This window comes from Dermochelys coriacea, chromosome 6 (genome assembly GCF_009764565.3).
Source record: "Dermochelys coriacea isolate rDerCor1 chromosome 6, rDerCor1.pri.v4, whole genome shotgun sequence".
Taxonomy (NCBI): domain Eukaryota; kingdom Metazoa; phylum Chordata; order Testudines; family Dermochelyidae; genus Dermochelys; species Dermochelys coriacea.
Window position 1 is genome coordinate 37,925,001 of NC_050073.1, and position 50,996 is coordinate 37,975,996.

A 50,996-nucleotide genomic window follows, 5' to 3' on the forward strand; every position below is an offset into this window, starting at 1 on the left:
GGCAGCATAATGTGTGGATGGGATTTTCAAAGGAGTCCAAAGGAACTATATGGCAGTCAGGTGCTTACATTCCTTGGGCTCCTTTGCAAATCCCAGCTTAGGTACCAAACTCAGTCTCTTACTTCCCCTCACCTCTCTGAGTGAGGTCACAGGAGCTGAGGACTGCAGTATGCATCTCCTCTAGCCAGAGGGAAGATTGTTATCATGCAGTATCTTTATGGGAGGGTTGGGATAAAGGGGAAAGAAATGTAGATGTCCTACCACCTAATAAAAAAAAAAAAAGGCATCTCTTTGTCTCTTATTTAAGTCCACTATCAGAAGGACCTTTGCTATGTTGGATTAGATGCTGCAGAATGTTTATGGATAAATACAAGGTAAAAGGTGATGAGCAGGACAGGGAACTTGATCCTGTATTGAGCGTACAGCTGTGTGATCAACAAGTCACTCTTCCTTTGTGCCTCAAGTGAGGCCTTAGAAGGACACAGGTAACAAAAGGTATGACTATACTGCAATTAAAAACCTGTGGCTGGCCTGTGCCAGCTGACTGAGGCTTGCAGGGCTTGGTCGAAGGGGCTATTTAATTGTGGTACAGATGTTTGGGCTTGGCTAGAGCCCAGGTTCTAGGACCCTATGAGGTGGGAGGGTCCTATAGCATAGGCTCCAGCCTAAGCCTGAACATCTACACCACAATTAAACAGCCTCTTAACCTGAGACAACTGGCATGGGCCCGCCACAGGTTTTTAATTGCAGTGTAGACATACCCGAAAGTCCTGACTTTAATGATGAGGTTTATACAAAAGCTCACGTCTCTTGACACTCCCATTCTTCACCCCACCCATTTTATCCTGAATACTTGTGAGTAAGGTAGCGGGCACCCAGGGGCTTCAGACTTACTATTCATAGTCTATGCATAGAGTTTACTTGCATGCATCTGTAGGGAGGCTCCACTTAAGTTTGCACACCCTGCTGTGGACTGCACAAGGACTTGCAGAATCAAGGCCTGTGTCTATGAACTAGCACTGGGTATACAAGTTTTGGGAAAATCTTTAGGTACCTCAAAGATGTACCCACCAGTGGGCAATTGGCTCTTGCCTTTTTAGCAGCACAACACATTTTTTCTAACAATCCCATTGATGCCCTCTCCAAAAGTGGTATTTCCAGAAGGGATGGTGCTGTGTTGAGTATTCTGTTTGCAGAGGCAAAACAAAAGCAAATACAGTACAATACTGTGTTAAATGTAAACTACTAAAAAATAAAGGGAAAGTTTAAAAAAAAGATTTGACAGGGTAAGGAAACTTTCTGTGCTTGTGTCATTTAAATTAAGATAGTTAAAAGCAGCATTTTTCTTCTGCATAGTAAAGTTTCAAAGCTGTATTACGTCAGTGTTCTCTCAAAAGTTTACAACTGAACAACCACAACGTTTTGTTCAGAGTTCTGAACAACTTCCATTCCCAAGGTGTTTTGAACCTCAATTACAAATGTATTAAAAGGTAGTTACTAGTGATGGAAAGACCCCTACAGGTTGAGAGGTTCCATTTGGATAAGCACTCAAGTTTTCGCTACCAAAGTAGCAGGTCTCCAGTAGCCAGCTAAGCTTGACTAGAAATGTCATTGGACTCATGTTTTTTTCCTGCTTGTAGTGGTGTGGGACTGAGCTGATAAGCTACTATGTTCTTACTGAGGGGTGGCAAGCTATGGTAAGGAGGCAGCAGGGCCCAGTCACCTTTCTCTGTGTCCATGCCTGTCAAGTTGCTGATCTGAGACAAATGGAGTCCCAGCTGCAGTCTCTATCCCAGCCCAGTCTGGTAGTACCCCTATTAGTCCCATGTCAAATTAATATTTTATATTGATGAATACTCAGATATACTGTAGTTGGATGAATATTCAAAAACAGAACAGCAGTATTATCTAAAATGGTTAAACTAATGGAAGCCAAGTTATGAAAGAAAATGTCCTATAAGGCTGAAAACTAGAATGTCCAGTCTCAGGGCATGTGTACAGTTACCGTGGATCAACGCTGCAGCGATCAATCCACTGGGGGGGGGTCAATTTAGCGGGTTTAGTGAAGACCTGCTAAATCGACTGCAAATTGCTTTCCTCTCGACTCCAGTACTCCACCGGCATGAGAAGCATAAGTAGATCTACAGGAGAGTTTCTCCAGTTGGCCTAGCATGGTGTAGACACCGCAATAAGTCGACCTAAGCTATGTCGACTCCAGCTACATTATTCATGTAGCTGGAGTTGCGTAACTTAGGTCGATTTAACCATGTAGTGTAGACCTACCCTCAGTCTATTTTGAATTAAAATGAAAATATCATGGGGACTGATAAGAGAGTCTTAACCACAGTGTGGTTGGGTTACTGGGTGTCACTTTGATATTAGTGTTTTGTCCTTTGCTGCAAGGTGAGATGCAAAGGTTTCCCAGCTGCTCTGTAAAACCCAGGTATGAAATTCAGTGTATGCTTTCTACCTAAAAGGAAAGTTACTTATTAAAATGATTTTTTAATCCTAAGGTTATGGCTACTCTACTGTCAGTGCACTTCATGTTCTTATCCCAATGTCTGAAGACCTTCAAGTATAACTGGCACAGATACTCATAAGATCAAGGTCAAACTGCTTGAACAATAAATGAAGAAGAGGGAAACATTTCACCCACATATGTAGACTCACAGATGGATAATCTTTGTGGTTTATCTCTATGTCTGGCTATCTGAAGGACACAATTAATAACAGCACAAAGATTTTTTTTTTTTTAAACTGCTGTAGTGAAAAAGGGCACTCAGGTGTTTTGCAAATAAGAACTGAATAAAAACTGAGCAAGCATCTCAGGAACAAACCCTCTTTCTATTACTGGGTCAAATCCAACAGGCTTGGGAGGCACAACTTGGCCCTTGATATTTACTTATTCTTTATTTAGGCAAAGCATTAATTGATATTAATGGAAGTTTAGTCTGAGAAAAGACTAACAACTGAATAAGGACACAGGATTTAGGCCATTACTAAGAGTGCAATATATAAATGTTACCTCATAGTAAAAATGATTCACTGTAATGTAGTGCTTGCTACCTAATGCATTGTATCAGCTAGTCATTTGTTATCATCTTAAAAATTTAGCAAGGCTTTATCATTTAGGCCTGATTCTGGAGCCAATATCTGCACAAATGATAACGTCCCTTAGCGTCAACAGGAATTCCATAGGCAGAACATCTTCCCAACCAGGCCCCAGGGTCCATTACATTTTCATTGAAGCAATTCAATAAAAGACAACAGCAAACATCAATCATATGACAGGTCACTTACAGATACTATGAGGAACAGAGTGCAGGAATACAGGAGAAAGAAAAGCAAACGGGCCAAAAAAAAGGAAATAAAAAAAACCATAAGAGTCTTCAACAAGGTTCGTGTATGTCAGTCTGGCTAACCAAGAGTTGGTCAAATTATTCATTGCAATTATATTTGTTAAATTAACCTCCTTCATTCACAGACTTTTCCCCCTTCCCAATTATTCAAGGACCAGTTTATGTGAACTAATTTTAGCCTACAGGGTGTTCACAAACTGACTGTTCATTTTAGTTCTTCACTAGACATGGTTTGTGACTGGTTACCTAAGTTACATGGTATTACTGCTTCCTGATTAAATGAGTCAAACTTTCGAAACAGGAGAATAATGATTGGTGACTAGTGAATAGCAAGGATTTGTGCACAGATACTTCTGTTCACCAGTGAAGAGGAGTGTTCATACTACCACCAGCTCTTCATGGGACCAATAAACAGTTTATGTGGAGAGTATATATACAGTCAATATTCATGGAGACTGTGCAGCATCCAGCACAATGGGGCATTGAATAGTGTACAAAAAGCACAGAAGAAGAGACAATCCCTACCTGATGTGTAAAAAAAATCAACCTACCCAGTTACTGTCTGGTGGCTGCATTCATACTAGGTGAATAACCCCTGCCTTAGTCAAGATACTGATCACAAATGGAGGGGGGACTTCACTAAATGTGAATCCTGCACAATACCATACCTGAGATTCAACTTGGGAACCTCCAGATTGCAGCAAATCTACCAAGAAAGCTAAAAGGGAACTTCTCTCTAGCTGACTCACTGTGAGCTCAGTAAAGCCTGGGTTGTCTTTGCTGGAAGTTGCTCTTGATGAGGAATGCAAGATATTCAAAGTGACTCATTCAGCTTGAGTGACAACCTCCATGCTACATAAGCACATGCAAACCTATGGAAGATGATTGCACAGATCTTCTGCAGTCTTGTTGAGGCAGAAGACTAACATTTTTTGCTGTTTTGGACCTTAACCGATATTACAGGAGGGCAGACAGCAGATAATTTCAGTATTTGAGCAATATAATTCATTAGAACTTTTAATGTTACAAGCTGTGTACTAGTTACTTGCTTCTCCAAAATATGTTTGTCAAACTTAGTGAAGTTGGACACAAAAGGTGACAAGTTGCAAAGTCCTTCTGCAGGACTTGCCTTTAAAATGATATTTTTATGAGGGATTCTTACATGCAATCCTTCCTAGAGGGACTCTACTCAGTTAAAGTCAATGGGTCATTGACTTTGATAAGAGCAACATTACACCAACACTGAAAGCTTTTGCAAATCCTTTTGTTCTACTAGTAACATGTCTCCAAACTTTTATCCCATTTACTGACAGTGTTGAGTCTCACCAGTGCTTCATGGTGAGACTTCAATCTATTGAGAAGTGTTGTATCTAGTTACCATAATAGCCAGAGCTGGGCAAGTACTTCAAAAAGACTTGCTCAAATAATTAATTGAAGTCATTTTGGACCTCATAACTCATTGGTGTTCATGCTTGTAAGTAGTGCAGCCTCACCTCATTGGCACCCCCTCATCTCTAGTTGAAGCATTACATGGGATCCTTGTCTCTAGCACCCACTACCGTGCTCTCCCTCAGCCCTACAATAGCCTTTCCCAACCTTCATCTTCTCCTGACTCTTCTTCTGGGTGTTCTGTGGCTTAGCCCTCCAGCCAAGTCACATGAAAGCCTAAACTCCTTTTAGGGTAATACAAATGAGTCCACATAAAAATCCAAACAAATCTTCAAAATAATACCCCTTTTACACCTCTCACATACTGTAATTCCCTTGTTAGGCCTACCTCAGAGCTTTGCCAGCAGGGGATGACACAGCTCCTGTAGAGTTCTCTCTCCATTGTTTCCTGTCTGTTGAACCCAACCCTAGGGCTTCTTCCCAGCTGAACTCCTCCAGTCTACTTATAAGGCCTAGGTCCACTGCCCTAGTCCAGGAGGCAATTAATTAATTATCACCCATGTGCAGAGCATAATTAATTAGGATTCTTATTCTTGCCTTGCTGGTGATGTGGATTCAGCCCCATCACAGTACCCCATTGAAGTTTACTACCTGCGGACAGCTGAGTGACAGATTAGTGGCAAGGATATTAATGTAACAGCCAGTTTTAAACCAACTGGACATTATGTGAAAAGCAAATTTTGAATATTCAAACTGAGTGTCCAACAGACCAAACTGCAAAGTCTCTATCCTTTGACGTCTGGATGACTTTCTGGAAGATATGATTTAGTCAATGCAAGCTATTGGGCTCAATGCAGTGCTGACTCGGTGAAATTCTATGGCCTGTGATATATATAAGGTCAGACTAAGTGATATAATGCGTACTTCTGGTCTTAAAATCTATGGAAAATAAAAGTTATAGCATGTTACCTGCAGTATGTGTCCAATCAAAACAAGCCAACAGAAGTGGAACTCTGAAGATCCACCACTGGTAATGACTTGCTGGTGAACAATGTACAGAAGAAATAGTAGACAAAGAAATGTTTGGGGGGTGTAGAGGACCAGCTCAAGGCCTATGCACCATTTAGGTTCCATCTAAGACTATGATACAATACTCGGTGAAGTCAATGGAAAGCCTTCAACGGGGTAGTGCACAAGCCTTGCGCTGGCCCTCTGCATAGCTGAGACTTTAGTCCTAGATGAACATGCTTATGAACTCATAAGCTGCTCACGGGAAAGTAACAAATGGAAAAAGATGGTAAATTCAACAAATAAATTATTTATTATGCTTCATTTCCACAGCTCTAGTACTGACAAACATAAGCATTGTTGTGTGGCACTGTGTAAATCTCTAGCCTTTTAAAAGCTCGTTTTACAAGTAGCTGTCCCAAAATGTCCTGTGAGAGAGTCTGTTGGATCTCAGAACTTAAGAGGAATGTGTTGGGACAGTGGTGCCTGAAAGGTGCCTGAAAGGATGTGGAAATTCAGTAGGAGTACTCTATTCCCTCAGTCTTTACTAAACCCAGGTATAGGGAAGTGCAGATCAGATGTAAAGTGAAGTTGTGACAGCTTGCAGTTATTAACAGTCATGGCTTTTTCTGTCAGAGTTGATGTTATGCTGTTATGTCAGAGTTCATGTATGATGTTAACCCTAGTGTTGTTTCACCTCAGTAACCTTCATTTTCTGAGTTAAACTTTAAACTTCAAGACTTTCATTATAATCCTGATTTTAGAGTAGCAGCCGTGTTAGTCTGTATTCGCAAAAAGAAAAGGAGTACCGGTGGCACCTTAGAGACTAACAAATTTATTAGAGCATAAGCTTTCGTGAGCTACAGCTCACTTCATCGGATGCATTTGGTGGAAAAAACAGAGGAGAGATTTATATACACACACACAGAGAACATGAAACAATGGGTTCATGTTCTCTGTGTGTGTGTATATAAATCTCTCCTCTGTTTTTTCCACCAAATGCATCCGATGAAGTGAGCTGTAGCTCACGAAAGCTTATGCTCTAATAAATTTGTTAGTCTCTAAGGTGCCACCGGTACTCCTTTTCTTTTTGCGAATCCTGATTTTGAGTCTCTGGCCCATTTAATCAAAATTACATAATGTACCACTGCCCTCTATTGGACAAAATGTATCTGTGTTTTTACAATAGATTATGGGATCCCATCTGGCCCAATACTGAGCTGATGTAAACACAGTTTAGATCTTACTAACTAGATATTGCAACGTAAATTATGAGCTCAAGAAAAAAAAATAATGATTTGAAGAATACTATGTTGGAGTGTAAATTTTTCAATAAGACTTTTACAAAAGAATAAAATGATGCAAGTGCAACAAAATCCTTTTTAATATTCCAAGAGTCATAAACAGGCACAGATAGAATTTACAGAAGCACTTTTGAAGGCACATTTATTCTCTCTCTCTATCTCACTGCAGATAAAGACCATATCCTGTAATACTTATTCAATTAAAATTCCCTTGCCTGACTAAGGAGTGGTGGTTTGGGGCCAAATATGAGTAATAACTTTGATTCTGATCTCACTCACACCAATGCAAATCAGAAGTAGCTCTACTGCCATCAATGGAGTTATTCTAGTATAAGACTGGTCTAAGCGAAAAGAGAATCAGGTTCAATATACATATTATTGTTCTGTCTCTTATAACTTCAGTAGAGCAATAAAGACCTCCAAAATGACATCTCACAAACAAAATTGTCATGAGAACTATTTTTTTCAGTAAAAAAGTCTTGAAATTAAATAAGTTAAATACTATTGATAAGAGAGATTTCCCTATTAATAATCTCCCCTAGATAATTATATGCATAATAACCTTAAGCATTAATATCCATTTGTACATACAATGGACTAAACATTTTCTCTACTAGTTTGATGACTATACCATATAGAATCAATACTAAACTAATATTATCACTGCAAAAAAGACAATTGTTGAATATAAAACTGTTGTAAAGATCTAAAAATCTATCATCACATCAATTGTGTGGAATTGTATGAAAGAATAAGGGATCTTGCCAACCTAGGCCTTGATCCTCCCAAGACATATATATGTGAATAACTATACACACGGTGTCTAAAGTTAAGCAGTGTGTCTTTGCAGGATTGGGGCCTAGGTAAGAAAGATCCCTCATTCTTGTGTAGAATTCCACAATGAAGGGGAAATATAATGACTCTGAAAAGATTTGAGGTAAAATTTTTAAAAGCAACTAAGTGACTGAGCACCTGAAGTCCCATTTTCAAAAATGACTTAGAAGCCTAATTCCCATTGACTTTCACTTTTTAGAATGGTATGTAGGCTCCTAAATCACTAAGGGTACGTCTATACTGCAGTTAAACACCTGTGGCTGACCCAAAGACAGCTGATGCGGGTTTGCAGGGCTCAGGCTATGGGGCAATTTAATTGCGGTGTAGACATTTGGGCTTGGGTTGGAGACCATGTTCTAGGACCCTCCCACCTTGCATGGTCTCAGAGACTGGGCTCCCAGCAGTTTTACAGCCCTGCAGCCTGAGCCCAAGTCAGCTGATCAGGGCCAGCCGCGGGTGTTTAATTGCTACGTGGACCTACCCTAAGACCTACCTGCAAATATTACTCTTGGGCTTTGTTTATAGATCCTTATAATGAGCAAGCTATTAATATCTTTACATGTACATGATGCTTTACAAAACACATTACAAATGAAGGTCCCAGCCCAGAGAGGCGTATAGTCTAATTTAGATAATTAAGATATGCAGGATAAGAGTGAAAAAATAGGTGTGCAGACATTGTTGAGAAGGTGATCAATGATGGAAGGCTTTTAAAAATAAATGTGTTCTAAGGGGGAATGGAATGAGGGGATAAAAGCTGCTTGGTGGGAAGCTGTGTGAAGCAAAAGGGATGGCATGGAATAAGATGCGAAGCTGAGAGCAGCAGGAGACAAATGGAGCCATGAGGGGAGACAGAATGGAGGCATGTAGAGAATTGAAGGGAGTGTTGGATGAGATAAGGGCAGAAATGTCAGAAGGGCGACGAAATTGATCACAAAGAAACTGACCTTGATTTGTAATGTGAGAGGAAGCCACGGAGGACAAATATAAGATGTAGCTCTCTATTTTATATATTGCTAATATACTTGTTTTAAACTTGGCTGTATGTAAATTTCTTTGTTTGCTGTCCCTCCCTCTTTGTACCATTTTAATAAAATACATTTACATACTTAAAACAGAAAACCAAAACTAAACTAACATCTCCAGTTCTCATTATTCTTTGCTTTCGTTTTGGTTGAAGGAGCAGTAGCTTGGTCCTAAGCCTCTCACAGTGCAGTCAGTGTTGTCAATATTACATGACTCACAATGGCAGTCTGTAGCCACTGGGTATGAATAAAATGATTCAGCATGATCAGCACAACCAGGGATCTTCACTGTTTCATAAACAAGCTCCTTGAAAGTACAGGTTTGTTGAACTGATGATGCCGGTGGGTACTTATACACTGGATCCTGAAAATAACAGGAAGGAAGGAAATATTTGATTTGAAATTAGTTTGAGACCTGTGATTTTTCTCAGAGTTTGTAAAAACTAGAATCTGCATGTAGGATCTGACCCAAAGCCCAGTGAACTCAGTGGAAAGAATCCCACTGACTTGTTAGGCTTAAAATTACAACCAAGTCTTCCAGTTTTCTTCTTTCAAAGACCCGATGTAGTAAATACATGCAACTATGGTGTAACTATAAATGATTATTGTTTTTAGAACTCAAAGTACCTTTTAGCACAGACGTCTATTTGGTAATGATTGGATACATAAACTCCAGTGCAACCACCAGATTATATCCTTTTCCAACCCTGTATTAAACAGAAATTGGCACAAGGCAGAGCACAAGACTGGAGTCAAAATATGGCCAACTTCTGAGCTGTACAAACTTTGTGATTATGTCCCATCTCTGTAATGGATCAAATTGGGACACCAAATGTGAGCATCTTCAAAACTGAGGGGAACATCCATCTGGAGCTAAACTTTAAGGCTTGGAGCCATCTTTAGTATCTATGTTTTTCCATATTTCTGGTTCATGATAATTCAAAACTTATGCTTGTTACACTGAATAACACAAGAAAGATTTGTTAGCATCTTTACTGTGAGAAAATAAATACATAGTTTATAATAAATCATTTATGCTAATTCTTGACTCAAAATACTTGTCAAACTCTATACTGGATTGTCTTTCAGAATTGACTAAGGTTTATATTTTTGAATTTGTATTGTGTTACCAAATGCGGTAAACTCTCAGTTGCTCTCAGGTTTAATCACTAAGGCCAAATTCTGATGTCAATGACACAGAAGCAATTCCCAGTGACGTTGATGGGAGCTATGCCAGAATAACTGGGAGCAGAATTTGCCTCCACATATCAGCTTGCTTCTGAAAGGCTCTTTAATACCCAATCCTGCACAATGCTGAGCACTCTGGGCTGCTGAGTGCCCTGATGTCATTGGGAGTTAGGAGCACTTAGTATTGCGAAGGAGCACTCAGCAACTTGTGACAGTAGGCCCTGAATATGCATGTCATAGAGCAAAGTCTTTTTAAAATTAAGGGAACTATATAAACCACCATTCCATGAGATGCACAGTGTTTATGTATGCAGAGAAGGAAGGACAGTTGATAAGTGGCTTTCAAACCAAATTAATTAAAGGCTGATTTTCTTTTTTTACACAATCCAAAGTTAGGAAACCTGTGTATGCAGTTGAATAAATGCTGAATTTAAGGAGACCAAGCACGTTTTCACCTGTCTCTCTGTACTTCAAGACAGCTGTGGTATTCACAGCTCCACTTCATAACACACATTGATTATTTAAGGCTGTTTCACATTTAACTGGACCCTACCTGAGTCTTCTCATTACAGACTGTAAGACTGGCTTGTTTATATTCATTTTCGGGGAGTATTTAATTCCTATCCATTATTTTGACAACTTAGATTCTCACCCTTGTGAAGCAGTATCCAGAGCACCAAGTGGCATTCACATTAATGCAGAACTTGCACTCCTCCTTCTCCACTGCTATGGTGATATTGGACAGCTCACAGATATTACCACAAATTGCTTTCCAGCAAAGTAACAGCAAGTAACAATTAATTGTCTTCATCCTGTAGTATAATGCAAACAGTTCAGACATACTGGAAGACCATGTAGAGTTATTTGAAACATAAGATTTCTGTGGAAAAAGACAAAACCTATATTGATTGTCCTATTGCTAATGCAATACAAATGCTAATACAAGAACAATTTTTCTGCAACATTAAGGAACATTAAAAACATAGGTTTCAGAGTAGCAGCCATGTTAGTCTGTATTCGCAAAAAGAAAAGGAGTACTTGTGGCACCTTAGAGACTAACAAATTTATTTGAGCATAAGCTTTCGTGAGCTACAGCTCACTTCATCGAATGCATTCAGTGGAGTGAGCTGTAGCTCACAAAAGCTTATGCTCAAATAAATTTGTTAGTCTCTAAAGTACCACAAGTACTCCTTTTCTTATTAAAAACATACAGCACATTCAGCAAAATACAGTTGTAGGATTATTGTTAAGGGAGACTGGTTTTGTTAAATGATTAGAACTATATATCCAGTAATTTTTGAGAGAAAATGATTACAGCACACCAAGACATTTTCTATGAATAAATCCTATCTTAATTCTTGTTACAAAGAATCCTGATAACATTCCTCTTCTGAAAAAAACTAGTGTAAATACATTAGAACTAAGGAATAATAAGCAATTAAACATACATTTGCAATTTCAAAAACACCACAAATCCAACCAACAAACCTTAATTCAAGAACTGATGAAAATTCACATGTATTCTACTTGTTTTGCGGGTAATAGCTGTAGAGAGAGCAAAGCCCCAAGCTTACCTTTTATACTAAATCATGTGTAACTTACACCTTGAAGATTTGCAGGGTATTAATATAGTTTGGTGCGTGGTGAAAGAGGATTAATTGTTAGCCAGACAGTGAGATCAAATATTGTTTTTTTAAAAGCAATTCTCTAAATTCAGCAGATGATGAGGCATGTTATTGTCACAGAAATAATACGTTAAAAAGTTGTACCAGCTTTTATCCATTAGCATGTATTGTAATTATTATTTAAACGGTGGCATCATTTGGAGCCGATGGAATAGCAGATATATTTTCTGTCAATAACTATTTGAATTAAAAACAAAGGGTGAGGTGTTCACACCTTTTTTGTGATGTGTTAATGGAAACATTAAATTATTTGTTGTGAATTATAAACTCCAACATTCAGTAGGTTTTTCTGGTGTGAGATAAAAGCATAAAGATGGGATTTAGAAAAGAGAAGTCAAGTGTACCATTATAGTGCTAATCCCCATTCCTCTCCAAATCATCCATTGTGCTGCCAGAGGACCCATTCCTCCATATGTTTTACTCCCATGTAGGAGAGTGGAAACCTTGTAAATTTAAACTTGTGGCATTTCCTTGGAATTCTTCTGCTGGTTTTTGAGTGGTTCCACCATTAAAGTCATGGGTCTGTGAGAGACATAAGAGGCTTCCATGTGGAGGCCTCTGCTCTTACTCAAGTGTTCTTCTTTCTTGCAGCCCCAGAAGAACAAAACTCCTACAGCAGCTGTGCTACTTCACTGGTAGGTGCCGTTTCACTGACCATCTGCTACCTCTGAAGATGGGCTTCTGCACCATGGAGGGGGAAGCTAGGTAAATCATTGCACACTCTCTCCAGTAAGGTGCATTAGTTTCCACTATGGGCTTTTAACAGGGGGATCTAGCAGTGTCCAGCTGTATTCTCAGCTGTAGGGGCAGTAGCTTGCAGAGCACCATTGTTAGGCTTTTGCAGGATTGGAAGAGCAGTGGGGCACGTAGAAGAGGCTGCACTCTCCTATTTGTACCTTTTCTGCTGTGATCAGCAGATGAGAGATCCCCTCTGCTGTAGAATGGCAGGGAGCATTTTGCCTACGGTGTGTTGCCAAAGCAATAGAGATGTAGTCAGAATAATAAATTCTATTTTAACTTTCTGGACACATTAAAAACAACCAACCAACCAACTCATAGCAGTAAATTGGCTTATGCCCCTGAAACGGCTACTAGGTTAAGAGTTAAAATAATAATAACAATCCACATCAAAAATTGTCCAACTAGCAAGCTACTCCCTGTGAAGATAGGGAAAGTAGAATGGATTTGAACACCACTGCCCCTGCCGCTTGGAATGCTTGGTCTGCTCAAGTGTTAACAGGTTTCTGTTAGTGGAGCTGCTTTTTTAGCTCTCTTTGGCAGAAATACTATTCTGAGAGGGGCTGAACAGGTTAGCTGAACTTCAGGTACCTCCAACCAAAAGATGTAAAGAGGAATGTGTGGATTCCTACATTCAAAATGAGTACACTGTCAGCTAGGGCATCTTTAGTATAGGTATCCCCTCACTACTTAAAGTTGAGCCTGAATTTCAAAGAGGCCTCATCCTGGCATCTATTTGTCCCCCTTCATGTGCACTATTTTGATGAATATTTTTCACACTAGCACTTATGTATGCAGGTGATGGCATGTCTATTAGAGTTGGCTGGATGGCATCAATTCTGTTTCATGACAACTTTCAAGGTTTCAAAATTTGTTTTTTTCTGCATTGGAATGAAAACAATTTTTTAAAAAGGTTTTGCTAAACAGAATTTTGTCAAAATGTCATTTTCAGTGCAAAAAAGTCAGGTTTTCAATTCATCTCTCTCTCTCTCTCTGGTGTCTCTGGACTTCAGAAACCTTCCCATCGAAACTGATGCTTTTGATATGGCTTTGGCAAAACAGCATATCATTCTGTCCCGCTCTAATGTCTATGCATCAAACCCATTCATATTAAAAGTAGCTCCAGCCAATAGCTACAATGTGTGGAGGTGGTCAATAACTTCAGGATGCATCTATGTGTTCTCCCTAGCAATTAGGTTTACTCTCTGTGGCTTTGGAACCATGAGGTATATGAGGGATCTGTGGGCTAGCATCTTTGGTAGCTAATGTCCACAGAGCCTTATATAATATGGCTTGTTGATTTTGGGGGGGCAAAAAATTTCCGGTGGCTAAAAGCCAACCTCTGATATTACAAAAGTAAGTTTTGCACTTGTAAATGGTTGGGCACATAACACCCTCATATAGCTAGACATAGAGCTAAGTGAGCTAAAGGTCCTTCCCCAGGGACTGTGCCTTTCCACGGAGGGAAGGCATGCATGCCTCAATAGCTCTGAGAACTATGCTGGCAAGAGCATAACTCCTGGAAGGGTCACCTATGCCAGGTAGGTTAAAGGGTATGAGCCAGACTAAAAGTAGTCCACTATCCCTCCTCATAGGGGGTTGGGAGTAGGCCAATGACCTGCTCCTGTAAAAAATAGTCATTAAGGAAACCAACACTTCTCTCAGTTAGGCAAACTCGATTCAACTCAACCCAATTCTTATCGACCTAGAAGACAGATGATGATGCAGTGTCCAAACCTGCAAGGAAGCTACTCTGCTGATGAATTTTCTCTCTCCTAAATACATAACTAAAATTGGTACATGGAATGTGAGAACAGTATGAGAGCTTAGTAAAATGGTCCAAGCAACAAAAGAAATGGACAGATATAAATTAGATATATGAGGCCTAAGTGAAATGAGATGGGTAAAACAGGACAAATCACTTTGTCAGCTGGACACATTCTACTAAATCCTGGGTTACCACAACATACACAGAGATGGCATGGGTCTGATATATCAAGGAGGGCAGCCAAAAGCCTGATAGAATGGGCATCAAATTCAGAAAGGATAACAGTATAACTTACATCAAAGTTCCAGAAAGTGTCCATTATTCAATGGTATGCTTCAAAAAATCACGCTAGCCAAGAGGAAAAAAGAATGTTTATTAGCAGCTACAGAATATAACAAAAAATGTCCTGAAAAGAGATGTCCTCCTAGTAAATGGAAACATGAATGCTAAAGGAGGGAGCAACCAACACTGGCAGGGAAGTAATTATGGGTGAAATGACCGAAAATGGTGTAATGTTTGCCGATTTTTGTGGATTGAATGACTTGGTCCCTGGAGGAACTATCTTCCTTCACCATACTATTCATGAGATAACTTGGAGGTCAACAGATCATAGAACAGGGAACGAAACTTATCACATTACAATTTGGTGCAAATAGAGAAGAACTATAGAAGATATACACAGCAGGAACAGAGCAGATGTTGGACAGACCATGCACTAGTAGTAGCTAAATTGAGAATAAAAATAAGAACAAAGAAGAGATTGGAACAGCAGAGATGCCCATGTTATAACATCACCAAGCTAAAACAGTATGTGAAATTAAACTGAAACTAAATCACATAATAAGAAGAACACAGATACAGCAACTCTAGGAGGAATATGCTGTAAAGAACAAAAAGGCCCAAAAGAGTCCTAGAACAGACAAATGAAACTTTGTAGACAACATAGCAACAGATGCACAGATGCTGCAGCACAAAATTATGTGAAGACCCTGTACAATGCGATGACAGCTGTTAGGAAGAAAAACAGATGCAAAGAGATCAGTTTAAGATAACAAGGGCAACTTGACAACGAAAATGTCAGCACAATTAAATGCATGGAGGAAGTACTTTAATCAGCTATTGAATCATGAGCAGTGGCCAATCCCCCAGATATATAGGATGGAGAAGATCCATCTGATGTTGAAATAGGATCTGTCATGAGAGTAGAAGTAGAGAGGGCAATCAATTGGTTAAAAAGTGGAACGTCACCAAGTCCAGATAACATTCCAAGGGAGGGTTTTAAGGCAGACTTGAAGCACACAGTAGACATTTTGATAGGCCTCTTACAAAAGATATGGGAAGAAGAAAAGATACCAAATGAGTAGAAAAAGGATCATATTATGAAGCTGCCAAAGAAAGGGAACCAAAGTCACTGTGAAAACTTGAAGGAATTTAATTGCTAGACAGAATAAAGAAAGCAGTATATTCAAGGTTATGGCGAGAACAGGCAGGATTCAGGCAGGAGAAATCAAATAGTAACCCAATGTATCATCATAGAAGTGTCGATCAAATGGCAGTTATGACTGTTATAGATTTCCAAAAAGCTTTTGGTAGAGTGGATAGACCAGTTTTATGGAAGTTGCTACACTATGGAATCCCTCAGAAATTTGTGAACATAATTCAGAGCTTCTATGAAAATACGACATGCCAAGTAACACATAACAGCAAACTGACTAAGCCATTTGAGGTTACTGCGGGCATCAGACAAGAATTTCTTATGTCACCCCAATCTTTTTACTGGTAGTAGATTGGGTAATGAGAGATCACAGAACCACCCAGGGATATACAATGTGTTTTCACATAGAAGTTAGAGGACTTTGACTTTGTAGATCACATCAGCTTGCTCTACCATATCCATAGAGATATGCAAGCCAAAACAAATGATCTTCAGGCCTATGTGCTATTACTAGGGCTGAAAATCCACATCAAGGAAATTAAAACCATGAGAATCAACAATCATGAAAAACCAACAACACTTTCTGGGGCTGACATAAAAGAGGTTAAATATTTCACCTTTCTTGGAAGCATTGTAATTACACCGGGTGGAAGAGAGAGACATTTAAGACAGAATAGTGAAAGCCAGACATGACTTTGTAACTTTAAAGCTAATCTGCAGAAACAGAAATCTTGCCTTCCAAACTAAACTTTGAAAATTTAACATAATTGTAAAGTTGGTCAAACTACATGGTGCTGAACTTGGAGACTTAAAACCTTATTATCTAAACTCCAAGTTTTCATAAACAGCTGCCTTAGACAAATCCTTAATATCAGATGGCCAGACAAAAAAATCACCAACGAAGAACTGTGACAAAGGACGAAACAGAATCCAATAGGACAGGAAATCCCGCAACCAAAATGGAGAGGACTAGGATGTACATGGAGAAAAGATGTCAATAAAATAACAAGACAGGCATTGGACTGCAACCCCCAAGGTAAGATGTGACAAGGTAGATCGAGGATAACACAACAGATGCAGAACTGAAAACTATCAGAATGACATGGGAAGAAGCTAAGATGGTGGCAGGAGACCAGCAAAGACAAAAGGCAGTGGTGAAGGCATTATGTTCCACATGGAATAGAAATGCATAAGAAAGAACAGAGAGTTACAGGTAGTTTTGCTTAGAAAAAGTTAGTGTACATGTGTACTAGCTGTTTTCATTAAAAACGCTGTAAGGAATTTTGGCAGGCAGACTTAAGAAGAAGAAATGAATAATACATGGATTCAATATTATTCAAAATATTCAATATTCAAAATACTTATTGAAATACATCTACTGGAATGTTATGTTATGGGTCTATCAGCTTTCATTTTAAAAGTCCCTTAATACATAACTTACTGTAAATGCCAGCTCCCATTAATTTCAGTGTATTGGTTGAATATGCATTTTAAAGTAATCCTAATATACCAGATCTTGACAGCTAATCTATTTTCCACTGTTCCTGGGGTGCAAAGCAACCATAAAGCTGGCTTACCCAGGTCACAGTGATTCCCCTGCCATAAGGCAAACACTGGGAGGAGAGAACTTCCTTGAATTAATGTATCAGATGCATGACCAAGAAAGGGAGTGTGACAGGAGCTGTGTGACAGGAGCTTTGCTCCAGTGAACCCCAGCTGTGAAATGGCCCATCAGGGGTTGTGCTGCCAGGCATACTTTTCAGCAGCTCTGTGCCTGTTCTAAGTTACACTGGGGGCTGAACTGGCTCCTGGTACCTCTGGGGATTGGGGAAGTGCAGAAGTGGCTAAAAAGCCACCTTTGCCCCCTACCTTCTATGCTTTGCTGAGTAGGGCTTTGATGCAACTGAAGATGTGACCCATAGCTTTCAATATTTTTGCTGAATTATATGCACATCTAAAAGTTTACCATGTATTTCTCTATGAGTGTATATTTGAAAAATTAAAACACGTATTGGCAGAAATTGGATTCTTTTAAAAAAAAGTCCATACATATATTTAATTTGATAATGCTTCAAATGCTTCAACCAAATGCTTCAACCATAGCAGCTGCATCCCGCATAATCTTTAATCTATTTCTCCTCATAACACCCCTGTGAAGTAGGCAAGTGATATTCTTCCCATTTTACAGATAGGGAACTGAGGCAGAGATGGCTAAGGGCTTGTCTTGAAAATTAACCCAGCATAAGGTGGGATGTGAATTTTAAGTAGATTAACTATTCCTGATTAACTCCATGTGGGTTATGCTCATTTGGAATAAGGCACTCTTATGCTGGAATAAGACCATCCACCACATGGCATATGGAGTTAATTAGGAATAGTTAATCCAGAATAACACCTAAGTGTTAGCCAAGCCCTAAATGAGAAGGTCACATAGGTAGTCTGTGCCAGAGCAGGGAACTGAATCCAGATTTCCTGAAAATTTACCACCAGATTTACCATCCTTACCACTGAACCTCCTTTATAAGAAAGCATCAGAATAGTGTGGGCTCTGTCGTCCCACTGGAGGAGGACTAACAAGGCACAATGAGATTGTAATGCTGGCAGATGAGGCACTAACTCTTGCCAAATCTGTAGGCGTCAGCTGAGCACTAACAAATTCATAGCTGGAAATCATACCCGCTCAGCTGTATGTTAATATTGTTCAAGACAGGTGTTAGACTTATAAAGATGTATTTAGAGTTTAGACTATAAAATGCTTGTACATTACTGCACACATTATTCTTACCTCTAATGTCTGTATCCCATGCCATAAGGTAATATGAAAGTTTTGCTTTATAGTTGTAAAAATGCCTGCTCTGAGCTTATGAATCTAGGCAGGAAGAGTGATCTCCCCACCCATCGAGAAGGACTATCAAAAAGAAAATAGACCATTGTAGGACAAAATCTTTGTTGCTTGCCCCATTCACCCATGAAGAAGTTATGTGCTGGAGTGCTTGTCCCATTGGTTTGAACTCTGGGGGTAGGGCATATGAAGATGTTCACAAGAAGAAATGGTTATCTCTTTGCTGTTTTGACTCTCACAAGGCTAGAGCTAAGAAACAAAAGCAGAGATTCCCAAGGTCAAACTGGGTTAGCCCTGAAATATATTTTGAATTGACAGATTACAACAACTCTGTAACCTTTTGAATCACAGACTGAAACTCATTTGTTGTATATATGTTGCTGTAAATAACTCAGTTAACAAATCCCTAGTTTACTGTAGGATTGACAACCAGTGTTGTCTTTGGAGTGAGATTTAAGGTACAAATTGATCTGGGGTAAGTGACTGGTCTCTTGGGACTGGAATCAATCTGAATATTTTGTGATCTTTGGTGTAAGTGACCATTCATCGCTAAGCCCCGCTTGCAAGATAGACTGGAGTGTCCAATAGAACTGTCTCTGACTCCATTATAAAAAACTAATGTAGTAATTTGGGAGTTCACATTTGTTACTGGGTTGGTGAATGCTAATTATAGAACATACAACCAATTTGGGGTGCTTTTTGACAGTTTGCCCTGAGGTTGGCACTCACGGTTCTAAGCCACTCTAGCCAGCATGACAGAGGTGATCTAAGAAAGGATATTCCTTAACTCTGAATTTTCTGGCTTTGCTTTTTCAGTCAGGCAGTTTTCATTGTAACCATCTGTTTGCCTAACAACACACCACATATACTGGACCAAAAATACCTAGTGCAGTCCCATGTACTAGAATTGCCACTTTCTAGCACCAACATTCCATTGCAGTGTTTCTGTGTTTTTTCAGAATAAAAATCTTAATAGACTTTCTCTGAACTGGGGCCAGGTTACTTTATTCCTGTGCTACATATTTAACTATTAATTGATGTATAGTCCAAAGTAGGAAATAGTAAGAGATCTGCTAAGCAATAAGCAACCCACTGCTCTTTCTTTGATTGATTGAGGTACCACTGTGGTTTTTGGCAGCTCAGCTTTAGTGATGACCCTTACAGAGCTGGTGATTATAGTTCTAGTTCTTTGCTGGACCCCATTTAATTATTTAGAATGCTAAAAGTTCTCCATGTGACAATTTTAAAGGGTGGCTATTTGTTGAACATGGCATCATGGGGTTACAGTTCTGTTGTCTCTCAGTGACTTTAGATTGAGTGTGCTCATTTTACAAATAAAAAGATAATAATAATAGCTAGTGCTTACACTGTGCTTTTCATCAGAAGATCTCAAAGCACTTTACAAAGGAGGTCAGTATCATTATCACCATTTTACAGATGGGGAAACTTGGGCACAGAGAGAGGATTTTTCTAAATGGCAGCCCTGCAAACTCAGCTAGGGATCATAGAGTCTTTCTGGCTTGTACATCTCTGCCAATGTAATAAAGATTCTCCAGCCTTGATCCAGGGGCTCACCACCCCTCCTTGTTCCTTTTCCAAAAAGTTTCTTGCTTGTGGCATGATAAATCTAGCTGTTTCTCTTTACCAGATCAATGACAGAAAAAAATAAATTGTTAAAAAGTTTAACATACACCATGGCTCCAAGGGGAGCAACTAAGTAGCAGCCCCTGCACTTTCCACAAACAAAGGGACTGCAAATCTTACCTGCCCTTTCATGGGCTTTAGCAGGACTCTTAGGTCATGTGCCTGAGGAGTGGAGCTAGAAAATATTTTGAGCTGCAGAGTCCATTTTAGACTGATCTTTACAGAACAAAATAATCTAGCAAGGATATTAAGTTAGAAGCATTACATCATCAACACTAATTCTCATTTGTTTGTCAGTGATCCTGAGTGCAGGAGGCTGCTCAGAAGTAGCTTTTACAAATTAACACTTTGGTGGGTTTCGCACCCTCCCCATTGTCAATGGGGACTGAGCATGTGTTCTAGTTTCTAGCTCTTTTGCAAAGGTTCTTCTTATTAACTTGGTTTGTTATTAAACTTACTACAAGTCCGAAGTTAACATGCAATTAATGAAATTTCCCTGGGCAACTACTATAATTATAATCTTGTTTATATGAAAAAAATAGATTAAAAACACAGGAGTCAAGAGAACAGACAGCTGCCTCTTTCCTAATGATTTAAGATCTGCAATTATTTGGTAATGGTCTTTTGCCTCATTTAGTTTTGATTGGTTCTATTACATTCTTTGGGTCAAATCCTTAGCTGCATAGAAGCCAATCAGGAGACTGATTTATACCAGCTGAGGATCTGACCCAAAGAATGCAACAGAACTGATCAATACTAAATAAGTCAAAAGACCATTACTAAATAATTGCAGATCTTAAATCACTAATTTGTGCAGATTAAATAAAAATGTTTCTTATAACTAGGTTATCAATTTTATTTCTCTCTTGTTTAAGAGTTTCACAAATACAGAGACTAGACATCGAAGGAATATCTATTTTTCCCCATTGTGAAAGTCTCATTCAGTGTCCATGGGTGTTACACATGTGGATTAAGGACAAACCCCTCTTATAAGAGATTTTACAATGTCATTGATTTTAATGGAATCAGGATTTGGCCATCCATTACTAGGCTAGCCAACCCTTAGCATACACTGTCTATAGTGTCAAGAAGATCATTCCATCAGTATCAAGGTATCCATTTATTTTAGTGAAATGTTAGTTAAAAAGGTATACTCTTTGGGTCTACTTCTGTTAACAGGAAAGATGCCTGTATTTTAAATGTAATTTTGCTACTGATTTTCTGTTCATGAATCCGGGAAATTCAGACACTCTAGCAATTTCCTCCCAGCTCAAAGTTACTCCCCCACTAGCTAAAGAATAATTTACTTTAGAAGTAAATACAGGGAGTTTCATGAAAAAAATTCTGTTAAACTTCATTGCCTGAATTATCTCCTATCTGCATTACTGTTGCTGTGCTGTAAGATCACATAGCATTCTGTCTGCTGTGCATGTGTACCACTGTTTAAAACTGATGGTAAACTGGAGGCAGAACTAGGAATTGAACCTTGAGCTCCTGAGTCCTCGTCCCTAACCAAAACGTCATCCTTCTTTTATCTACTGACCCCGTTGTTATTTCAAGATAGGAGAGGGAGAGCAAAGGTTGGTCTTTGCCTCTTCTAGGTGATTATTAGCACTGCATTGGTTTGGTGTAGGACTACATAGGGTGCCTGAAAATGGGGGCATGCTATCATTAAGGAGATGAACTATGAGTTTCCTTACCAGTTTCTTCCATATTTCCTTACCAGTTTCTTCCTTACCATATAATGATTCATAAGTCCAAACTCACTCTATTGCTGCTAATCATTACAATGATAGCTGCCAACAGTCCACCCTCACCCTTCTGTCGTGATCTTTAAGCAGCGTAAGATTTCAAATTATATGAACCTATATTTTAGGGTTAAAATATAAAATTTAATTCTCTTTAATGTCACTTTTATAGCATAATTTAAAGCAAGCCATTATACTCATGGAGTCACATGATAAAATCTTAACTCTAAGTAGCATTTATAGGAAAAAATGCATTTAAACCCAGTGTGGCCACCAGTTTTTATCTAAAAGTGTTCACTTGCAAATTCCCTCAATAAAACATAAGATAAATCAGTGATTTTGCTGTTTATGTTCCCCACAATGCAACCACCCCCAAATATACAGGGAAGTATTTATTACATTCTTCAATTTTTGTTTACTATTAAATCCTTCTACTTCAGAGAGTTTAAGTTTAACTTCATTCTGAGCCTCATCGGCAGTTCATTTAAAAGAGAGAAAGTTATAGCTCTATAAGCCAAATTCTGATATTCTTTACTTTTCTTGGATAGCACCATGTTGCAAAATAGTCTCACTGAAGTCCGTGGGACTATTGTAAGAGAAAGGTACTATTCAATGTAAGGGGTCCCTATCTAAGCAGGGACTGGAAATGCATCTCTTCAAATGAACAGATGGATGGGGCAGGGCTCCGTATCTCATAACAGTTTTATGGCCCTGTTACTTTCTCCTAATTAGATTTTTCTAATCAAATATACTTAATATCTCCAAATAAACAAAAAAATGTTCAGATTAATACAAGTGAAACTGGGACAGCCATCCCTTAAAAACACAACTTGGAATCAGAATGTTGATTAAATCCAAAGTTCTACACAGCATTTCAGTAAAATCTGCATCATGAGTTCACTATACCAAAACAGCATTTCCCACAAATGTTGCATATATGGATTGAAGTTTTCTATTAGAGCATAATAAATTGTCCAGACAGGAAAATGATTGTAAGATTTTTGGGTGGGATTCATGAAATGTTGCAATGCTGAATGTCACAGTGCCTAACTTTTAGGCATCTACAAAATTACAGGAATAACACTTGATCCACAAAGTCTGAGTTATATTGGTGGAAAGAGAAGGATTTGAGCAGAGGGTATCCCTCATCCCAGGTGAGGGCTCTAACCATTGGGCTAAAAGGTAGGCACCACCACCACCACCTCCTGCTCTCCTTGATTTTGAATGGGATCCTATCTAGACCCCACACATGACATACGTGAACAAATACCTATCTTCCCCTGGTATGTGGATTGCTCTGGGACATAGGAGGGACATAAGTGTCTGGACGCCTAGTGGGAGACAGGATTGTGCATGCTCAGAAGTGGAAACATAGGCTTCTAAGGAACTTGTATCCTGAAAACTTAGGTGCTAAGTCAGGGGTGGGCAAACCTTTTGACCCAAGGGCCACATCTGGGTATGGGAATTGAATGCTCACAAAATTGGGAGTTGCAGTGTGGGAGGGGTTGAGGGCTCCAGCTGGGGGTGCGGGCTCTGGGGTGGGGACAGAAATGAGGAGTTCAGGGTGCTCTGGGGTGGGACCGAGGGGTTCAGAGGGCAGGAGGCAGATCAGGGTTGTGGCGCGGGAGGGGGTCTGGTGTGCAGGCTCTGGGCGGCGCTTACCTCAAGCAGTGGAGGTGCGGCCAGGTGGTTCTGCACGCTGCCCTGTCCACAGGCATCGCCCCTGCAACTCCCATTGGCTGTGGTTCCTGGCCAATGGGAACTGCAGGGGCAGTGCTTGGGCTGAAGGATGGGGGGAGCAGCGTGTGGAGCCTCCTGGCTGCTCCTACGCCTAGGTGCCAGAGGGGGGACATGCCGCTGCTTCTGGAAATTTGGCCCTACGTCCCCAACAGAGAGACTATTTGAATCTATTGTTCTACAGATGACAGTTTCTGTAGTGTAGGAAGCTTGATAGGCTATTCTTTATAGAAGATATTCTACAGACTCTTACCATGTCACTCTTTGTAAAATGCTAACTGTGGAGTTTAAACTTTCCTTTACCCCTCTTGCTCCCACTCCCAACAACTATCAAGGCACTGCATCCCTATGCATTGCCATTTTGGTACCAGTGCTATTTGCCCTGGGGCTCTTGTTACAATACCAAGCAACCAGAGCTACCGATATGCCCAGCATGGAACTGTTGCTCTCCTATCTCAATCACTGATTCCAGGCAAAAGTGCTGTGATGTGTTCCACTAGCTGTTTCCAAACTAGCAATGAAGGCACATGGGGCTTTTTGTTTTTGAGGAAAAAAAGAAGAAAAAAAAAAAGTTTGATGCCAGGCCAAAAACTGGGTTTGCTTTTTTATATACCATTGACTAATGTACATCCTCAATGAGGTGAATTAAAGGTTTTTTTTTAAAGCACATCACCGCTATTATTCACAGCATTGCCTTGTTCAGGGAAACAGTTAAATACTAAGCACCTTTCAGAAAACTTCAGCATCTATGGAATTTGCCCAGTGCTGTTGGGGCAATTGATTATATATGTGCAGCTCATCCACATTGAGTAATAAAATTGATTCTATCCCAAGAGAAGATGTATTCATTAAACATTCAGGTGAGATAGACACAATGCCTGATACAAAATAACTGGTCTTATTGGCAAATAATTCCAGCTGTTCACTAGTTATAGCTCTTTATACATTAAAAAATGTGTCCAGGGATTCAGTTTTAGGCCTGAAAGATTCATGACTGTAGCTTCCCTACCTGTTTTAGGTCCTGTTAAATAGAGACCTTTCTGGTAAATTGAATAGTGTCAGCATGTGAAGCTGTTTCTCAGAGAAAATATGGCCTGTTAAGTTTATACGGATGGGAACAGAATGGAAAGCCCTTCCCTTAAGTTTGGAGGTGTACATTTCACTTCTGTCTCACATAGAGTGAAATGCGCTCCTGGCTGCTTAGGGCCTATGAACTACTTAATTCCCACGTAAGCCCTGTTTTGGCACATTTAAGTCTACCTCTGCATTTAGGTGAATATCACCCACAATGTGTGCATTGAGCAAAATGTATCACTACTGCCACCCAGTGACTGATTGTCAATATCCTTAGAGTACAAGGATCTAGGCCACAAATTTGAAGGGGTTTCTAGACCTGGGATGGTGAAGTATTGGGCTTCAGGAATCCCCAGTGGGGCTAGCATTCCCCAGCACAGGCCTGTCTGCGAACTGGTCAGAGCTTGGTTCTTTCTGCCTGCTACAGGAAGCAATGTGAGTGCTTTGACTGAATTCTGCACTACTGTGTATTCCTTTGGGTCTCCCTCTAATTCCTGTTAAAGTCAAAGGAACAATAGTCATTGACTTCAGTAGTAATTAAATCAGACCCTGGGCCCTCATCATTCAATACAATTATTGCCAGAATTGTTTTATGTTACCAGTGTCAACAGTATCAAAATTGCTAAATGGACTGTACCTGCCAAACATATAGCTGGGTAACTGATACTAACTAGTGCAAGTTAAAGAGGAAAGCTTCAGTAAGAAACTAACATACCCATAAACTGACAGAATACTTCATACCAAACAGATAAATAAAGAGAAAGCCACAATGTGTTATCATCACTTAGATCTTTATTAGAATGAATTTTTCTAGCAAATTCTGGTACCTGTCCCCTGGCAGGGATCCCCTGTAGGCCTCTGCACATCCCCTCTTCTCCCGCAGGGCCCCCAAGTTCCCCTTGGTTATGGAGTCTTCCCTCTCTTACCCACACAATGCACAAGCAGGTACAGCCAAGTTTTTGGCAGACTTCCCTCCACGCCGCCATACAGGAACAGACTATTACAGCACTATTTGATTATAGCTCTATTTGGCCTGGCCGCCCCTCCATCTGAAGAAATGTGCATCTCTCCAAACAACAGCTGGATGGGAAAGTCTCTCCATTATTATTCATAGCTGGACGATAGCACTGGCAAAGTGTGTTCAAATTACAACTGTGACTAACAACCCTAGGCTTATTTGGATCATGCTGACAATGTACATAGATCTGAGCATGTGATAGCACAGTAAAGTTGATGCAAAATGATGGAGCACACTGGGTAACAAATAAAAAGCTCTTTTCATTCTGGTTACTAAATAAAATCTTAGGTAAGAAATGCCTGACCCACATATTTTTAGGTACAATAATTTGCAGGTCAAATTCCATGGGGAAAAATAGGTCACATAGAATTCATACAGCTACAACCAGTTGGTATGGCAGTATTTTCTACAGTCTACCTGAACATCTATCTATACAATTCTGGGATTCTCATCTGAGGAGATATTTTTTAAAGGTTTTGTTCCCAGAAATCCCTCAATACTTTTTGTTCTAGGGCAGGAAATAGCCATTATTGTATAGCTCAGGTGAATGCATTGCTCTGAGAGCCATAGAGTTGTTCGTTTAATTGGTTTGCCGGAATTTTCAGCAAGCTTACTGTAAATAAATGTGAAATGATAAGTCTCCACACAAATCTAGTGAATCTGTGCTAAATGGAGCAATCTTTCTGAGCTCTAACGAGGAAATGAATATGGGGCTTTACTGTGGAAAAATCTTTGAAACTATCAGCCCATTGCATATCTCTAGTAAGGAAACACAACTTACACATTTCCTAGGATGTATTGGAAAAAAAAGACAGAATACAAAATTGGTTAAGTTTCTAATAGAAGTTGTATTATTTTTGCAATTATAAATATTTTTTAGAAGGAGGCAATTTTTATTAAATAAGGTATTAATTTATGTTTTTCCCCGCTCATGTGGGTGGTAGCTGCTCCATCTCTTGCCACTTCTTAACCTGTGGCATCTCTATTTTTGAGTTTCATTTTACTACCTCTTCTCAGCTACTCTGGAATCTTTGAGTTTTGACTATAACTGAAGCCAACGTGTATATGCCTTTGGTGGCATATTTTCATTTCATGTTTTCAATGAAATTATTCTGCATTATTTTAAAAATGTGAAATAAACCAGACCAAATTCAGAAGTGATATGAAAGGTGATGTAATTTAGCTTTTTTTGCACTAACTTAGATCCTAGGCATTTCTGATTTTGAGAAGCCCTAAACCCCTATTAATATCTTGACCCTTCCAATCAATCCTTGTAGGAAATCCTTATAGTTCTGAAAGGTGAACTTCCTGAAGAACTTTGGCTCTTTTACAGCCGCCTTTTATCACTAAATGGAGTTAATATTGAATCGGATATTAAGGGCTTTCTTGTAGCCACGATGGTCATCACCATCTGAAGGAAGAAGCAGCCTACATCGCATCCCTGTTCTATCATGTGGCTTATAGGTTGCTGCTATGCTTTCTCCATGCACATTTTTCTCATATGAGTTGAAGGAGGAGAGTTTGCAGTGAGGAGGTCTTCTCGGTGAGGAGGATGTTCTCTCAGAAAATCTAAGGTAAGGGCTTTGGATGTGCCCAGCTATCACACTTCTGAATGAAAATGGACATATTCTTAGTGAAAATCTCAACGTGTTTGAAATCAAAGGAGTAATTCCAACAAAAATCAATTTCCCCATAAAAAGCACATTTTAAAAGTTTCATCTGGAAACTGCCATTTCACAAAAAGTGACATTTTGAGGGCTTCAAAATTGCCTAGAACAAATGGTGAATATTTTTCTTACAACATTTTGGGTTGTACAAAAAGGTAAAATAGGTATTTGTTTTTAGTTTTTACACAACCCTAGTCATTAGCAATGCATTCCTCCCTGGCTCAAATAGATAAATCTGTATGATGCATGCTCAATTTTGGGGATACAGAAGAAGGAGACTCTTAGGAATGAAGATGCATTTGCAATCTCTACTGCGCCATCCATGGAAAACTAGTGTTCCTGCTATTGTCCAATTGTTCTTGATAATTAAACTACCTTTACAGCTTGTTGTTGTGCCATCTAGTCGTTACTGAATAAAGCTTGACAAATTGCTGAAAGTAATTGTTTTGTTGCAGTACCATGTTTTGTGGCATTGGATCAAATAAATATAAATAACAGCACTTAGAACTTCACCACCACCTGACATCTTCTAACTATGGGGCAAGTTCTATAGCTGGTGTATCTTCACAACAAACAATGGGTAGCTCTAGACCAGTAATTCCCAAACTTTAATAACCTGTGAACCCCTTTCATTAAAATGACAAGTCTCACAAAACCCCCTCCTAAAAAATGAATATTTCCAGGGATTTTCTCCTTTACCCGAGTATAAATTATAAAAGCAGTGATCTTGGACATATAAAATGTGTTTTTATTACATGCTTGTTACACACTATTTATAATTATTTATCATTATAGTATTTTTATTACATTATGAAAACAACACTCTTCCAAGATCTCACTTTCATAGCTTGTATCACTTTGAATAAGCCTCTTATAAGACAAGGCTCCTATGTTTCATCAAGGAGTATCAGATGAAAAACAGCATGAAGGTATTTAAGAAGTCAATTCAGAGTTCCTCCTACACAAGCGTTCAGGTCTTGAGCAGTCCAGGCAAACAACGCAATTTACAACAAAACTTAAACTTGTTCTTCATAATAATTTTAAAAACAGTACTAGCTGCCTATTTAATTTGAAAAACAGCAAAAAATATCCACCTTCCTTTCCATTTCTTATAAGGAGTCTTGAAGTTTAAATCTCCTCAGTGTGATTGGTTTCAAGAGTAGCAGCCATGTTAGTCTGTATCCACAAAAAGAACAGGAGTCCTTGTGGCACCTTAGAGACTAACAAATTTATTTGAGCATGTTAGTCTCTAAAGTGCCACAAGGACTCCTGTTCTTTCCGTGCGATCAATATGCTTGCTTTGATCTGTTTAGCTCTTGGAAGTCCAGGGGCTCCAGGCTGCTGGCCCCGTGCTGGCCCTAGGGGCAGCTCTGTCTGCCATTAGGGAATTTCCCTCCCCTCCTCCCCCCCCGAGAACCCCCTGTAACATTTCACAAACCCCCAGTTTGGGAACCACTACTCTAGACTCAACAGAGAGGCAAAAGAACAATAATAGTACAGCAAACCTCAAAAGCTGCAAGATGAATTATTTTTGTCCAGATTTATCTGGTCCTTACATGTATATGTAGGAGGAATGGAGGACTGGGCCCAAAGAGACACTCTCTCTGTGTACTGCTGGCCATAGTTACATTCATCATGCTCTTCTGGACACAAGGACTTCTCTTAAAATGGGCAGGCTAGAGAGAGAGGTCGGGGAGTGTAGAGCAGCCTCCAGGGCCCTAATGCACCCAGTCCTTCTGTGTGGGTGTGAGGGAGGGGAGGAGGCTGGGAGGATTTACATACCAGAATATCCTACAACCTGTTCCTGCCCTTCTTCCAGCTCACCGCCACCTGTCTTTTGCATGCTGTGACAGGGGACTGAGCAGAAACTGCTGAGCCAGCCCTCTGTCACTCCAGCTCCAATTCACCTCCCTTAATTGGAGCTGGTTAGAGACCACCTGGTCCTAATGGAGAAGCAGAGACAGCTGCTGCCTAATTACGCTGGGGCTGTATAAAAGCCTCAAGGGAAGGAAGAAAGGGAGAAGGTAGGGAGTAGAAGCAGGGAGGTAGTGCTTCCTTCCAGACAATAAAGGGCTACTTGTATGGTGAAAAGGTGGTGGGAGCACAACCTGTAAATAAACTGCACTGGTTGTTGCTGAACGCAGGTTCTCCGAGTTACTATCAGACCAACAGGGGCAGGAGCCAAGAGGGCCCTTCAGCACCTTGTTACATGTGCAAACTGAGCTGAACTTTACCTCATGCAGGAGATGCATGCGCTTTGTGCAATCCCTCTAAATCCTGCCCAATGTCCTGTGAAACCACAATCATCCTTAGGACATCTCTATCTGCACCTGCTTGGGAGGGGGTAGGATTTGCCTGAGTTAAACGCCTGACATTCCAATGCCGTAGCTCTTAAGAAGAAGCAGACACTAATGAAAGTGTCATTTGTTACGCCTTGTTTTTGCTTGCTATCACAGAAAAACCAGGAATTTTCAAAACAACATCAGTTACCATTTATCAGCTCTCTCATCTTTTGCTAGTACTGTCTACTGGTTCCTTTTCACACTTTGCTTTTTGTAGATTATGGTTTTATCACTGTTTATTGCATCCTGGAGATTAATGGGCATTTTCAGGAGCTGATTGCCATCTAATCTGTCTCTTAATTTCCTGTTTGAATTATCTCTTTGAGATGGGAACTTGAGTTTGTATGCTGCTATTGGAAGCCAAATATCTGTCCATACGGTGAAATTTCTGGGGCATAAGTGAATGTTATAGTCCTACACACTTCAGTCATCTAGCAAGTCTGCATGACTGAACACAACTGCTTACCTAGAGTTATATTGTTCCATATCTAAGCTTTTGTGGATGGCCAGGACAAAAATTCCCAGCATACTTTGTTGGGTATAGCATGAAAGAGGAGAGAAACACTTCTGCAACAATGTCTCTCCTTTCCTAGAGCCATGTAGAAACTCCATGGATTTTGGCTTGGCCAGATCAGAGAGACTGAGACTAGGGACAAAAGAAGGAGAGAAGACAGCTGCTGTCCATGATGTTTTGTGCATTCCAGTCCCTTGGTTGTTAATGGGCAATTTAAGGGATAGTTTTGATACTGTGGTGTGGGCAGAGTTACTAAACTCTTAGGGCCAAATCTGTCACTGACTCAAAACATCTGGAAGTGGATTGAGTAATGGTAATGCAAGTCTGTACAGAATCTGGGCCTCAGATCTTCACTTTCACTATAGTTAATTTTTAAACCAGTTCAACCAGTAAATTATTACCCATTATTTAGTCTGAGAAAAGTGTTTATTTTGTATTATGTGACCTTTCCTATACTATGGAACAATCCCCTACTGGATTAGATTTATAGATTCCAAGACCAGAAGGGACCATTGTGATCATGTAGCCTAACCTCCTGTATAACACAGGCCATAGAACTTCTCCAGAATAATTGCTAGAGTGGATCTTTTAGAAAAACATCCAATCTTGATTTAAAATTGGTCAGTGATGGAGAATCCACTACAGACTTTGGTTATGTTCTAATCATTACTCTCAGTGTTAAAAATGTACTTCTTATATTCAGTTTGAATTTGTCTAGCTTCAACTTCCCGGCACTGGATCATGTCATACATTTCCCTGCTAGACTGAAGAGACAATTTTTAAATATTTGTTCCCTGTGGAGATACTCAGAGACTGCAATCAAGTCACACCTTAACCTTCTCTTTTTTAAGCTAAATAGATTGATCACCTTGAATTATTCATTATAAGGTAGGTTTTCTAATCCTTTAATCATTCTCGTGACTCTTCTCTGAACCCTCTGCAATTTATGAACATCTTTCATGAATTGTAAGCACCAGAACTGGACACAGTATTCCAGGAGTGTTTGCACCAGTGCCAAATACAGAGGCAAAATAACATCCCTATTCCCACTTGAGATTCCCCTGTTTATGCATCCAAGGACTACATTAGCCCTTTTGACCCTTTGGGAGCTCACATTCAGCTGATTATCCACCACAAATTCTAAATCTTTTTCAGAGTCATTGTTTCCAAGATAGTTCGCCATTGTGTGAGTATGGCCTACACTTTTTGTTCCTAAATGTATACATTCAGCCATACTAAACCACATATTGTTTGCTTGTGCCCATCTTACCAAGTGATCCAGGTTGCTCTGTATCAGTCACACGTCCTCTTCATTTTCAAACTTTGTCAGTGATGATTTTATGTTTTCTTCCAAGTCATGATAATTGTGAAATAGCATAGGCCAAGAACCAATCCCTGTGGGACCCACTAGAAAAACACCCATTTAGTGACAATTCCTGTTTACAATTACATGTTGAGACCTATCAATCAGCCAGCTTTTAATCCATTTAATGTGTGCCATGTTAATTTTATGTCTTTGTAACTTTTTTAACCAAAATGTCATGCAGTATCACATTAAATGCCTTACAAAAATCTAAGTATATTACATCAACACAGTTACTTTCATCAACCAAATTTGTAATCTCATACAAAAATTTATATAGCATTTTGGTCTGACAGGATATATTTTCCATAAACCCATATTGATTGGCATTAATTATATTAATCTTGTTTCGTTCTCAGTCACTTCATTGTCTTGCCTGGAATTGATGTCAAACTGAAAGGCCTATAATTACCCGGGTCATTCTATTTACCCTTTTTCAATATTGGCACAACATTAGCTTTCTTCCAGCATTCTGGAACTTCCCCAGTGTTCCAAGACTTATTGAAAATCAACACTAATGATCTAGCGTTCACCTCAGCCAGCTCTTTTAAATCTTTTGGATGTAAATTATCCAGATTGGCTGAATTAAAACTGTCTCACTTTAGTAGCTGCTGTTTAGCATTCTCCTGAGATACTAGTGTAATGGAAAGAGTGTTATCACATGATATGACTACATCATTTGTTTTTGCCCAGCTACAGAACAGAAATAATTATTGAACACTTTGGTGTTTTCTGTATAATTATTTATATGCATATTCTACCATTGTTATTATTGATAATTGTACCATTTCCATCTAGTAATCTGTAGTTTAGGCTATGTTACCCTTCTTTTATGAGTAGTGCACATTTGCTGATACAAACAAATATTTAGTTTCATTACCTTTTCCCATTGCTCAGATGTGTAAGGGGAAAAGTTCTCCTGTGAACCCCTTGGCTGTCTAAGTTAAGTCATCTTTCACAATTGATTTGAAAACTATATTGACTAATACAAAAGGAGAATAAAGAACTGGTTACAGCAACCAGGCAAGTAAAGACAAGTCATCAGCATATGCAATATTTAAGGGTGTGTAATCTATCTGAATGATCTGAAAAGCAGGTGATTAAAGATAAGGGACTGTTATATTTTACATATATCTTGCCTTTAAGTATTTCATAATGTGTTTAAGATTTACCTTAAGGCATCTCACATACTAGAGAGGGTCAAGATTGCACTGGCCTTTAAGCTCTGCAAAAGATTCAGACATCCTATATTTCTAGTCTTTATTCCTGCCCACTGCTGTCATCACCTGTTTCTGGATACTGGAGATTATTATAAGACTTGAATGACCTACTTAACTATACAGAGTTTTGACTAATAGCATTTTTTTCCATTCTCATCTGCTAAATGCCATTTTTCCTTCTTTAGAGACAACTGATAAATTGAAGATGATTATTACAAGCTTTTATAAGACACTTATCATTCTAGTCTCTGGAGAAAAGTTACATGTCTTCTATTAAGGTAAATTTATCATGGAATATTATCAGGTTCTGAAAAAGAGAGCTCAAGCTTTTAGGTCTTATAGATAATGTCATAAATATAAAGGGAAGGGTAACCACCTTTCTGTATACAGTGCTATAAAATTCCTCCTGGCCAGAGGCAAAACCCTTTCATCTGTACAGGGTTAAGAAGCTAAGGTAACCTAGCTGGCACCTGACCCAAAATGACCAATGAGAGGACAAGATACTTTCAAATCTGGAGGTGGGGAAACAAAGGGTTGGTCTGTCTGTGCAATGCTTTTGCCGGGAACTGATCAGGAATGCAGCTTACAACTCCGGTAAAGTTAGTAAGTAATCTAGCTAGAAATGTGTTAGATTTCCTTTTGTTTAATGGTTGGTAAAATAAGCTGTGCTGGATGGAATGTATATTCCTGTTTTTGTGTCTTTTTGTAACTTAAGGTTTTGCCTAGAGGGATTCTCTATGTTTTGAATCTGATTACCCTGTAAGGTATTTACCATCCTGATTTTACAGAGGTGATTCTTTTACCTTTTCTTTAATTAAAATTCTTCTTTTAAGAACCTGATTGATTTTTTCATTGTTCTTAAGATCCAAGGGTTTGGGTCTTAGTTCACCTGTAAAAATTGGTGAGGATTTTTATCAAGCCTTCCTAAGGAATAGGGCTTGGGGGGATATTTTGTGGGAAGATGTCTCCAAGTGGTCTCTTTCGCTGTTCTTTATTTAAAATGCTTGGCGGTGGCAGCATATGGTTCAAGGACAAGGCAAAGTTTGTACTTTGGGGAAGTTTTTCACCTAAGCTGGTAAGAATAAGCATAGGGGGTCTTTCATGCAGGTCCCACATCTGTACCCTAGAGTTCAGAATGGGGAAGGAACCTTGACAGATAATAACTAGATGTCTAAAGGATATTCTGAAGTCCCAACCCAATATCCCAGGAGGAATGGAAACAAGACTTAGAAGGAATTTACACATTTATGACAAGCAACAATTTAAAACCCACAATTATGGTGCCAAATTGTATAAAGCACACATGCGTTTTTACATGTAAGTGTCCTTGGTTCACATGTCCTTCACTGTGCTCATGCAAACCAGGGATTTATCATCCACTTAGACATGTGCACATACATGTCATGGACTTGCATGCCTGAATCAGGCATATGCTGAAAACTATTGAAAATTTGGCTCTGTAGAATGTTCACGGATGTTTCTCTTTCTGAAGCTGCTTAATTTAAAAATGTAAAACCTCCTTCATATAGATTGGCTTTGTCCACACATCTGCAGATTCTGGATCAAGATTTATGCAACTCTTGGCTTAATGAGTGATGTTCCCTTGTCCTTGGCTCACCTGCTGGGAATTCAACCAGGATTAAAAACCTACCACCTGGAAAATGTATACACTTTTTATTGGTGTTGGTGAAAAAATATCTTTTAATATCTGGATTTTGGATACTGCTCCTACTGCACTAGGCGCATGGATTTCCGTAATTAAGGAATTGATTCTTCCTCCAGAACAAATTACCAACTATATATCAGAAGGAAATACAACTTGTGAAGATAAATGGCTACAAGTTTTAAACATCTTGAAGGAACAGAAAAAAATTCATATATCCCTTTCTCTATAACAAACTATGATAAACTACAGCTTGTATTACTGCCAGCGAATGAAATCCATGTTTGTTTTAATTTCTTTTAGTTTATTACAACATAAGTGTGTGTGTGTGTGTGTGTGTGTGTGTGTGTGTGTGTGTATAAAAATAAAAGTGCCTGTTCTGTTCTTTAGGTACCTTACCCATAAATTAAATACAAGACAAAATCAGTAGCTTTTCTTCAGCCAAATAAAAAAAAGTCACCAATCAGATGAAATAAAATACATAACAGGCTGAGGGGGAGTTGAAGTTGTGGGCACCAATGATACTGCCAAGAATTACCTTGAGCGGATCACTGCAGACTACGTGGCTTTGGGAAGAAGGATAAAGGAGTTTGAGGCTCAAGTAATGTTCTCATCCTCCCCGTGGAAGGAAAAGGCCTGGGTAGAGACCGTCGAATCATGGAAGTCAACGAATGGCTACGCAGGTGGTGTCGGAGAGAAGGCTTTGGATTCTTTGACCATGGGATGGTGTTCCAAGAAGGAGGAGTGCTAGGCAGAGATTGGCTCCACCTAACGAAGAGAGGAAAGAGCATCTTCGCAAGCAGGCTGGCTAACCTAGTGAGGAGGGCTTTAAACTAGGTTCTAAACTAGGTTTTAAACTAGGGGGAAAAAGACGAAAGACCTGAGGTAAGTGGGGACGTGGGATACCGGGAGGAAGCAAGAGCAGGAGAGTGCGAGAGGGGAAGGCTCCTGCCTCATACTGAGAAAGAGGGATGATCAGCGAGTTATCTCAAGTGCCTATACACAAATGTAAGAAGCCTGGGAAACAAGCAGGGAGAATTGGAAGTCCTGGCACAGTCAAGGAATTATGTTGTAATTGGAATAACAGAGACTTGGTGGGATAACTCACATGACTGGAGTACTGTCATGGATGGATATAAACTGTTCAGGAAGGACAGGCAGGGCAGAAAAGGTGGGGGAGTTGCATTGTATGTAAGAGAGCAGTATGATTGCTCAGAGCTCCAGTATGAAACTGCAGAAAAACCTGAGAGTCTCTGGATTAAGTTTAGAAGTGTAAGCAACAAGGGTGATGTCGTGGGTGAGTCTGCTATAAACCACCGGATCGGGGGATGAGGTGGACGAGGCTTTCTTCTGGCAACTAACAGAAGTTACTAGATCGCAGGCCCTAGTTCTCATGGGAGACTTCAATCACCCTAATATCTGCTGGGAGAGCAATACAGCGGTGCACAGACAATCCAGGAAGTTTTTGGAAAGCGTAGGGGACAATTTCCTGGTGCAAGTACTGGCGGAACCAACTAGGAGCAGAGCTCTTCTTGACCTGCTGCTCACAACCCGGGAAGAATTAGTAGGGGAAGCAAAAGTGGATGGGAACCTGGGAGGCAGTGACCATGAGATGGTCGAGTTCAGGATCCTGACACAAGGAAGAAAGGAGAGCAGCAGAATATGGACCCTGGACTTCAGAAAAGCAGACTTTGACTCCCTCAGGGAACTGATGGGCAGGATCCACTGGGAGAATAACATGAGAGGGAAAGGAATCCAGGGGAGCTGGCTGTATTTTAAAGAATCCTTATTGAGGTTACAGGGACAAACCATCCCGAAGTGTAGAAAGAATAGTAAATATGGCAGGCGACCAGCTTGGCTTAACAGTGAAATCCTTGCTCATCTTAAACACAAAAAAGAAGCTTACAAGAAGTGGAAGATTGGACAAATTACCTGGGAAGAGTATGAAAATATTGCTCGGGCATGCAGGAGTGAAATCAGGAAGGCCAAATCACACCTGGAATTACAGCTAGCAAGAGATGTTAAGAGTAACAAGAAGGGTTTCTTCAGGTATGTTAGCAACAAGAAGAAAGTCAAGGAAAGTGTGGGCCCCTTACTGAATGAGGGAGGCAACCTAGTGACAAAGGATGTGGAAAAAGCTAATGTACTCAATGCTTTTTTTGCCTCTGTCTTCACGAACAAGGTAAGCTCTCAGACTACTGCACTGGGCAGCACAGCATGGGGAGGAGGTGACCAGTCCTCTGTGGAGAAAGAAGTGGTTCAGGACTATTTAGAAAAGCTGGATGAGCACAAGTCCACGGGGCCGGATGCGCTGCATCCAAGAGTGCTAAAGGAGTTGGCGGATGGGATTGCAGAGCCATTGGCCATTATCTTTGAAAACTCATGGCGATCGGGGGAGGTCCCGGATGACTGGAAAAAGGCTAATGTAGTGCCCATTTTTAAAACAGGGAAGAAGGAGGATTCTGGGAACTACAGGCCAGTCAGTCTCACCTCAGTCCCTGGAAAAATCATGGAGCAGGTCCTCAAGGAATCAATTCTGAAGCATTTAGAGGAGAGGAAAGTGATCAGGAACAGTCAGCATGGATTCACCAAGGGCAAGTCATGCCTGACTAATTTAATTGCCTTCTATGATGAGATAACTGGCTCTGTGGATGAGGGGAAAGCAGTGGATGTGTTGTTCCTTGGCTTTAGCAAAGCTTTTGACAGTCTCCCATAGTATTCTTGGCAGCAAGTTAAAGAAGTATGGGCTGGATGAATGGACTATAAGGTGGATAGAAAGCTGGCTAGATTGTTGGGCTCAACGGATAGTGATCAAGGCTCCATGTCTAGTTGGTAGCCGATATCAAGTGGAGTGCCCCAAGGTTCGGTCCTCAGGCTGGTTTTATTCAATATCTTCATTAATGATCTGGAGGATGGCATGGATTGCACCCTCAGCAAGTTTGCAGATGACACTAAACTGGGAGGAGAGGTGGATACGCTGGAGGGTAGGGATAGGATACAGAGGGACCTACACAAATTAGAGGATTGGGCCAAAAGAAATCTGATGAGTTCCAACAAGGACAAGTGCAGAGTCCTGCACTTAGGACAGAAGAATCCCATGCACCGCTACAGACTAGGGACCGAATGGCTAGGCAGCAGGTCTGCAGAGAAGGACCTGGGGTTACAGTGGACGAGAAGCTGGATATGTGTCAACAGTGTGCCCTGTTGCCAAGAAGACCAACGGCATTTTGGGATGTATAAGTAGGGGCATTGCCAGCAGATTGAGGGACGTGATTGTTCCCCTCTATTTGACATTGGTGAGGCCCCATCTGGAGTCCTGTGTCCAGTTTTGGGCCCCACACTACAAGAAGGATGTGGAAAAATTGGAAAACGTCCAGCCGAGGGCAACAGAAATGATTAGGGGACTGGAACACATGACTTATGAAGAGAGGCTGAGGGAACTGGGATTGTTTAGACTGTGGAAGAGTAGAATAAGGGGGGATTTGATAGCTGTTTTCAACTACCTGAAAGGGGCTTCCAAAGAGGATGGATCTAGACTCATCTCAGTGATAGTAGATGACAGAATGAGGAGTAATGGTCTCAAGTTGCAGTGGGGGAGGTCTAGGTTGGATATTAGGAAAACTTTTTCACTAGGAGGGTGGTGAAGCATTGGAATGTGATACCTAGGGAGGTAGTGGAATCTCCTTCCATTGAGGTTTTTAAGATCAGGCTTGACAAAGCCCTGGCTGGGATGATTTAGTTGGGGATTGGTCCTGCTTTGAGCAGGGGGTTGGACTAGATGACCTCCTGAGGTCCCTTCCAACCCTGATATTCTATGATTCTGTGAACCTGGATCTTCATAGCCCACGTGAGTGCTCTAACAACTGTGATAAAAGGTAGAAAGGGGGAGGAAGGACCACAGTAACATGATGATAGCATTTCCTACTGACTAGCTTACGTGACTCCCCATTCCATGTGCTGGTTTTTGTAGATATCATTCTCACGTACCTAATGCTCCCCCTGAATCATAAGGGAGCCAAGGCACCTAACTCAGTGCTGTGGATTCCACTGGGTAGATAGGGATTTAAAAGTTAGGTACTGCCATGCTAAATGTTAAAATATCTTAGTCCTTTATGGATCTAGCCCTAAATTCTGTTCTACTCTGATATCTTCAGTGTGACTTAGGCCCACTCTATCACATTTCTTCTTTGACTCACACGCAGAGGCAGGACTATGTGGGGCATGGTTTTAGGTTCCTATTTGTGTAATACCAGCATATGGGTTTTTTTTTCTATTGACATAGAATGTTTAGTTCTTGTTACATCATTTTCAGGAGCAACAGGCATTTTAAATGTCTGGGAAGGAAAGGAAATACGTCTTTGAGATCAGAAAGGCTTTCTTCCTGTGGTGGACTCATTAGACTGCTCCATTATAAAGTTGCATTGAAGATATAATTGGCACTGACATAAACCAGCTGAGGCTCATGCCCATAATGGCAACATGCTTCTCTGTCAAAGTTCCGATGAATGACTGACTGTCAATCAGATGTGGACAGGAGTTAACATGCTAACTTTTATGTACATTGAATGGAAAGGAGGGACATAGGGGCCAAAATATTTGTATATTTTAATTGTAGTAGAGATCTCATGGTCACAACAGGTGTGTCTGGGAGAGAGATTAGCATTAACTAAATACGGAGTGAAGAAATAAATTACCTAGGTGATTTTTTTCCTCAGAGAGGAAGAGCAAAAATGGCCATCTTTGATATGTCAAGTTTAACACTAATAGAAATCTTAAATCATTTAAATCCTCAAAGAAGGAACAAGAAATGGGATGATAATGGTGAAAGAACAAGACAGTTCTTGATGTGCCATACTAAATGAAAAAGGAATTATTTCAGTGAATGTCAGTTTTCCAGTCCACCTCAGTCCACGGAGTGACTTCAGTAACATCACTCTAGAACCCTACAGGAGAAAACACAAGAGAGGGGCAGAGAGTCTGTTCAGAGAACTGAGTTTCTAGCAGTTTGCCCAAGAAAATAAAATGTCCAAACCTGAAAGCCTTCCCTGTCATCTCTCAAAGGAAGCAAAACAGACATGCTGGAAACTTATTAAAAGGAGGTTAAGTCAGCTTCACCCACAGCTGAGCAGAAGATGACACTAACATCACTGTTGAAACAACTTGCTTCATAGGCTTCCTAGCTTTAATAACCTTTGAACTCGCGGCATTTTACTCATGACTGGCTGGTCCTTTCAACTTTGTGTATCTTTCCATCTCTTGGCATATACATTAATGCTTTCATTGCTGTGAGGATGTACATAAGAGCATATATCCACATAACGCGCTTTTGTATGTTCCCAAGTATATTTGTTCTCACAGTACCTCTATAAAAGTGGAAGGGAATCTGCAAGAGCTTACTAACCAAGGACTTATTAGATGAGGGTTAAACTATAAGGGAGATTTGGATCTGGTAGTATGTTTCCTGTAAGGAAGGCTCCCACCCTTTAGCCCGTCAGTAATGTTTTTGAGGGAATGGCTCTACATCTTTCCTCACTACTCAGAGCATTCTGCAACCTTCTTTTCATAGTTGATGGTGCTGTTGGGATCGCTGTTCCCTCCTCCAAGTGGATCCCCCAGAACTGACACCTCAGATTACAACTGTGCACCCAGGAAGCTAGAGATCATGCAGAAGTTGGCCTTCCCAAGAATGCTGGAGTATTGTTACTGGGAAATTCCCAGAATTAAATAATAGCAGTGAGATGAGTTTTTGCCATTGGAGATTAGGGAACAGTGTTTAGGTTTTTCCAGACTTGAGAAGGTCTAGTTCATTTTAGAGATGGCTGAAGGTTAGAATTATGGGTAGGGATCCTGGTTTTAAACAAATGTCTTTTTAAAAACTTCCCCAAATACTCCATAAGACACTGAAAAATAATCAAAAAGAAAAGGCAAAAAGGATAATTCTGATCCCCTCAATTAGTTATGACTCTTCCTGTTAGCAAGACCTGCTAACAGAGTTATCACAAAAACAAGCAACCAGCATTGAAAGGACACAAGGAGAAGATGATCTCAGTGAGACAAATTTTGCCCTTATTTACAGCTTTTCATCCTCAGTATAATTAAAGGTTCAAAGTGACCCACTATATTTTCAACATTCCTGATACATTTTGCTAATTTAAGAATTGCACAAGGGCCCATTGCAAAGGAGCCTCCTGTTCTCTTAACTGTCCCACTTTTTTATTCTTCCTTGTAATGGTGCCAATGTGGTGGTAACATTTTTAGGTCTGAACCATAATCTATTGGGGAAAAGGACATGGCTTGTAGATATATGAGCTGAAGAGCTACTCTATGAGGGCCCGATCCTGTGTCTCCTGAGCACCCAGTGCTCCCAGCAAAGCCAGGAAACAACCAGTGAAGAAAGGATTGCATTTTTAGAGGCCAAGAATAACTGACCATCTGCTTGGCTGCACTCAGCTATCAAATCAGTGATCTTTGAGAATGGAGCAAGAAGTATTGAGGAGATATGTTAATTTAAAGGACCAAATCTCTGGCCCCGATGAGACTGCTTTGCATGCTTCTGGCAGCACAAAGCTGCTTACGTGACTAGCAGGAAATTCCCTTAACTTACTGTGGAATAGGGTGCTTGCCCGTGGCACGGGTGGATTGTTGCCAGAGCATGCTACCCAATGGCCCTTGACATCCAGAGGCTGCTCCAACTTATGTCAGGGGCTAAAGTGGCCCCAGGAGCTCTCAGAAGCGGGAGAGTGCAGTGGTGGTTTAAAGCCACCTTCACCTGCTGTCTCCTCAGTTGCACTAAGCCAGAGACCTGTGCCAAGGCTTGAGCTATGAATTAATGAACAGTGATGCAATGTCATTGTGACACTTTCTCAGGGTGTCCGGGGCTATTGGTTGCCTTGTTACCCCTTGCCTTAGTGAGAGAGAGTCTTGCTGGTGCTAAACTGTGTGTTAACTCCCCATCACCCCAGTCAGTTAGCTACCCAAACAGTTTACTCAGACGCTCTGCCAGCTCTGCAGATAACATTTGGTGTACCCCAGCCCCTGAACATCCCCAAAGCATCTTCACAGTAATTACCATGTCCACTGTCTGCAAAGAGACTGTACACACAGCCAGAAGGTTGCAACTCAGGATCAGGTCCTTTACAATATAGTATGGTAATCTATGTATGGTGTTTACACTGAATTACAAAAATTATTTGCTTTTTCAAAGTGTGTAACTCCTGCACACATGCGCAATGATAGATTAGGATTTTCCTTTCATGAGGAAAGGTTGAAGATAAAATACTACAAATGCACAGTGTAGCTGAGTTAACTTTTGTGACAGCAACATTAGCTTATCAAATTTCCTGATGCTTGAGTACAAGCCTTCTGATGTAAATCAATGTAGCTCTACTCAACTCAGGGTAGCTGATTAGAGCCAGATTCTCATCTGGTGCCAGCCAGAGTTTTGCACTTAATTTCCATGTTTTTTAAATGGGGGGTGAGAAGACAACAATTTAAACATTTTAGCCATTGCAGAGTTTAAGAATGTCACCACTAGCACTTGCAAGGTCATTAAATTCAGCTTGCAGAGTTTGCAAGTTTCTTGATCTGGAGCCATTCAACTTGACACTTCTTGAACTCTGCCAGAAATGAGCCCAGTCCTGCCCTTTGCAAGGCCTCCTCAACCCAGGTGCCCATTCAGCAGCATCCTTAATGATGAATTGCAAAGCAAGTTTTTCTCTTCATTGTTTCTGATTTTTTCTGATGGTCATTGTATTTTTTAATTAATGCAAACAAAATTAAGTTTTAAGACTCTCTGCCTGAAAGGATTCATTCCATACAGTTGAAGAGCTTTCCTAGTCCCACTTCAAAATTTGAACCATAGCAGTACTGGATGGTGGAAGGGAGGAAGCTGGAAGCATGAATCCTAATCAGGCATGAATGGATTATAGATGGGGGCCTGGAGAAACTGAAACAGCAGCAGGGAAGATGTGTAAAGGAACCTGTTAGACAGACATTCCTCCCACAAAATTCCCATGGAGTTTTTTTCCTCTGTGTTTTGATCAGACACAACACTGGTTCCTTAGGGGACTAGCATCTCACTGAAATGAGCATGGAATGAAACCTTCTGCTCCTTTTTTATCACCATAAACTCTTCAGCGATGACTTCCCCTGTCATCTGGACTCTTGCATGCCTGCCTCATGCTCCAGTTTATGGAAATGCCTACCTCTACTTATTGCTTTTGGTGGGCCAGCTTCTCAGCATGTCTGCAAGTACTTTCAGTAATGACAGCTAGAGTTGGGAATCTTTCTGGTAAAATTGGTGAGTGTTACAAAGCCTAAGTGGTGCACAAAGTGGAGATAGATATTCTGAAGGGGCCTCCGATTTATTCTCACAAGGGATCCTAAAATCCCTTCTGATGTTCGTGATGAATCTGATCTGATGGAAGTACCTGTGCCATAATGCTTGTTTCTCTCCCAAATTCTGGCTTTTGGATCCCACCTCCTACTTTCTGTGTTACTAGCTACAAAAGTGCCAGGTTTCCTTTGGCAAATTTTCCCCATTCATTTAATCATTTAATCAAATTTTATTTTTGGTCAACATACCATATAATTGCCATCTTCCCATTGTGGGGGCATCGTGTCTGATAGTCTGTTTTCATTTAAGCTTTTTCAATTCAAGGTGATAAAAATATCTTCTAAAACAAAGTGACCAATTAAATCTGTATGTAATTTCATTATAAAATTCCAAACCACATAAAACTCACCTTGTTTCTGCTTTTGTTACAAACACAAGCCTTATTCCAGGTTAATTGAATAATTTATGGAAATTCTGAGGCTACTTGGTCCCTGTTTTTTTGAAGTTGGACTGATTTGTGGCCTGACAAAAACCCCAGAATTTCATGCATTTTAGATGCAAGATTAGGAGAAATTTGGTGGTTTTGACTTAATAGGTTAATTTAAAACCAAAAGGCAGGGCAAAATTCAGCAGGTGAAAACTTACATGCACCAAAATCACTTAGCTTCCTGTGAACTGAAAATACTTTGCTTTTGACTGGTCTTTCCCAATTCTATGGGTAACACAGGCTAAGTGAAAACTTACATGCACCAAAATCACTTAGCTTCCTGTGAACTGAAAATACTTTGCTTTTGACTGGTCTTTCCCAATTCTATGGGTAACACAGGCTGTACTGTACTTAGTATTCCCTTTAACTGAAGTCTTGACTATATGGTGCACCAATGTGCAGTAGGATGTGATTTTCCAAATTACACTCGTGTTGCACATTAGTCCATGTAGATCCTGCTGGTGTGCACTAAAGCTTCCCTTGTGTGATTTAATGTAGTGCTGTAGTACTAAGTTACAGCGAACTAGTAGGAAACTTTTAGTGAGCACCACCAGGATTTACATAAAGCTATTAATGGGCAACAAGTTAATGTGCTTTGGAAATCACATCCCTCTAGTGCTCATTTACCCACTATGTAAATAAGCCCTGAGTGTCCCTCTGTTACTCTAATATTGCATCCAGATCTCCTTGTTTCCTTCCCAAACAGCAGCTGAGAGGGAAACTTTGTGTTGATATGTATGTAGGACCAAAGTGTTCCTGAGGCAGATCTTCAGCTGGTGTAGATTATCATAGCTCCAAGGATCTGTCTTCTGTCTGTCTAACTGCCAATGTACTGGGGAGAATTCCTTCACCCTGGCAGCCCTATGGCTAAGTAGCACTTATGGGTCTAGAGGATTCTCTTCAAGGGGACCAGACGTTGGACCCATGCAGTCATGAATTCATCAGCCTTATTCTTGCTCCTCATCTGGCCCATGCTTAGCCCCCTCCCCAAACTGTATTGCACACTGGAACCCCTGGAGAGGAATGCAGTCCCCCTTTTCCAAGCTGTAGAAGTACACTAGCCCCTTGATCTGAGACTAAAGTGGGCATCGCATTTGCACATAGGACAGACTCCAGCATCAGCCTCTCAACTGTCTAAAGCCACCGTAATTAATTTATTTTCATTATAAATGAAAAATACAAAGGCAGCCACATGAAAAGTAAATGAAATGACTTAACTATGTAACATGGTCTTAAGATAGAAAGTTTTTTTTATTTTTTTTATTTTTTATTAACAGCCTTTGTTTCCTTTGTGTTTTCCTCAAGGCAGTGGTAGAACTAATATTCAATCCTCAAGTGATCATCAGAAGGCAGATTGCTTGTGATTAATGTTTGTGACATGGAAATAAGTTCCCAGCCTTGACAAGAGCTATAAACAAACTGCTCTTGCTGCCTCTTAATTATTTAATGGTTACTAAATAACCAGGCCTTCAGCACAGCTCTTTCTAAATCCAGTTCAATTTTACCTGCAAGCTCAGTGATATAAGAGAATGCTTTATTTGAAAAAGACAGCAGAAAAATGTTAGAGAAAGAGAAAAAATAACCTTGAGAACTAGCAAACAGGAACAGTAAACAGGGGAGTTTTGCAATGGAGTTCTTCAGGTGAAAGAGTAGCGGCTATGTGACACTGGGGGTGAGTTTGTTATCTACTTGCTTGCTGGGTGCCTGCCTGATTGAAGTTTATAGTGTAGTTTGTATGCAGCACCTACCAGCCAGCTAGGCAAGGCAGAGAGCTTCCTAAGGAGGGTCTCGCCTGCCAACTTTCATTCCTAATCCCTCTAGGACCCTGTGACGAGGGGGCGAGGCTACCTCAGGGAGAGCATGGGTTTAAAAAGCCAGCTTGTAACTGATCAGAGAAGCTAGCAAACGGGAATTTTGCCAGGTAGTATGAGAGCCAGACACACCCCATAAACATTCTTTAAACTTAGGCCAACATCTCCCCAAATTCAAAACCCACTAACAAACAACTCCCCTCACCCCTGCAAGAGTAAAAATAATGCAGGCAGAAGTACAGCGGCAGAGTGGGGGCTATCCAGTTTATTGCACTGAATGAAGCATGTATGATTACCTGCATTTGGTGCCAGTAGCTCATGGCCCTCAGAGATGGAGTACAGGCTCTTGAGATCTGAGTGGCGGAATTGGAGGAGCTAAGGGAGACAGAAGTACATAGACAAGACTTTCTGGGATACAGCAGAGCAGTCCCATCCCCAGTGTGACAGCCTTTGTGCTATTGAAAAGAATGAAAGTCTTGGGAAAGGAGAACATCAAGTTGGAGCAGAGGGAAATGATCCCTCCTTCCAGATGATGTCATGCTATCCTTTCACACTGATGATACTTGTCTGGGGGAGGGAACCCCAGTTATTAGGAAGATAACAGTCAGAGAGTAGTGGGGGATTTGATTATTAGAAATATAAATACTTGGGTTTGTGATGACCAGGAGAACTGCATGGTAGATGGCCTGCCAGTTGCAAAGGTTGAAAGTCGCTTTGGAAGATGTGGTTACCAATGGTATAGGGAAAGATAAGAGATCCAAGAGGCCAAATATAGATTGCCAGGAAAGAGCTTGAAGTCCAGGACCTCCATGGTAACATTCCCTGAAATGCTTCCAGTTCCATGCACAGGGCCAGTTAGGCAGAACGGCAGGCTTTCAATGCATGGATGAGATATGGTATACAGGGAGGAATTTAGCGTTATTAGGAACTGGGGAACATTTTGGGAAAGGAGGAGCCTATACAGGAAGGATGGGCTCAGTGTGAATCAAAATGGAACCAGATTGCTGGCATGTAAAATTAAAAAGGTCATAGAGGAGTTTTTAAACTAAGAGCTGGGGGAAAATTAAAAGGAACAGTCACAAGAGTGAAATGCTTGCAAGACAATAAGAGGACCAAAAAGATGGCACCATGGCTAAACAAAGTGAAGGAGGTGGTTAGAGGCAAAAAAATAAAATTAAAGACATCCTTTGAACATTGGAAGTCAAATCCTATTGAGGAAAATAGAAACGAGCATAAAGTCTGGCAAGTCAGATGTAAGAGTATAATTAGGTGGGACACAAAAGAATTAGAATAGGAACTAGCAAAAGACACAAAAATTAACAACAAAATGTCAAACAGTCAGTGGGGCCTGGATGATTGAGGTGCTAAAGGCTATTGCAGAGAAGCTAAATGAATTCTTTGTATTGGTCTACACTCCAGATGATATGAGGTAGATTTGCACACCAGAACCATATTTTTTTATGACAAATCTCATGAACTGTCCCAGATTGAGGTGTCAATAGAGGAGGTTTTGGAATAAGTTGATTAATTTAACAGTAAATCACCAAGACGAGATGGAATTCATCCAAGTGTTTCATATGAAATTGCAGAACTACTAACTGTGGTACGTAACCTCTCACTAAAATCAGCCTCTGTACCTGATGACTGATGGATATCTAATGTGACACTGATTTAAAAAAAAAAAGGCTCTAGAAGTAATCCTGGCAATTACAAGCCAGTAAGCCTAACTTCAGTATCAGGCAAATTAGTTGAAACTATAGTAAAGAACAGAATGATCAGATACATAGATGAACAGAATTCACTGGGGAAGAGTCAACATGTCTTTTGTAAAGGGAAATCATGTATCATATTAGAATTTTTTGAGGGTTGTCAACAAGCATGTGGACAAAAGTGATCTAGTTGGTATAAAGAAAAGGAGTACTTGTGGCACCTTAGAGACTAACAAATTTATTAGAGCATAAGCTTTCATGAGCTACAGCTCACTTCATTGGATGCATTGAGCTACAGCTCACTTAATGCATCCAATGAAGTGAGCTGTAGCTCATGAAAGCTTATGCTCTAATAAATTTGTTAGTCTCTAAGGTGCCACAAGTACTCCTTTTCTTTTTGCGAATACAGACTAACACGGCTGCTACTCTGAAACTAGTTGGTATAGTGCACTTGGGCTTTCTGAAAGCCTTTGACAAGGTCCCTCACCAAATGCTCTTAAAGTAAGGAATTATGGGATAAGAGGGAAGGTCCTCTCATGGATCAGTAACTGGTTAAAAGGTAGGAAACAAAGGGTAGGAATAAGCTGTCAGTTTTCACAGTGGAGAGAGGTAAATAGTGTGGGTCCCCCAAGGATCTGTACTGAGACCAGTGCTGTTGAACATATTCATAAGTGATCTGGAAAAGGGGGTGAACAGGGAGGTAGCAAAGTTTGCCAATGATACAAAATTGCTCAAGATAGTTAAGCCCATAGCGGACTGCAAAGAATTACGAAGGGCTCTCTCAAAACTGGGTGATAAGGCAACAAAATGGCAGATGAAATTCAATGTTGATAAACGCAAAGTAATTCACTTTGGACAACAGACTCCAACTAGATTCCATCATCTTGTATGTATAAAATAGCTGTTAACACTCAAACATCTTGACATCATTTTGGATAGTTCTCTGAAAACATCTGCTCAATGTGAAGCAGCAGTCAAAGTTAACAGAATGTTAGGAACTAGTAGGAAAGAGATAGATAAGATGACAAAATATGCCACTATATAAATCCATGTTACACCCACACCTTGAATATTGTGTGCAATTCTGGTTGCCCCATCTCGAAAAAGATACTAGAACTGGAAAAAGTGCAGTGAAGGGCAGCAAAAGTGATTAGGAATATGAAACAACTTTCTTTTGAGGAGAGATTAAAATGACTGGGACTATTTATCTTGGAAAAGAGTCGACTGAAGCAGGATATGATAGAGGTCTATAAAAATCAAGACTGATGTGGAGAAATTGAATAAGGAAGTGTTATTTACCCCTTCACACAACACACAAACTCAGGGGTCACCCAATGAAATTAATAGGCAGCAGGATTAAAAACAAAAGAGAAGTACCTCTTCATACAGTGCACAGTCAGCCTTTGGAATGCATTGCCAGGGAATGTTGTAAAGGCCAAAAGTATAACTGGGTTAAAAAAAAAGAATTAGATAAGTTTATGGTGGATAGGTCCTCCAATGGCTATAAGCCAAGACGGTCAGTGATACAACCCCATGCTCTGACTGTCCCTAAACTTCAGACTGCTAGAAGCTGGGACTGGATGACAGGGGATGGATCAGTTGATAAATTGCCCTGTTCTGTTCACTCCCTCTGAAGCACTGGGCAGTGGCCACTGTCAGAAGACAGGATACTGGGCTAGATGGATGATTGGTCTGACCCGGTGTAGTCATTTTTATGTTAAATGACTGAAGAGAAGAAAGCAAGATTATAATGGATTTACTATCTAAGGGGAAAACAAACCCCAAGAAACAAAGACAGGCCAAACAATACAGCTATTCAACAAACAAAAAACCTGAGCCTACTCCCATTGTTCAGGGGTTCTATTATTCCAGAGTTAATGCTGCTGCTGAGTTTTGCCTTTAATTTAACGGGAGTTAATTATTTAATGGGACTGGGCTCAGATTGGATACTTTGAAATGAAGACTAACCAATTCTTTGTAGAAAAGGTTTAGAGACATTCTGTCCAGAAACATTCCTGCCTATAGAAAATATCACTTTCTGTATTTATCTTCCTTGGCTGTTAATCATCTGGGATATCACATGATCTTTGTTTCTTCTGAGTTAATTTGTTCCTGTTGCTTGTTCCTCATCTGAAGACATTGTCTCCTGTTTGTGACATCACAACCATCTCCATAGCCACTGTTTGTGATATTACAGGAGATGGTGACGTCAGGTGAGGTAACATCTAATAAGAACAGGTGAATGAAGCTTAAACATTTAGGAATATATTTTGGACCAACTTTTGCCACCCTTATTCCAGCTGAGTAGTCCCTCTGGTTTCTTGTAAAAACATGTACCTTCAAGAATTATGCACACAAATGCATTCAGAATTGTGCTCCCAATTTGTATGTGCAGTTACTACTGATTAATGTACATATCAAACAACAGCATGAGCAAAAGGATAGTTATGCATCTAGGAGGCCAGTTGGGTCTGGAAAGTCCTGGATAGTGCACATGTTAGGCATGTAATTGAAAATAAAGACTTTATGGTAAACATCTTTTCAAACAATACCGTCCCAAGTTCCTAGCAAAGTCTACTAGACCTTTATGAAATCAGAACAAACAGTCACCAGAGTCTCCTAACATAAGAGAAATAAAATGTGAAATTTCCCTCTTTATAGTTAATATAAAATTTCTGTTAATGAGGCATAACGTATACCATTATAAGAGAAACACACAATCACCAGTTTTAAAGGTTGATTTTTGTAATAGTTGTATCAAAAGGTAAGAAATCATACTGACTGACCAAACTAATTGTAAGGGTAGGAAGGTTTCCTCAGATTCTGTATGTAAGATAAAATAAGCCAATGCAGGGAAGTGCATTGGAGGAGTTTATTCTTTAATCAATGGGCCTGATTCTCTTCTTAGCTACGTTGTGTAAAAAAAAAGATTTCAGCAAACATTTGAAGATAGCCAGCTTTCTGTGAACGATTTTTTAGAGTACATTTTCCAGAGAAATTTAGATTGTGAATTCCTCTATGAAATTTTATTGTGGGCAACCAAACATTAAAAAAAAGCACATGCCTTTTATTCTCAAAAAATGCTTTTTTCAGCTATAAGTACAAGAGATATTTCTTTTATTGACTGGATAATACATTTCTTTGTGGTGAATCACCACAGATAGAACCAGCTTAACTGAAGCAATCACATCATGAAACAGTGCGAGATCTTTGAAGCAACTAGACATACTACCTCCTGAAGTGATGAATCAAACATGGAAAAGGGGAAGTATTTTTAACAGGAATTTTGTAAAAGCAAGCAATATCAAACAAAAGGAGGACCAGATGCTACCTTCACTGAGTACTGTAAACCAGGTGATTTCCCTCTTAGCAGATCCCTACCCTTCTCTTCCTCTTTGGTAATTCATCTGGAAATAATTGACATAAAATATATTTTAAAGTCAAGAAAATACAGTAAAATTCCTATATTAAGTGGATCTGTGGGGGCTCAGGAGCTCACTAACTACCTTGCCTAGGCAATATTCATCTCTTTTTACATCAGTCTGTTCATTCTTAATAACTCTTTCATAGTTGTGGTATCTGCAGTTGTGCACCCTATGGTAACCATGGTTACAGCAGGGCTGCAAAGCTTGATTTTGCAGGCAATCCTGAGTACCTGAAAAATCCCCCTACAATCTAAGTATCAGGACGACATGGATACAGCTTTTGGGCTTGTTCAAGAGTGGGGTTAGCAGCTATAGTAGGGGCTTCTCTTACAAGTAATCAGTTCCAAATTCCTACCTCTTTCCTTGGAATGGAGACCGCTCCTACGGTCTTTGCAGAGGTAAGACTTCACCCAGGAATCACTCAGTCACTTTAATCAGCAAACAAACCACCCCTGTACTCCTCCAGCATCTGTCCCTCAGTCACCCATCAGGGAACCTCTTTCCCTTTGGGCTCCAGCCATTCCTCACATGCAGTATAAGCTCACAGAGACCACATGCTCAGACTGCTCCTTGGCCTGTCCGCCAGCCCAGAGTGCAGCTTCATATGCCCTCTCTGGCAACCCACACAGTTCCTTCTCCACTTACAGAAGTAGGATTTCCCGCC

At 40.2% G+C, this 50,996-nt stretch overlaps 1 protein-coding gene across 2 annotated transcripts; it reads right to left on the reverse strand.

Annotated features, from left to right (window-relative positions):
* Positions 1-7,119: 7,119 nt before the first annotated feature.
* On the reverse strand, positions 7,120-29,361 carry FSHB (follicle stimulating hormone subunit beta). 2 transcript variants are annotated; one of them, XM_043516845.1, is made up of 4 exons: positions 29,246-29,332; positions 12,689-12,762; positions 10,760-10,919; positions 7,120-9,283 (listed from the first exon to the last, which is right to left on the reverse strand). In XM_043516845.1, the coding sequence occupies exons 3-4, from the start codon at positions 10,916-10,918 to the stop codon at positions 9,047-9,049; spliced, it is 396 nt and encodes a 131-aa protein (XP_043372780.1). In that variant the 5' UTR covers position 10,919; positions 12,689-12,762; positions 29,246-29,332; the 3' UTR covers positions 7,120-9,046. The 2 variants fall into 2 exon arrangements, with proteins under 2 accessions (XP_043372780.1, XP_043372781.1); XM_043516846.1 differs by lacking the exon at positions 12,689-12,762 and having other exon boundaries at positions 29,246-29,361.
* Positions 29,362-50,996: the final 21,635 nt, after the last annotated feature.

What these genes read in the sequence shown, in the direction of transcription:
- FSHB (XM_043516846.1), bottom strand. Translation starts at nt 10,918, where the DNA reads ATGAAGACAATTAATTGTTACTTGCTGTTACTTTGCTGGAAAGCAATT. An exon ending in CTGGATACTGCTTCACAAGG is followed by an intron (nt 9,284 to 10,759) that starts GTGAGAATCTAA and finishes TGTTATTTTCAG; the next exon opens with GATCCAGTGTATAAGTACCC.